Raw genomic sequence first — 71,826 nt, 5'->3', positions numbered from 1 at the left:
AATAAAGTCTCCCAGATTTTTCCTGTAACTCTATTTATATGATTTTATGGAATAAGAATAACCAACGGATTGATTAACATCCGATATGGTATCACGAGGCCAAAAACGGTCCTCCTTCTTCTTCCTCTAAAAACACCAACAACACCAATAATCATCAATGGCAAACAATCGATTGAGTGACCTCGAGTTTCCAATGGATGAAAAACGACTAGTTATCCAGCTTGTCAATGGACTTCCGGAGGAATATAATACTGTTGCCTCCTTCATTCAACAATCGATGCCATCGTTTGACACTGCTCGATCTCAACTACGCACTGAAGAGATTCGCCGTGAACATCAATCTACATCAAATACTCATGCTGCCCTTGATGCCGGAACACCGCACACCTCCCATCACCTTCCTGTTGTTGCACAGCGTCATCAACAAAGTCTGGATCGCACAGCGCCGTTGCTTCCAAATCCAACAGGCCCAGTGCTTTCTCACCCGCAGCTCCCTACTGAATCGAACAGAAGCCCACTACTGCCCAACCCAGCAAGCCCATTTCCTCCTTACCCACACTGGGCTTATCCGGCTACTCCCTGGAACGTTGCTGCACCTGGCCCATATCCGGCTACTCCATACTGGGCTTCTCCCTGGAATGCTGCTTCACCTGCCAGCCGCGGACGAGGTCGCCAGAACCGTGGTAGAGGACGGGGTCGTGGTCGCCATCCTACAGCCGGTCGATCACCGCAAGCCTACATTGCTCCGACCACAGACTACCTACAACCGTCAGATATCGCCGAAGCCTACAGCTCTATGAGCATTCGGACACCTGATGATGATTTCTATATGGACACCGGAGCAACCTCTCACATCACCTCGGATCCAGGTACATTACAAAAAGTTTTTAATTCTAGTAATGTTCGTTCTATCTTGGTGGGAAATGGCAATAGCATTCCGGTAACTGCTAGTGGCTCTAAGTACATAAATCTTCCAACTCACACCCTTCACCTCAACGACACCCTTGTCGTCCCTTCCATCATCAAAAACTTAATCTCTGTTCGAAAATTTACCACTGATAATCATGTGTCTGTTGAATTTGATCCTTATGGTTTTTCTGTAAAGGACTTGAGTTCGAGGAAGACTATTCTCCGATGTGATAGTTCTGGGGAGCTCTATCCCATCACCACCTCCGTCGTGCAATCCTCTTTTTCGCCACCACCTCACCAATATTCTCTTGCCGTATGCTCACCTACCGTTTGGCATAGTCGCCTCGGCCACCCTGGCAAAGCTGTCCTCGACACTTTACGCACAAAATCTTTTATTCAATGCAATAAGGATAATTCTCCAAATCTTTGTCACTCTTGTCAAATTAGCAAACATGTTCGTCTTCCCTTTTATGACTCTCAGTCTACTAGTATTGCTCCTTTTGATATTATTCATAGTGATTTATGGACGTCTCCGTTGAATATAGATACGGGATTTCGTTATTATCTTCTATTTCTGGATGATTTCACCAATTATTTATGGGTTTTTCCACTAAAATTAAAATCCCAAGTCTTCACCAAATTTTTGGAATTCCAATCTTTTGTTCAAACTCAATTCGAACGCCAAATTAAATCATTCCAATGCGACATGGGTCGCGAATTTGATAATTCCACTTTTCACAACTTTTCTAGTAAAAATGGCATGGTTTTTCGCTTCTCGTGTCCTCACACATCATCTCAAAATGGTAAGGCTGAACGCATGATTCGCCGAATCAATGATATCACTCGTACTCTAATGTCTCATGCCTCCGTTCCTCCCAAATATTGGGTTTATTCTCTTCTTATGGCTGTCTACCTCCACAACATTCTTCCTACTAGACTCCTCAATTTCCAATCCCCAATGTCCATCTTATATAGACGCCAACCCACATATACTCATCTTCGCATTTTTGGTTGTCTTTGCTACCCTAATCTCTCCTCCACCACACCACACAAACTTGCTCCTCGCTCCACTAGGTGTGTTTTTCTTGGTTTTCCACCCAATCATCGTGGTTATCGTTGTCTTGACATTTCCACAAACAAAATCATTATTTCGAGACATGTCACGTTTGATGAGAACGTATTTCCCTTCTCTATTTCCTCTTGTCCAAGCTCTTCCCATACTCACGACCCACAAACCCATCCTCTCTATTCATTCCTAGATTCCTCCACCTATCCATCACCTGTGCCTTCAAATTCTGTTGAGCATGTACCCACGCCCATTTCCGCTCCACCTCCTGAACAAGGCCCATCTCCTTCGACCTTGTACACTCCTCCACACCGCAGGCTAGCTTATCCCTCTCAGCCCATTTCCACTCAGCCCACTTCCACTTCTACTCATCCCATTTCCACTCAACCCACTTCTCCTCTGCCCACTTCTATACATCCCATCTCCCTCGACATCCCAACAACCTCACAAACTCAGCCCATCTCTGTGCCTGCATCTTCCAGCCCACTTCACCAAGCCACACCTTCCTGCCCACAGCTTCGAGCGGCATCCCGTCCAACCACCAGGGCCTCCCGGGGCATCTTCCGTCCCATCCAAAAACTCAATCTTCATGTCCAATCCACAATTCCCATTTCCCCTCTTCCCCGTTCTCATCTTTATGCACTTAGGGACCCAAACTGGAATGCTGCCATGAAGAACGAATATAATGCTATGATTATGACCAACACTTGGGAGCTGGTTCCTCGCCCTAGTAACGCTCATATCATTCGGTCAATGTGGCTTTTCCGTCACAAGTTTCACGCTGACGGAACTTTGCAACGTTACAAGGCTCGACTAGTGGCCAATGGCAAATCTCAACAGGTTGGAGTTGATTGTTTTGAGACGTTTAGTCCGGTTGTTAAACCAGCGACTATACGCACTGTACTCAGTATCGCAACATCTCGTTCTTGGGGCATTCGTCAACTAGACGTCAAAAATGCCTTTCTTCACGGTGATCTGGCTGAAACAGTATATATGCATCAACCACCAGGTTTTGTTGATTCCGCTCATCCTGATTATGTTTGTCGCCTCCGTAGGTCTCTTTATGGCCTTAAACAAGCCCCTCGAGCATGGTTTCAAAGGTTTGCACAATTTATTACTGGTTGCGGTTTTCGTGGAAGTGTTTGTGATCCGTCACTTTTTGTCTATCACTCTGGTTCGGACACTGCATACTTATTATTATATGTGGATGATATTGTCTTAACCGCTTCTAATGATGCACTTTTAGAGCGTTTCATTGGGTTGATGAAATGTGAATTTGCTATGACTGACCTTGGCGCGTTACATCAATTTCTGGATATTACTGTGACTCGCTCAGATTCAGGATTATTTCTATCACAGTCCTCATATGCACAAGATATTATTGCTCGTGCATCAATGACGAACTGCAACCCAGTCACTACTCCTGTTGATACACAACCGAAGCTCAGTACTACATCTGGCCCTCCACTCGAGGATCCGACTTTATACAGAAGCTTGTCCGGGGCTCTTCAATACCTGACGTTCACCCGCCCTGATATTTCATATGCCGTGCAGCATGTTTGTTTATTTATGCATGATCCCAGGGAGATACACATGCAAGCTATTAAGCTATTAAGCGATAGTCATGTCCGGGTTTGCATCAGCGGACTTTGGATATTGTAACAAGACTTTAGCTCTTCATTTCCCAAGACCGTCGTCATCAGATCATGGATCTTCGTTGGTTTTGCATCGTCATTGACTTTCAAAAGCCATCGACTTTTGATTGGCCTGAAGATCACTGCAAATTCTCTTGGTCCTCTCTTGCTTGGTTTTCTAGCTGGCCACTTCGAGGATTAGCATCCTAGCAAGACTTTGGATTGTCATGGGAAAACTTGGGTTCTTTGTTGCACTTTGGCCATCGGAATTTGATTCATTGTCATCATGGTTTGGTTGTGGTGTGCTTGTTAATCCATAAAAACTGGATAAAAATGCATGAGGAATTCCGAAGTATTCATCGGTAAGAATGCGTGAAGTATGAGAACGAAGAAGTATTAGAATACTTCTTGTTCCCGGTCTCATGACCATTAGTGGTTGGAGCTGCATCATCAGAGTGGACTTTGAACTTCATCGTCCACTTAGGTGAACTCTGTTATCACTCAATCGTCGTCGATATCAGTCTTGGCATCTTCATGCCTTTGTAGATATCAAACTTGGCGTCGACATTAGAGGTGGGTTAACTCATCGTCGTCGATGTCGGACTTGGCACCTTCATGCCAACGTCGATATCAGACTTGAGTTAACCGTGACTCTGGCTCATTGTCTGCCGTTGCATTGGAAGCCTACATTGTCATCATTTTGATAACGAAGCATGCTTCGTAATTATACCATCGTATGGCCGGTAGGCTAACTCATCGTCGCCAACATCAGACCTGGCATTCATGCCATTGTCGACATCAGACATGAGTTATACCATGACCCTGGTTCATCGTATTCTGTTGCATTGGACCACATACAGTCCTTGTGACGATGCATCTTATCATGTCGAGGGAGCCACAACGGTGGTATACAACCCTCCTCCAAGTAAGTCCTTTAACTAAATAAATAAAAGGAAAGACCAGTAGAAATTAAGGTAAACCTAGAAATGATTTCAGAGTGTTTCAGTTGTTGGTTATTAGTGGAGTTCCAAACACAGAACTCATTAGAACATTTTGACAAATAGTAAAAAAGCTAGCTTAAAAGCAGGATGGTTCGAATCTTGTTTTAAAATGAAAACTAATCAAGAGGAGGTTACGATCCTCATAAACTGGTTAAGTTAATAGCCATGTAAAAACCCATTTGATGAAAATAAGGAAATTCAAAGATCACAAAGGGAAGGAATCAAGCTAATCTATTTGAACCAACATTAGCTTGGATTGCAACTACAGGCCAGTTTTTATAAAATCATCCCCAGGCAAAAAATGCGGGGAATATAAAGCTACCGATGGCAGGGTTAAAAATCAAAGCGAGGCTATGCTCGTTTCAAAACGAAAGCAACAAGAGTTTGTATAAAATGATAAGGCCAAACAATACTGGGTTAGAAATCAACATCGCTATAAAAAACAAATCCAAAGATTGGGTAGCGATCAAATCTAAACATGACGGTTCCATGAAAGGTCGGAGGTATACTAAAAAGTTGAATACAAGGCAGGTTTATCATTAGGAAACAAATCTAAAAGTTTGTGTAACATCTTAGCACCTCAAAAATCATTCAATACGCAGGAACAAAGCCATGCATCAAGAGCAAATATTAGGCCAAAATTGTGTTTGGGCAAAAATGTACTGAAAAGATGAGGACCCCTTATAAAGACCCAAGAAAAAATACTCATCAAGATACTCGAAGAGTTAATAAAGGTCTGCACATATGATAAGCTAAGTAAAATAGATTTTTGAAAAGAACCAAGTCCAGAAAAGAGATTTTTGAACCATTTCCATGAACAGTAAATTGAAAATTTGTAAAATTGAATACCGATTTTAGAGATAAAAACTTAAACAGTAACAGATCTGGAACAACAGGTAGGATAAATCCTTTACCCATTGCCTGATTCTAGCACCAAATTGTGAACACCATTAATTTGGTGGCACAACCAATTGAAACACATGATAAAGTACTGACTATAACAAGATATAGACTCAAATCATGAACAAAATTAAGTGCAGTGAAATGAAATAGAAATCAACACAAGCATATACGTGGTTCGACAACGGAGTGTCTACATCCACGGGTGAAAAAGAGTTAAGGTGTTTATTAAGATTGTTGGGTTACATTGAAGGAGCTTCGTCGATTTCTCTGTGAGTCATCGATAGCAAGAATAGAAAAGAGAAATGAAATAGAAACAGAAGCCTCCTCTCTCTTCTCCGACCAAGCCCCCCCTCTAGACCTAATCGTTTTGGTTTATAAAGGGAAAATATCTTCTGGAGAATTACTCTTCTATCCTTAGCTTAGGATTGAAGCTGTGTTGGGGTTGATATGTTGTGTGTTGTTGTAGTCTTGTGTCCAGCTGCAGCTTCTAATCATCCTCCATGTGTCCATACAGATTATGGTATCTACAGACTTCGAAAAAGAAAAAGAAAATACAGTGAGAACCCAACTTAATTACCCAAGTGTGTCACTCAGAAGTTGTCATTATATATGCCAGAAAAAAAAAAGTATCCGATCAGTAAGCCCAGAAATCCAGGTGCAAGCCTACCAGAGACACCCCGAACAAACTAGAACTAACGGAAGTGTCACTTTTATGCCAACACCGACCCCCAAGTCCGAAATCCTATAACTTGTTATATCGGAACCAGAAAGTGTCATCAAACAATCTAGGAATAGAGCTACTAACACAACTAGTGTTAGCCACGAGCTTATGGTGCTATTAAAACATGGCAAAATTATAATTTCACTTCATCTGCTATCAATAAGATATGTCTTTTATTTTTTGAAGGTATCAATAAGATATGTCAAGCTCCAAATTTTAAAATCTCTTAAACTCCATGCATGTCCAAAAAGAAATCCGCAGACATTAATAATAGGAACTGGATTCTAACGACGCTGCTGGTGAAAGAGTTGCACATTCCAGAACGCATAAACCTTTTTGCGTTTGCCAAAAAAATGACTGAGACGATCTAAATTATTTTGAAGTAGTTCTTCTTTTTATGAATCTTCAACTTGCTGCATTAAAGACGATTCTCATGCTCTTGAAGTGGTACCTTTCTTTTTATGTTTTATGAACTTATGGACAAATTTAGTCGGACTAACTGGCATGTCATCAAGTTTTATGAGTGAAAGTAGTATGTGGTCGTAATTTTTTTCCACTTTAAATAATACAGAAAATTGGTTAAAAAGACCAAAATCAACAATTTCTAGGTGAAATAGAATCTAGATTTTGATATTGTTTAACTGGACAAAAATGTAAAAAAGTCAGGATGTAAACAGTTTCATCCTGTCTATTTTCAAATACTTTTTCTTATTTTTTAATTTACACATGATGCATCCAGTTTCATCCTCGCTATTTTTTAAGTTTAAGCCAGGATGAATCCAGTTTTTATTTGTCTATTAGAACCGTGTTTTAAAAATACTTGGACAAATGACCCATTTTCCGTCTATAAATTATACGAAAATGTTTGGTGCACCGTGCAGTGCACACACCGTGTGAGAGGAGAGTGGGCCCGCTCCTGCCCCACTCCCTATCCCGCTGTTGAGAGGAGATCTTAGAGCATCCACAGTGGGCGAGTATAACCAAAAATTTGGGATGAGATCGTAACGCAGTGGGACGGAGTAAAGATTAAATCCCAGCCAAAGATCAAATCCCAGATCATATTTGGTCGCGACCAAATACCAAATCCTAATATAGTCGGGCGTAAATTTAAAGTACGCTTGTTGCTGGGCGGACACCCAACCATCCGCCCGTTCACTTACTCATCAGGCGGGCACCAAACCATCCGCCCCATTCAAAATGAAATTCATCAGGCGGACACCCAATCATCCGTCCGTTCACATTTCGTCAGGCGGACACCAAACCATCCGCCCCATTCAAAATGAAATTCATCAGGCGGACACCCAACCATCCGCCCGTTCACTTACTCATCAGGCGGACACCAAACCATCCGCCCCATTCAAATTTCGGGCGTAAACCAATTTTACGCCCCATTCAAGCGTACACCAAATTTACGCCCGTTTTCGTGCGGTGATTAATTTTACGCGCGACCAAATTTGGTCTTCTCCCCATAACGTCACAGTACAGATTAAACTCATATTTGGTCTTTTTTTTTGGTCTTTGATCTTTGAGTTTAGTCGTACCATTGCAGTCGCTCTTAGACTATCCGATCCTTTTTCGGTGCATATCACGGTGCAGGTTCTTGGTAGGTCTATCACAGCCGTAAATTATAATGGTACAGTTGTAATAGTGACTGATCATCCACCAAATCTTGTTGTCCGTCACCAAATCTTAACTATTAAATTCAAATTAGTACGGCCACGAACAACTCTTTACGTACAATCGTCTGCTTGCTGCTTCCTATGACCTACATTTAGTCCCAACGTTGGATAAAACCAACGTGCATTAAATTTAGGACGTCGTCCCTGATTAAAAAGGACGGTTATCTATGGGTAGGAGGGGGCGTTTTATCATTTTTCCTCAATTATTTTCCCTCTTTGGCTTTCATTGGTTTGTTAGTACCAACTTAAAGTTTCCTCAATTATGGGAAAACTTTAAACGAGATCAATGCCAAAGAAACAACAAACCAACCACGTTACAGACCCTTTTTCTTTTGTTACTTGATAGATTCATCACGGTCAGTCTAGCAGGTCTGAATTGTCGATAGCTTCATCATAAATTGTTGGATTGAACCCACGATCAGTCTAGCATTTTATTTTCTTATCTAAATCCATTAAAATGAGTGATCAAAAAATATTTATTTTTTGACGCGGGCCCCACTGCCCTATCCCCTTTTAACCCCTCCTGCTACTGCAGTTAGTAGGCTAGTGCGTACACTGGGACGAGAGACGATGAGACATCCACTGTGCTACTCACAGGGTTCTCTGAACAAATTGGACAATAACTTACATTAGGTGTTTTACTCCGAAGAATTTTAGGATATATTCTATTTCCCGGCCGTTCCTCAATTTAAATCATCGGATATATATTGTTAATTTTTCTCACAATTAATGGAGCGTCCCTTGCAACAGGTTTCCTTCTTTATTCACCGGTGTTTTTGTTTGCTTTCTTACCGTTTAACCGGATATTTCTTAATTTTTCATTATTCACCTGCAAGTGTCATGGTTTTTCACCACAATTTATATTTCATATTAATGTTTTACAAGTACATTCTCCCAAATCAGTTCAAGAACGGATGGATATTTTGTCAGGTAATCGGCTGTTCTTGAAATAATTTTGCAGGATATCTTATGGGATTTCAACTAATTTTGATGAAATGTGGCAACCACGCCATTCTTTTCACAAAATTGGTCAAAAATACCAAAATCAACAATTTTTGGGTGAAAAAAATATTTAGATTTTGATACTGTTTAAATGGACAAAAATATAAAAATAGTCAGGATGTAAACAGTTTATCCTACCCATTTTTAAATACTTTTTCTTATTTTTAATTTACATCAGGATGCATCCAGTTTCATCCTTGCTATTTTTTAAGTTTAAGTCAGGATGAATCCAGTTTCATCCTTACTATGTTTTTGGTGTCCATTTCACCCATAATAATTTTTACTCGTCCATTTGAACCACGTTTTAAAAATATTTGGACAAATGATCCATTTTCCGCATTTTTTTCAGGGCTTTCCCCCTTTTGGACGTGGATAATGTTTGTAAGGCTATAATTATTTGTTGATTAAGGTTGAAAATGTGGTCCCTTAGGCTTAGCTAGTAAAAATACTTATGTTGTAAATTTTTGAATCTTGGTTACGGAATATCCCTTTGACTTTTGTTATCTAAATTAAAACGTCCTCGATGGTAAAAATCTTAATGCAAGTGGGTGTCAGGGACATTGATTGTGTGTGACCCACTCTCTTCCAAGACGTCCGAAGCCTAATTAGCAATTCGGGATACGGGAAATGTTCGGAGCGGGATATGTACGGATATTATACGGATTTATAAAAATCGAATTCGGTCAAGAATCCGATCAACGGTTCGTGATACAACAATAATACGGAACGACATACGTACGTGTATAAATCGTTTTAAAAATATGAGTTCGGTACTCAAAATTCGGCATATACTAATAGGTGGAAAAGATCAAATAGGGTGGAAAAAATGTGATGTGTGAAAAAAAATTCCCATATATACAAAATATATGTTAAATTACCATGACAGAATCATTAGCTCAGTGGCCGACTACAGGAGTTGTATGTCACTGGTTCGAATCTCACTTCGCGAAGAATTTTTGGAAAACGAACGAAATGGTTAGTTGGGCCCTGTAGTATGGTATTAAGAAAGCCCAATAGCAACTGGGTCAGCCGATTTGGTGTCAACAACTCTCGTTCGGAACGTGAACTTCGCGTATAGTTCGTGAACCTGATGAAATCGCCCGTACAGGAGTCCGAGTTGCAATTAGACGGGCGAATTGTTCGGTGCCGACTGATACGGAATAATTCACGAATTATTTGCCGAATTGCTAACTAGGGTTCGGAGCCAGGATCCTAGTCATTTATCTTTTCGACATACCTGCAACGACCGAGGCAAGAGCAAAGTCTTTTTTTTTTTGCCGGTGATGCTGAAGAGTATTGAAAAACGGGGAGCTAGCTCAGCTGGTCATCTCCGTTCCTCAACGGATGATGTGCTTGAAGATGTTTCAGGTTTGGGTTCCTGATGGTTCAATATTGCAGAATTTGACATAGAAGATAGAGTTAGTTTGCCTCCTTGCGACATAATCATCCCCTCCATCTGCTTCGACTCCTTGACTAGTTCTTCATGAGGCTCGCTGGTATGCTAGCACGACAACCTATTGGAAGGGCACGCTGGTTTGCTAGCACGACAACCGCGCACAAGTTAGCGGGTACAAATGACTTCTTTTGTCATCGTTTTCATGACTTTTCTATATACCTCGGTAGAATAACTATAACATTAAAAAAGAAGCCCAATTCCACATATACCCATCCAAATCTTCTTCTTCCTCTATGTTTCCTTCTTTGCTTTACCATTATATTTTTCTGTCTCTTCCTCCTTCATCTTTTCCCATCCAATTCTTCCCAAAGTTACCTAATAGCATAGAGGTTGTGAGTGTGTGCAATGACAGTGTGATAGCATAGAGGTTGTGAGTGTGTTACGTATGTGCCGAGTGAGCGTGTGAGAGAAACCAGTTTGTGAGAGTCGAATACATATACCAAGCAGTGTTCTGTAATCAGGTTTATATTTCTATTCAATCAAATTGATTAAACCGCAACAATGTATCAGGAATTACCTGTGTTACTATGGTATCAAACTCAGAGATCAATTTTTGAAGGTACCGATCCTAGCATGATTCTTCATCAAAACCACCATTACTTCCATCTTCAACAATCATCACCACCATTAATCCATCATCTTCTGCTGGTACTACTGTAAATCGAAATTCGAAGGCTGATTTGATTGAATCATCTCAGATTTGCGACTAATTTGGCGGATCTATGTGTTTCTATCTACATCAACATCATCAGTAGGTAATTTTCTTCTTCCACCTCCATTAATGGTGTTTCTGGTAGGAATTAGGGTTTTGATTTGGTTTGATGCCCCTGTTATGTCGACAAACAGGATTAAATATGATTTTTAGATTTGAAATTTGAAATTTGGTTGAATGACTTAAGCTCTTGATGATTTTGGTTACCGTTTTTCGTTTGGAGCTGGATTCATTTACCTCAACTGATTCAATTCAAGTGTCTGCTGGTAATCTCCCATTCTATGTCTAGATTACTTCAAATTTAAACTCATATGTTCAATTTCTACATCACTGGCTTAACTACATCCAGTTTCATCTTCAACTGCCTTTTACATCATAATTAGCATGTGTTTTGCATCTAATTTCTTCATCAAGATCTGCTGTTCTTGTTCCCTTATGCCATGAGAGTCTGAGCGTGTTCTAGTCCGCTACACCAAGGTCTAGTTAGGGCGAAAACTTAAAGTCGTTCCACTGATTGGATTCGGTAGAAGGTTGAGAATTTGTTGGTCTCATATCTTACTTCAAGGCAGTCCTGACATATGTGTTGAAGTATCTTGCGTTTTTAATGATGTTTCTGCGATTGGACTTCAGATTGGAGTGGGTGAGTTACATTAAGTACAGATTGAAGTTCTCTTTGTTGATTTTGTGTACATCTAGTATGCAACCTGGTTTTCAGCTTGCATATGTGTTCAATGTGCAACCTGTCGTTCTTCTACTTTTCATGCTCTTTGAATAAAACAGTTGAAGTTCATCTTGAATGGTGTTTTTTTTATTTCTGTTTCTTATATGAGTGAATAATCCAACCTTCCATGTAGTTATGGAGAATAATATAAGGTTAATAATACAGTTGAAGATAAGTCATAATGGAATACATCCTACATTGTTCAATAAATTGCTTTAGCTATTGTGTGAATCGAATGAGACAAGGTCCAGCTGGTGGGAATCTTTCTTGTGTTGCAGCTATGACTGCATCTGGGTCTATGATGGATACAAGTGCTGGTATAGTAATTGAATCAAGATGGATTAATACTCCAGTATGAAGATTGTCTATTTCTGATGGGTATACAACTGACTGTGCTGAGTTACATGTGATACAAATGCTCTGCATAATCTATGTTTCATTATAGTTTTTAACAAGTTCAAGTTATTTCCTCCTGGTTTTGGTCTTCTATTGGTTCTAGGAATAAGCTTAATGTTGTTATTGTTACCACTCCGCACCAAGGATCTTCATTCTGATCTTTAAGAATTTTCAGTTCTGACATCCAGGTTGCTCCAGAATTTGTGTACGACTATGGCCTGCAACAAAAAATGCTGATTACAACCGATCCACAATGTGGTTATGTTTTGTTACGATTGGACTAGCTTCAGAACCTCGGTGTCAGCTGCAAGCTTGTTTGTTTTCTTCTCATTATGTGTAAGTGCAGGTTGATTATATTGTTGTGGTATGTGCTTCTTCCTACAACCAAATACTACATTTCTTACGTCAACTGAAACTGCACCTATTACTCATATCTTCCTACAACCAACCACTGTTGCACTACATTTTTTTTGTCTACTGCTCCACCAACTGCAACTGTTGTGATTAGCTCTTGTTTCCTGTTGTGAGTGTGTGCAGTGTTAGTGTCCAATCTCAAGTTGTGTTTGTAGCCCACTTGAGATTGAGGGAGGGTAATAGCATAGAGGTTGTGAGTGTGTGCAATGACAGTGTGATAGCATAAAGGTTGTGAGTGTGTTACGTATGTGCGGAGTGAGCGTGTAAGAGAAACCAGTTTGTGAGAGTCGAATACATATACCAAGCAGTGTTCTGTAATCAAATTTATCTTTCTATTCAATCAAATTGATTAAACCGCATCAATGTAGATATCAAGAATTACCTGTGTTACTAACATAAAGAAACAAAATTAAAGACATAAACAAAATTGGTAAGTGAAACAAATTTTCTTAAACAAATAAGATCTTATAAAGTAGGCAGAACGATGATTCTAATCAAAACCTTAAAAGTGTGGATAATTAAACCCAAATTTTTGATTTAAATATGGTAATCAAGATCTTCCTGTATAATTAAACCCAAAAGTCTGCTAGCAATGAGAATTATACCATAAATCAAGTGAATGTTGAAAATCATTTGATAATTCAATAGAATTTTCTGGCAGGATGAATAACGGAAATGAAGAAACAACATACGATGATTTTTGAGATAGGAAGATGAAGAGATTAAAATAGTCACTGTGAAAAGCAATTCGATTAAATATTGATATTGATATTTATTAGAAGGTTAAAACCGGAAAGAGTAATTATTCTGATTATTAAATTTACTCCCTCCGTCTTATATTTTAGATGAAGGGGAAGGGTTTTTTTCAAGTACCAAATTACATGAAGGTTTTCATATTTTATCTCCAAACATTTCCCAAACCTTCCTGATTTGTCCATGCTTTGGAATCATATATAAACATAAAATATAATTTAAGCTCAATTTCCCAAATAAAATTTCTAAATAATCCACTAGATTCCAAATCCACACTAAAATTTAGGAATTAATAAGGGTAGATTTGGAAAAATATATAGTCTCTTTATTTTTTCTTAATACGTGTGAAAACACATTCCCCTTCTTCTAAAATAGGACGGAGGGAGTATAAATTTTTTTTAACCAAGAATCTATGTGATTTCCAAAAAAATTCACAAATACAATGCAAAAATAATAAAATTTAAAAGCTACCACTCCTAAATTTAAACAAAATTTGTTAAATAAAACCTTGGAGATCGAAGATAAATTTTATGTGAAATCTTTTTTTTTTTATTTTTTAATCTTTTAGCAATTACCTACTAAAAGAAGGCGTTAGTAAGACCTCCATATAGGATGACCTTATTCCATAACATTGGAGATGCTCTTAGGAGAAAATTTTTGGATGTTGAATGGTTGGACTCGGTACCAACCTTTCTTTAAGACAATATGTATTCATCTTCAATTTTAATAAATTCTCTTTCTTATTGGCAAAAAAAGGGAAAAAGGAAACTACATAGGGAAAATTATAAGAAGACCAATTATATTTACACAAAAAGTGGAAAACCCATGGGCCTCAATGCACTTACTTTTCTCTATCTACCTCCATTTGTGTTAAAATTTAGTGTAGTAATAATGAACACAAAATTGGTTAAAAAGATCAAAATCAACAATTCCCTGGTGAAAAGACATGTAAAATTTGATACTGTTTAAATGGACGAAAATGTAAAAAAAATAGCCAGGATGTAAACAGTTTCATCATAGCCATTTTCAAATACTTTTTCTTATTTTTAATTTACATCAGGATGCATCCAGTTTCATCCTCGCTCTTTTTTAAGTTTAAGCCAGAGTGAACCCAGTTTCATTCTTGCTATTTTTTGGTGTCCATTTCACCCATACTAATTTTTACTCGTCCATTAGATTAAAAATATTTGGACAAATGGCCCATTTTCCGAATAATTAACTACCACACCTTATTCGTTTGGATTTGACTTGATGTTCGATTTTTATTTTCGCTATAGGCTATGAAGTTTAGCCCCTCTCCTACATCTAACTTGGAAGTATTTGAGTCGGGTACTATTTCTAACTCGTTTTATTTTTGTTTTTTTGAAGTATTTATTCTGACTCGTTAGAGCATCTCCAATACTAGGGGCATGATACATAGGATTTAACACCTTTTTTTACTAAAAGTTTATCTCTAATGTTAGGGTGGAGGTTAATTAAAAATGATGACATGACTGTCATCTCATAGCAAAGGGTAAACAAGAAAGTCATATCTTCACCTTTTCTATGACCTAAGTCTAAAAACACATCATCATAATTAAGAAAAACATTAATATTCCAAATTCTAGGACAATAAGATTTTAAAATTGGAGATGAAAGTTTAGGTAAAAAATCTAACTTTAACTTTTATTTGTTTTAGCCACATAAAAATGACCCAATAAAAAGATATTATTAAAAATTCCACGTAGGATGATCTTCACGCCTAGGATTGGGAATGCTCTTAGTCACTTCATGTCTTATCGGATTTGAAAATTTTATATGATACTACTATTTTAATTGTGTTACTATAAATAAGACAAATTCAGCTTCACTTGAATTAGAAACAAACAAACAAACAACTCATACATTAAGGGATAGAACAACAATGAAATTACATCTCATTCCTATGATTTATCTATTCCAAAGCGGAGTACGTACCACTTCTTGATTTTTTTTCTCGATTAGATGGTTAAGTACTGTCCATCTTGATTTTCCTCTAACATTCTCCATAGATCATCAATCAGATACAAGTCATCATTGTTCAAGTAATCTCCAACTTCTTTTACCCTCTGATCATCATCAAAGTTACAGTAGTAATCATCACTACTGCTAACATTTTTTGATGAGAACCGATCAAGATCATTAAGTGACAAAGAATTCTTTGTCAACTGATCTTCATGATCATTGCTATCCTCAAGTAATCTAGCTGTTGTGGTGTTAAGATTGTTATTCATATTTTCATTCGGCATCCCTGCTACTGGTGTTGATTCTTTGTTTTTTATCCAGTGAGATGTCTTGGAGAAGGTTCGAGGCTGAGGTCTCAAAACTTTTGTCACCGTCATATGACTATCATCAGTAATCGGACGAAGAGGACGTCTACGTTTCTTTTGTTTGTTCTTCTGCAGCTGACTCTGTTTAGAGAAACATTTTTTCTTCAAGTGAGTGTTGTAGAAATTCTTGATATCATTTGCTGTTCTTCCTTGAACTCTACCAGCAATTAAGGACCATCTGCAGAAATCATTGTTTGATGAAACAATAATAATAACAAGTTGTTATACCGTTAAATTGCAGGTTTATAGTGGGTGCATTAACTAGTGTACATATATTTTTTTTGTACTAACTAGTGTATTAACTACAGGATCTTAAGTTGCTCCAAACGCGGGACACTGGGACTATTCTCATTATTTTTCGATGGCAAATCAGAAACTCAAATGTTAAGTTAATGTAGTTTTGGCTTTATAATATACTTTGAGTTCCTGTCAGTGTGATGCTCTTGATAGAGTACTACTTGCCTGTTTCCAAGAAGCTTATGCATGCGGGCAATGAGATCCACTTCATCCGCTTCAAACTCTCCTCTTTTGATGTTTGGGTCCAGATAGTTCAACCACCTCAGCCTGCAGCTTTTCCGACATCGGCTTAGGCCTGAAACACATCAACAAAATTATCAAAACATGTGTACTATACATGTACAATAATTTGATTAAATGTACGTTAACTACCTGCTTTAAGAGGAACCTGACCCCATCTGCTTGCACCATGCTTTTCGATACATTTCCTAAGAAGTAGATCTTCGTCTTCAGCCCAAGGTCCTTTCTTCAAACCTTTCGATGATGATAAAACTAAAGAACTATTCTTCTCCATGCTTGGGTGATGATGCATCAATTAGCTGCTTATTATTTTTAGTTGTTTGGATGTAAAAATGCATGCCTATTTGTCGTGCAATTTTAGAACTGTTTCATGGCTAATTTGGATACTACGTGCAACTCTTATAGCCACATCCACATTCACCGGTGCTACTTTTTCAATTTTTTTGTTCTATACGACAGAGAGAATTCAGTGGAAAAGTGAAGTTTTAATGCATATGTACGTAAATGAAGAAAATGTCGAGGATGAAAGTCTATTTTTTGTTTTTACCACATTCACATTTTTTTGTTTTACATATCAGAACGAACGAAAATGATATATTTACCGTGAGTGCAATCAGTGAAGCTCTCACTCTAAAGTGACCCACGACACCCAAAAACCAACTCCGGCTAGTCCCCGGAATGTCTAGAATCCACGGTTAATAAACAAAAATGACACCCTTGGTGTTTTTTTTTGATACTAAGAAAGAAATTTTATTAATGAGTGGACTGAGTTACAGAGATTCTATCCTTTTCCAAAGATGAAGCAATGAAATTGGGAGGATTTGAAATCCATGAGTTTGCAATTTTAAAGACTCTTGCATGCTAGCCATTTTGTCGGATGGATTATTACATTCTCTACTAATAAACTTCCATATCCATAGAGGATTTTTGCTTAACATAAACTTAATATCTAGGATGAGTGCTTGGTTATCCCATGCCACCTTGTGATAATCCCCATTGACTGCTTCAACAACTAATTGCGCATCAAGTTCAAAATACGCCCGCTGTATTCCTTCCTTGTATGCCCAGTCCATTGCATGTAGCAGTCCAGCGCACTCAGCCTGCTCTGAATTTACGTATTCATCTGCATAGGTGCAGCTCCCATATTCGAATGTACCTGCAAAATTGCGCACAATCAGTCCAATACCTGAAATATTATTATTGTTTATGTTTTTATACGAAGCATCGCAGCAAATTGAAAGATATGGAGCATTAGGAAAAATCCAGCGAGTATCAGGCAGTTTGTGTGGATTTATGTTTGTTGTATTCTTGTGCTTTTCTCTCATGGCTTTTCCTGTTCCCATGTTCAAAAGCTGTATCTTTTTGATAATGCCAACTGGATTGGGTATTATCTCTTGAAAAGTATGATCACATCTCGCCTTCCATATCTCCCAGGACGTATTGGCCATTCGTACTAACCAATCATCCACTAGATTATTTATCCCATCCTGAAACCAGCTTCTAATCCAACTTCCTACTGAATCTCCATTAGTTTGTATGCTGTGAAGAGCTTCCGGCACTGTAAACCACACTGCTCTTGAGTAACTGCATTCCATTAGGATGTGTCGTGTTGTTTCTGTTCCTTGATTGCATATACTGCAGTCTTCTCCTGTGTAATTCAAAACTCTATCCATTCGTTCATTTGAAGGAACTATATCGATGAGACACTTCCATAAAAAGTGATTAACTTTAGGAAGTGTGTCAATGTTCCATAACTGTCTCCAGAAACGAGCTTCCCCTGTGTCCCAAGTGATTGCACCATTTTGTTTGATTTCCAGTAACTTACGGTATGCTGACTTCACCGAGAATCGACCATCCCTTGTTAATATCCAAACCAGCCTATCCTGACAACGCAATGGGATTCTCATCTTGAGTATTAGTTCTGCATCTTCCCTGCTGAAAATTTGTTGCACCAACTGCGTCCTCCAAGACTTTGTATCTTGATCAATCAAGTCTGATACTTGTTTGTAAGAAGCAACCTCTTCAAGTGGTACAGCAGGGATTGGTGGTGTGCACTTCCCTGGTAGCCAAACGTCTTCCCATATGCATATTTTCTTTCTATCTCCAATACTCCAGAAACTGAATTGTTTGATGAAGGGGAGCATATTGAAAACACTTTGCCAGGCCCACGAAATTTTTTTCTTCTTTTTTGCATGCATTGCATTGGTGTTAGGGAAGTAACACCGCTTCATTGTTGTTGACCAGAGTTGGTTCTGTTCATTGCATAAAGATAGAACTCCTAGGTTAAAGGGTCAACTACTAGGTTTTAACTAAAGAGAAGAGAGACAAGATGACGAGGTTAAACAAGATAGTTTCAATTGATTTGAATACACATAATATACAGAGACTCAATGCATATATATGCATAACTAACTTGAGGGTTAAGATACTATCTTTCCCAAATAAACACAATTCCCTAATATACAGAGACTTCCAAATATACAGGTTGAGTTAACTTGAGGGTTAAGTCACGTTGTGTTAACACCCTCCCGCAAGCGTAACGGATTATCTTGAACCGTAAGCTTGAACCTTAACAGAGAAAACCTATCACTAGAAAGTGGTTTGGTGAATATGTCCGCAATCTGATCTTTAGAGGATATAAAACGGACATCAAGAAGCTTGGAAGCTACTTGATCACGAACAAAGTGATAATCAATTTCTATATGTTTCGTCCGAGCATGAAATATAGGATTAACTGTGAGATAAGTTGCACCAAGATTATCACACTATAATATGGGAGGAGAGCGTGTGGATATACGAAGCTCAGAAATAAGCGACTGAATCCACATAATTTCGGCAGTAGCAATAGCAAGTCCTCGATATTCAGCTTCAGTACTAGAACGAGAAACAGTCTTTTGTTTACGCGCACTCCAAGAAATAATGTTACCACCCAAATAAACACAATATCCACTTGTAGAACGACGATCATCAAGAGAACCAACCCAATCAGAATCAGTATATGCACTGAAAGATGATTGTAGAGAAGGGGATGGCTTAAGGAGTATACCAAACGTACTTGTATGCTTGAGGTAACGAAGAATACGTTTAACTAATCCCCAGTGAAACTCTGTAGGAGCATGCATAAATTGACAAACCTTATTGACAGCAAACGCAAGATCCGGACGAGTAAAAGTTAAATATTGCAAAGCTCCAAAAATGCTACGATATTCAGTAGCATCTGTTAATAAAGTGCTACGATCAGAGGAAACATCACCAGAAGTGCTTAGCGGAGTAGTAATTGGTTTAACGCCATCCATTTTTACTCGAATAAGAAGATCTTGAGCATAACGATGTTGCGAGAGAAACAGCCCGGAAGAAGTACGAATTGCCTCAATCCCAAGAAAATAGGATAATTGACCAAGATCTTTAATTGCAAATTCTTGCTGCAAACGAGAGAGAATAGAGGAAATACCTGTAGTACTAGAGCCAGTGACAATGATATCATCCACATACACCAACAAATAGATCACACCATGAATCCCAGTATGAATAAACAAGGACTAATCACACTTGGAAGTGACAAAACCAATTTGCAACAAAAAATTGCTAAGTCTGTGATACCACGCACGAGGAGCCTGTTTAAGTCCATAAAGAGAACGATGTAATTTGCAAACATGTGTAGGAAAACGAGAATCAACATAACCTGGAGGTTGTTTCATATAGACTTCCTCTTGAAGTTCTCCATGAAGAAAAGCATTCTGCACATCAAGTTGATGAATGGGCCAATTGGAGGATAAATCCAATGTAAGAATAATACGTATAGTGCATGGTTTAACAACCGGACTAAACGTTTCAGAGTAATCAATATTGTATCCTTTGGCAACAAGGCGAGACTTACGACGTGCAATGGTACCATCTGGATTACGTTTGATTCGAAAAACCCACTTACAACCAATAACATTCATAGAAGGATGACACGGGACTAAGGACCAAGTACCATTTCGAAGTAATGCATTGACCTCATCGTCGGAGGATGTACGCCAGTCAGGGTCCTTATGAGCTTGAGAAATACAAGACGGTTCAAGAACGGAATCACAGATGAGAGCATATCGTGAATTTGGTTTGAAAATACCATCTCTAGCTCTTGTTGTCATCGGGTGTGTAACAGGGGAAGCATCTGTTGAAGTTACAGATTGAGCAGCAGAAGAAGACGACAACAATAACTGAGAGCCGGACGAATCAGAAACAGGAGACAATGAATCGACAGCATCAGGTGTTGGCGACAGCGGAAGAGTAACAGCAGGTGACGGCTGAGAATGAGAGACAGAAACCGGCAGCGGATGATTAGTGAAGGATGTTGTCGTCTGAGAAGTAACAGCAGGTGACGGCTGATGATTGGAGCCAGAGACAGACGACTGATGATTGGAGACAGAGTTTGGCGGCTAATGATTGGAGACAGAATTTGGCGGCTGATGATTGGAGACAGAGGTTGGCGGCTGATGATTGGAGACAGAGTTTGGCGGCTGATGATTGGAGACAGAATTTGGCGGCTGATGATTGGAGACAGGGTTTGGCGGCCGATGATTGGAAACAGAATTTGGCGGCTGATGATTGGAGACTGGCGGATGATGATTGGATACTGGAGGCTGATGATTAATAGGCACTGATGACGACACAAAACTATGAAGAGCAGACAAGGGAAGAATTACCTGTGAAGGAGTCGATGACGGTGAAGGTGACGACGCGGATGCAAAGGGAAAGGTAGTCTCATCAAAAACAACATGTCGACTGATGTATATTCGACCCGTAGGAATATGAAGACACTTATAACCCTTGTGAGAGGGGCTATTGCAAATAAAAACACATGGAGAAGACAAAGCATCCATCTTATGAGACCTATACGGACGCAAGTGAGGATAACATAGACAGCCAATTACACGAAGAGAAGTGTAATCAGGTGAAATACCAAAAAGAGCTTCATATGGAGAAGAATTGTTAACAGAAGTCGAAGGGACACGATTCATCAAATAACAGGCAGTGTAAAAGGAGTCATACCAATAGGAAGACGGCACAGAGGCCATGTTAAGAATAGTAAGACCAGTTTCACGAATATGACGATGACGACGTTCAACCAAACCATTTTGTTCAGAAGTATGTGGACATGAAAAACGATAAAAAATTCCAAGTTCTTGAAGATGTGGAGTGAGTTTGCGATATTCAGCAGCATTATCAGATTGAAATATTTTTATCTTTCGACCAAAAAGATTTTCAACATGCTTTTGAAATAAGAAAAATATAGAGAAAACATCAGATTTTTGAGACATAGGAAACATCCAAGTAAAACGACTATACGCATCAATGAATATAATATAATATTTATATCTTTCATTAGATAAAACATGAGAGGGTCCCCATACATCGGAGAGAATTAAATCTAATGGATTCAAATAAACTGTTGTACTGGATTGAAAAGGTAATTTAGAAACTTCTATGCTCATGACAAAAAGAACAAAAACTGATAGTTTGATTTGAAACTGGAAGAGAAAAATGAGAAATAACTTTGCGAACTGTGTGCATCATTGGATGACCCATTCTAGCATGCCAGGCTTGTAAACTAGCACGTTCTCCTATGTAAGCCTGAGGAACTGGAGACGAAACATCAAGTTGATAGAGACCACCCTTCCTAATGCCGCGAAGAAGAACCTTCCCGGTACATCGATCCTTCACAAGACAAAAATTTGGATGAAATTCAAATAAGACATTGTTATCAGTAGTGAAACGAGAAACAAATAAGAGATTATGAGAGATTTTGGGTGTAAAGAGGACATTACGAAGATGCAACTTATGGTTGGGAGTTCCTAAAATTGAGGAACCAACATTAGAGATTGGTATAGAAGAACCATTACCCATCTGAATTTGATCAGGGCCAGTATACTCAGTAGGAAATTGAAGACGAGAGAAATCATTGGTAATGTGATCTGTAGCACCACTATCAGGCGTCCAAGAAGGTGATGATGAAAACCCAGGTCCATAAGCAGCATAAGCCCGAGGTGCAGAGGATGGTGGTTAACGCCTAGGTGGTCGAAAACTCTTGTCATAACGATTCCAGCAGTCTTGGGCTTCATGATTTTTACGCCCACAAAGTTGACAACGAGGAGAAGAAGAATCAGAGGTCATAGGCCCATGTTGATTGTCAGATGAAGCAGGCCCACGTTGATTCTGAAAACGAGCAGGCTGAGATGAACCAGGCCCAAGGTGATTTTGATTTCTGTTGTTACCAGTAGAGCGAAAGGAAGAGAACTGAGAGTTGGGTGCTGAAGATGATCCAGATGATGAAGAAGAATGATACGAAGATTGTCGATTCTGGGCAGCGAGATTAGCAACTGGTTGAGAGTTGGAAAGCTTTGTCTGTTGATCAATACGTAGTTCAAATGTCAGGAGAAAAGTGAGAAAATCTTCAACAGATAACGAACTCATCGCGGTAGTTAATGATGTGCCAATAGCATCATAGGTACTGTCCAAGCCAGCTAAGAGACAATGACGAAACTCTTTGTCTGTGACAATGGTATCTACTGCTGCCAAGCTATCCACAAGATCACGAGCACGGTCTATGTACTGACGCATATTTTGAGAACCTTTACGTAATGCTCGCAGTTCACAGTGAAGATGATGAACTTGAGCATCAGATTTAGAGCCATAAAGAGATTCCAGAGATGACCAGATTTCTTTAGACGTTGTTAATCGATGGACATGACGAAAAGTAGCCGGGGTAAGAGAAGAAAACAGCCAACTAACTAAGAGTTTATCTTGTTTTCTCCAGGAAAGATATGCAGGATTTGGGAGATCAGCAGTAAGAGTTTCTGTAGGGCATGGGGTTGCACCAGTGACATAACCATCCAAGTCATGTCCCTGAAGGTAAGGAAGAAATTGAGCACGCCACAGGGAGTAATTGGTGTCGTCTAGCTTTACGGTGATCATGTGATGTGGCTGAGAGAACTGAAAGGAAGACATCGTAGAGGACTGCAGGGAAGACAAGGTAGAGTTGATTATAGCAGAAACTGTAGAAGAGGCTGTAGAAGATGTGGTTGATGATTCTGTCATGACTAAAATAGGATAGACTAACCTACTGATACCAAGATAGAACTCCTAGGTTAAAGGGTTAACTACTAGGTTTTAACTAAAGAGAAGAGAGACAAGATGACGAGGTTAAACAAGATAGTTTCAATTGATTTGAATACACAGAATATACAGAGACTCAATGCATATATATGCATAACTAACTTGAGGGTTAAGATACTATCTTTCCCAAATAAACACAATTCCCTAATATACAGAGACTTCCAAATATACAGGTTGAGTTAACTTGAGGGTTAAGTCACGTTGTGTTAACACATAATCTCCACGCTGTTTTAGCCAAGAGTGTTTTTTTGAAAGTAGATAAGTCACGAAACCCCATACCTCTTTGCAGTTTTTGTTTGCCAACAGATGGCCAGGATATGAAGTACAACCCTCTGGCATCCTTTTTCCCCCACCAAAACATTCTTTGAGCTTGATCAAGATCTTTGATTGTAGATTCTGGTATCTCATGTTCAAAACATTCCCCCATCCCCATCTGCAGAATCGAAGCCGGTAAGGAAAAGGGTTAAAAAAGTTTCTCATGTGTAGTACAATCATGTCATGGAACGTTTGGGGCCTGCGCTCCCCTTCCAAAAGAGCGGCAGTCCAACAAGTACTTCGTTTACACAAGCCATCAATTGTAATTTTACAAGAGTCAAAGATGCCTACATGTACAAATGCTGACATTGCTGAGATTTGTGGCTCAAGATCGATGGGATGGACATTTCTTCCATCCATTGGTGCTTCAGGCGGTATCATCATAATATGGAATCCCGACATAGTTGAAGTCATATCATCCCTAGAAGGTGCATACTCTTTATCAGTAGAATATAGGTTCATTGCCACTAATTTTCATTGGTTTCTCACAGGTGTATATGGTCCTAATAAAATATCTGAAAGAAAATTCTTTTGGAGAGAACTTTACTATATCAGAGGCCTTTGGGACATCCCATGGGTAGTTGGTGGTGATTTCAATGTCATTAGAAGAATGGAAGACAAGAATACCAACAACAGAATAACCCGAAGCATGAGAAAGTTTGCTCAATTCATCTCCACACATTCGCTGATCGATCTTCCTCTCAAAGGATCAAAATACACTTGGACAAATGGTCGAGCTTCCCCAACTCTCACTAGAATAGACAGATTTTTATTCTCGGCTGACTTTGAGGCTAAATTTCCTCACGTATCTCAGCTGGCCAAAACAAGACCCACATCTGACCATATTCCAATTGTGCTCGACTTGTCTGATCCTTCATGGGGACCGTATCCATTCAGAGTGGAATTGAAGTGGTTTGAGCACCCTTCTTTTTTGACAAATCTCAAGGAGTGGTGGTCTTCATTCAATTTCACTTGCTCTCCAAGCACAATTTTTTGGCATAAGCTTCAAGCTCTCAAGCTCAAGATCAAAGAATGGAATAAGAATGTGTTTGGTCATGTGGACTCAAAATTACAAGATTGTTTGCAGATCATTGAATCCCTTGACGGCATTGAGGCAGATTTGGGTTCTCTCCTTCCGGATCAGTTCATAAAACGAGCTCAAGCCAAAGTGGATTTTGAAAACGTCTCAACCCAAAAAGAAATTTCCATGAAACAGAAATCAAGAAATGATTGGTTGATTGCGGGCGACCGTAACACTCATTTTTTTCACAAGACAGCTTCAGATAGGCGAAGGACAAATAGAATCAAGCAACTATTCATTGATGGTACTCTTACAACTGAAAAAGTTACCATTGTCGAGCACATAACTGGTTTCTATGCTTCGCTGTTTTCAGAAGAATTTCCACAAAGTCCGCCCATTGGAGAAATTCATTTCCCACACATCTCTGAAGATGAGGCTGATGCAATGGAATCATGCATTACTGAGGATGAAGTCTTGACAGCCATGCAAGGCCTAGCTAAGGATAAAGCTCCCGGTCCTGATGGATACCCAATTTTCTTCTTCCAAAAGTGTTGGTCATTTCTCAAACAGGATTTCATGGCAATGGTTCAAGAATTCTCAAGCACAAATTACATGGACACACGGCACAATTCAACTTTCATTACTTTAATCCCAAAGAAGTATCATGTGGAAACGGTTAAGGATTATCGTCCAATTAGCCTCCTCACAAGCGCATACAAGATCATATCGAAAGTTTTATCTTCTCGTCTCCAACCTCTAATGACTAAACTGGTTGATCCAAGCCAATCTGGGTTTATTTCTGAACGACAAATCATTGATGGAATACTAATTGCCAATGAAATTGTTGACTCAAGGCTCAAGGAAAAAACTCCAGGACTGATATGCAAAGTGGACCTGGAAAAAGCATTCGATCGCGTAAGTTGGTCATTTCTTGAGTCTGTATTAAGGAAAATGGGTTTCAAAGCTAAATGGATGAGTTGGCTGCGATATTGCTATGGTTCCCCAACTTTCTCAATTCTTTTAAATGGATCACACTTTGATAATTTCTCTAACTCTAGGGGCCTCCGGCAAGGAGATCCTATTTCTCCACTACTTTTTGTTCTCGCCATGGAGGGTATATCTCGCATTATTGACAGGGCTGTGGAAAATGGTTTACTCACGGGATTCTCTGTAAAACAAGGAACTTCCCCAGTTACACACTTGCACTACGCTGACGACTCCGTGTTCTTCATCAGTCCCACGTGGGATGAAATACACAACCTTATGAGCATTCTCAAATCCATCGAAGCGGTTTCCGGTCTAAGGGTAAATCCATCAAAGACAAAGCTGATCCAAGTGGGAACGATTCAAGATTTAAATGATTGGGCTGTGAGGCTAGGATGTCAAACAGAAGCACTTCCCTTCTCTTATCTTGGTATGCCTCTCGGGGCCAAATCCAAAGCCAAATATCTCTGGGACCCTGTAGTAGAAAAGTTTGAGAATAAGCTCCCGTCCTGGAAGAAAATTTATCTCACAAGAGCTGGCAGAGTTTCTCTTGTAAAGTCAGTATTATCCAACCTGGTCGTATACTATTTCTCAGTCTACCTAGCTCCGGTTTCGGTAATTAAATCTTTAGAAAAGATTATGCGGAACTTTATATGGGATAGCGGTGGATCTAAAAGAATGCATCTTGTCAAGTTCGATGTGCTTATTAAACCTATCAAGCTTGGGGGTCTGGGTATTAAGAACCTTAGACTGATGAATAAGGCACTTCTCGCAAAATGGGGGTGGAGGTTTGGTGAAGAATCTAATTCTCTTTGGCACAAAATCATCTTAAATAAGTACGATGGTCCACAGTCCATTTGGGCTCCTCAAATCCCATCCTGTGCTTATGGATGCTCGGTCTGGAAGCATATTTCAATTGAAGCTCAGTTGGTTATTTCGCTCTCGCATCTCTCACTCGGAAACGGCACAACAATATCGTTTTGGCTCGACAAGTGGAAAGGCAGTTCGTGCCTAAAAGTCATGTTCCCTTCACTTTTCAAGATTGCTGGAGTTAAGCATGGCTCAGTTCGAGATCACATTTCTGAAGACAATAATTGTTGGTCCTTTCATTTCAAAAGAATCCTTAGAGATGTTGAAGTAACCCAACTCATGTCCATGTTGTTGCTAATCGGGGATTCTCCCCCATCTATGTCTAACTTTCCTGATTCAAGGTCATGGACTCCATCATCTTCTGGCACTTTTAGTGTCAAATCTACTTACTTATCGCTCTCGGAGTTCCCTCAGGATCCTTCATCCCCTCCTTTCCCGTACAAGTCCATCTGGAACAACCATGTCCCCCCAAAGGTATGTTTCTTTTATTGGACTGCAGCACTATGTAAAATTTCCACTCAAGATTCCCTCCAGCATAGATCTTACAGTCTCGCGAGCCGTTGTCCCTTGTGCAAATCTGAGTGTGAATCTACCCAACACCTTTTACTGTCCTGCCAATTCACTCGAACAGTATGGTCTCTAATCCTCCCCAACCATATCCCTTGGAATCCACCACCATCAATTATCCACCTCGCTCAATCTTGGTCATTTAAAGACATTAATGGTCCGGCAAAGGAAATTTGGGACATGGTTCCGGCGGCTATTATATGGGTTATCTGGAATGAGCGAAACAACCGAATCTTTGAAGAAAAGTATCTTTCGGATTTTCAAATCAATGTGGAGGTCAAAGCATTGATCTTGGCTTGGAGCTCTGCCTTCAAAAGGAATTTCAACTTCAGGCTTGATGAGTGCATATTTTCTTGGGAAAGCATGTTCCACTGACATCAATTTCTATTTGTTTTATCTTTCTACTTCCTGTATTAGGATTGTATCTCTTTTTGATTCTGTTTAACACAAACTAGTTGTACTATCATTTTTTCTCCTCTCCTTAATAAAATTCTCCTTTCACGATCAAAAAAAAAGTATCTTAAAAACGCTCATGTGATGAGATGGCATTGTACCAAGGACGCTTTTCACCATTATCGATCTTCCAACTTGGTTCATAAGTTTGCCATTCAATCTAGAGAGTCTTGACTTCGTCTTCTCTACAAATCCTGAAAAAGAGCTGATTTTCTTCTTGTTTAAGAATAGAGGAAGTCCCAAGTATTTCTCATCTAACGACATTTTCTTCATCCTTAATCTTCTCAGAAAAATTCTACAATGCCTGGGATGAATATGCTTGGAGAAATAGACAGCAGATTTCTGAAAGTTCACTTGTTGCCCTGAAACTTCTCTGAATTTGTTTATTACTTCCAACAAAGTATTAATATTCTGTAAGTCAGCTTTTGCAAATAATAAACAATCGTCAGCCAAAAGGAGATGTGTTACTTGTGGGGCATTCCTTGAAATTTTAATTCCTTGTAGTTTTTTTGAGTTTTCTGCCTTTGCCAGCGACCTCGTGAGAACTTCCATTGTGAGAAGAAACAAATAAGGAGAAAGCGGATCACCTTGGCGAATGTCTCTGGATGGTTTGAATGATCTGCATGGTGTGCCATTAAGGAAAATCTGAATTTCTGTTGTGCTTATGCACTCATGAACCAGATGGCACCATTTGCTATCAAAGCCCAATTCTGCATGACTTTATTGAGAAAATTCCATTCAACACGATCGAATGCTTTACCCATATCCAATTTTAGTGCCATAAATCCTTTCTTGGTTCTCTTTCTTTTCATACAATGAATGAGCTCTTGAGCTAGAAGAATGTTATCGCCTATCTGTCGACCAGTGACATATGCTGCCTGCATGGGAGAAATAATCTTCTCAAGATGCTGCTTCAATCTGTTCGCCGTAATCTTAGTGATGAGTTTATATGTTGAGTTGCACATGGCAATTGGTCGATAATCACCAGGCGTGTGTGGGAGCTGAGTCTTTGGTATTAGACAAATATTAGTTTTATTCATCTTCTTTAAGAGCTTCCCTGAGACAAAGAAACTTTTAACCATGTCAACAACATCTTTTTTGACAACTTCCCATTGAGACTGAAAAAACCTGGTGGAAATTCGTCCGTTCCGGAGCTTTCCATGGTTGCATGCTTTTGAGTGCTGCTTCAATTTCTGTGATGTCTGGGATTTTAGTAAGCGCTATATTATCCTTGGTCATTCGAGTGAAAGGTGGATATATGGAATGTTGAGTTGTTACGGTCTCTTTTCTGTTTATTTATTTGATGATGTTAAGTTGCATTACACGAAAAATGGAAAACATATGAAATATACGCGACAAGAGTGGGAGTATGACGCTCAACAAGTGAAGATAGGACGGTATGTAGTACCCGATATCTTATTGGTAAAGATTTGGGCTCGAAATAAAATCAAACTATAACAAATGGGCTATAGAGTTGATCTTGGGTGAGACCTACACCACTCATTCAACTTTTCCAACAATGGCTTCATGAATATTTCACTTGGCGAAGACGAGTCACTTGCAATTACAAAGCGAATCAGATGTACAAATTCTGAATACAAACCGAATAAACATACAACAGAGTGGAAGGATTTCGAATATAAATAGAAAACCGACAAGTCTGATAATGCCAACTATTGCATATTGAAGTCTATGGACCTAACTCATAAAATATGAATGGTAAGAGGGAAATGGAAAGAACACAGAGATTAAGTGGTTCGGTCACTCGACCTACATCCGCTGACAAATCCCATAGAGATGAAATATATTATGATCACCAGATGAATTATCTGAGATAATGATATACTCATAGAGTTCCTATTTATAAGATATTAGGATAATCATTTAACCTAAACCTAGATAACAAACTTGACTAGGTAAAGATAAATCTGCAACTGACTTGGTCTTTGATCATCTGAATATCCCACCTCGATCTCCTCGGTGGTAGATATGTCATAGGTGACATATATTCCAACACTAACTAACTCTGGAACCAGCTTACAAGGAGGTTTGGATTACCCAAGGTTTATCAGCTACGAGATCTCGTTGCCGATACATACTGAGAAATTCTCAACATATAGCATCAACTCTATTGGAAATAAGCTAATCCCGTTCCCACAATCATAACGTAAAAAATCTCCGAGCCGCGGATAAATAATTTTATAATATACTGTATCACAAAGAAATTTCATCAGCCATCCAAATCCTTTCAAGGAAGATCCTATCCCACTGCTGCCACTTTGTTGAACCCAACCAGAAAGATATGAAGCTGTGATCAAACCAGCAGTTCTCCATCTCCTCTCTTTAACATACATTCGTATCTCAACCTCTAAGTCCTCTTGTGATATCATTCCACCATTTCTAATGTACGAGTTTCCTATATGACGACCTAATACCACAGCATCTTCTAGTGCTGCACAACCACCCTGACCTAAGTCTGGTGTCATCGGATGCATTGCATCACCTGCTATAGTTATTGTACCATCTGATACACGTCCGAAGATAAGATCCCATGGGTATCTAAATGATAGTGGTACCCAAGATAAACTCTGCATATCAGATTGTTGTATTACATCGCTTACTACTTGTGGTGAACCATAAACACTCTCTAACATTGTCTTTTGTATGACTTTTGGATCTCCTTTAGCCATTTCTGCATCTATCAAATAAAATAAAAAACGGTGTCGATATAATGTTTTGAGTTACAGACACTGATAGATATTGTTTCTAGAGATATGAAGTGAAATCAGTTAATAATTTTCACTTGAACAAAAAAAGACTGATAAAAAATTTCCGAGCACAAAAATTAAAGACGGAAAATCTAATTCATACCTTTACTGGGGATAGATTGATAAGACATGAACCAATAGACTTCTTCATTATTAACTGGAAGAATGCCAAACCTGCGACCTATATCAACAAATTGTTGCATTTCGTGATTCAATCCGTGACCTTCAGGAAACACCCCTACTCCACGCATTGCACATCGTCCTGAATTAACCACGTCTTTAAGCCCTAACCATTTTGAAACCAATGAGTGCACCCCATCACACCCTATTAAAACCTGCTTCAACACAAATCCAAATCCAGTTCAAACATAAGTTTAGCATACCTATTAGTAGTTACCAAAATTATGCTTCATTTTGGGTGTTAAGTTATCCTACTAACCTTGGTATGAATTGTTGTCCCATCTTCTAAATGTATGATCACCAATGAATCGTTACCTTGACGTGCTTTTGTTTTCTCAATTGAGATAAGCTTAGAAGAAAAACGAACCGTATCAGTCGGTAATTCCTCAAGTAGAGCTTGAAGTAAGGCTCTTCTGTGTACAGTCATAAGTCCAGTTGCCATCCATTCCTCTCTACATTTACCAATCATAATACTAATTAATCTAGATTCAAAACTTCCAACACTCAGACTCAGACATATTCGGCGTGTTTAGATAGCAAAAAATAATATACGAGGCTAGCAAGCATACCCTTCTTTCGCTGATAAGATAGCCTCTTGGGTAGCTTCTTGTTGAAAATTAAGAGAAACTCCATTTGCAACATCAGTCACTTTTACTCTAAAGCAAATCCAGAGTAAAAATCAAATCACTATTTAGAAAAATTCAAATTGATCACTGAAATAATAAAACAAATTCATAGGGAAATGAAGAGAATTTGAATGAATTACGTACCTTTTGTAAGGTTTGTACACAGAAGTAAGTTTGTGAGCAACACCAAGTGATTCAAGAACAATCCAAGCATTTGAGAAAAGAGTCAAGCCAGGACCACTGACTCTCAGCTCACTTGATCTTTCTTGCACTAAATTTCTAACTCCAACTCTATTTAGTGCCAAGGCTGTTGACAAACCTGCAACTCCACCTCCAACTATCACTACCTCCTCTTCCATCACAACATTTTCCATGATATCATTCACTAATGATCTAATGGAGGCCTCACTACTTTTTTATAGCCCTTAATGATTCAGGATAGTTATTATCTTGATGAATTATTGACGAAGTAATCATTTACTATACAGAAGGATAATATTATTATAATAGTTAATGGGAACTTTTGGAAGTTTCCATCTGCTAGCCTAGCTTGAATTTATTTATTATAGATCATGAGCGGTTATGCTCATAACAGATCATGGGAACAAAATGGAAAACTAAATTCCTAATATCCTGGCATGAATCTTTGACTCCAGTACTCCTTCTGCCATCACATCAGCCATCTTACAAAATCCTCACAATATCCGAGTGTGACTGCAGAATAGAAATCCAAGCTTGCAGCTGAACTATGAAATCCAAGTACTCACACAAAGGTCAGTGCAGCATCATTACAAATATGCACATGTATCTCAACAAATACTTCTCCATCACTATTCTATGACACACACACAGCAGCACTGTGATGAGTCTGATCACAATTGTACCAACACAAAGTAACTTGAAGAATCAAAATATCAATACCGAGTTTTCACCAATGTGATGAAAAATCACAGATGTTCTCTAAATTGAAATACAATGTAAAACTGATCTGCAAATCAGAACTGAAAGGTGAGAGAACTTATCTTGGATGAACAACGAGTTTGCATCTGAGTGATGAAAAATCACTGGTTGAACACGAGTCTTCACCGAGTTGAACAAGAATTACTCAATCACAAATATCCAACAAATATCTTCAAGAACTATCAAAGCAGAAGTAAATCGGTATGGAGATAAGTAATATGAGACTCGTTAGTGTAGCAAGAGATCTTGAATATATCCTCTCATCCAAACACTAAACAGATACCAACATCTCAAGGATCGGGATCATGAATTGACATTATCAGCATCACCCAAATCAGATCCAGCAAATGAAGTCGAATGAAAATTTCAATTAGAAATAGGAATCAAAACTCACAGACGATCTCAAATCTGAAATAACATCGAGTCTTCACCCAATGTGATGAAAAAATCTGAAACAAGAACAGATCCGGAACTGAATCATCTATTGAAGCAATTGATCTTTGAAAAGCTTCAAATCTGAACCATTTTCCATTCGAAATGTAGTTGCATAAAATCTGATTACTACGTCCAACAAGATCTAATGAACATAAATCATTAAAAATCATACATAAAAGAGAAAATGCATAAAAGTAAAGATTAACACAAAGATTTTATAGTGGTTCGGACATTAAAAGACCCACATCCACTTTGCTTTCACTATTATTGGTGGTGATACACAGAGATCCATGAATGGAGATTCTCATGGGACTTGAAACTCCATCCATGAAAGAAGAGGCGGAGCTAGAGACTAGCTCGCAGAGAGAATGAAGAAAAAGGAGGAACCCCCTTTAACCTATCTATGTCCTTCCAGGGGGTTTTACACATCGAATTACATTCCTGACCTTAGGGCTGACTAGATAATGACTAGATAGGATAAGGATTACAAAAGGTAGTATTATTGTGTAGTTGCTTGTAGTATTATATGGTGCTCCAGTCTAGATCTTGCGCCATGTGTCGAGTTGATATTTACTCCTTTTCTTCATGAAAATCTTCTTTAAGTGTTGTTTTTGAGACGAGATGAGTGCTCCAAGTTTTCACTGAAACATAAAATACAAAAGCAAACTTTACTTTATTCTCCTTTTTAAGGTGATGACCCTTTCCGTTTTTTGTACTATTTACACCATTAGGGCTATGAATAGCAATCGCGAAGTTGCTTCTTCGCCGTGCTCCATTATGGCATTCTCTAGATGTGCCTTAGATGCTTATGAGCAAGTAGGCTAGCACTTCATTGTAGTGCTTCGATTGTTTGTTGAAGGGACTGAGCAATAAGAATTCTATTTATTTTAAAAGTATTAATACTTGCCCCTATTCTTATGTGAAGTTCCAAGACTTCCGTCGCGCATCTTGATGACATAGTTCTTCTTGACATCTCGTCATTAGTATCTCCTAATATTGTTGTTAGGATTTGGTATAATACTAATGGGAAACCTGTAGTGACAGTATTGTGACTTCGAGTACGTCCTTAAGTACGTCATTGGTTTTCATGATTGTTATTTGGTTAGCGGCTGTAAATGTAATCTTCTGGATGGACGTCGCCTCCGTATCTGAGACCGGTTCGTCGATACTCGTCTAATAATTACGCCATGTGTATGCTATGTTCAGCTTTTGTTCGCCTCTAGGCTGTGTTATTCAGTTAATTTATGCTTTCACAATAAGCATCGTGACCAATTTTTTGGCTATTATGGGCTCTCCATGTGGGCTCCGAGATACATCCTTTATGGGCGTTTTTGCTAAGGTAACTTGGTCCTTTAAAATTTCATTTTCTTCTTTTTATTTGTCATCTTGCTCCTTGGTGGAATGTTGTTTTCTCCTTTGCTCATAGTGTGTGGAGGGGAATTGCCCCTGCGCCTAGCTTCTTATCGTAGTTGTCATTGTCTATCTAAGAGCTGCTCCATCGGTTACAGGCCCTCTTAAGGATTCTCTTTGCACAACGAAAATAGAAAAGTTTATCGTCAATCGTCATCGTAAGGTGACGACCCTCTTCTTTTGCTGCGCCTTTACTGCTAGCTGTTGTCGGGCCTACAGATTATGGGTTTTTGTTTTCTCCATTCTTTGGCACTACGACTGTTGTGAAGGAATTGAGTATGGGAATACCATTTGCTCCTTTGTGGTATGCATACTTTCCCCTATTCTTATACTCAGTTATGATTCACAGTTTGTGCCCCTGCATGATTCAATTCATCATGTTATTTCTCCTTTGAGTTTGTTTTTTAGACTTATTGAATTAATAGTTGGTGAGTAATTCCAACTAACTGATGTAATTAATGAGATTGATTTTCTCCAAGATCCCTTCGGGTCACCATGTTGCTTCCCGACGCTATTGTGAAGAGTTGGTTGGGACGGACATCGTGCTCCTCCATTTGTTTAATGGTTGAGATGGAAATCGTGCTCCTCCATTTGTTTAATAGTTGGGATGGATATCGTGCTCCTCCATTTGTTTAATGGTTGGGATGGACATCATGCTCCTTCAGTGGGATTGGTGTGCCTAGCTTGGCTTTTGTTCGTCTCATCCTTTGGAGTGAGTTTCAGTTTCTCCTGTTAACTTCTTCCTCTTGGGAAAATTGTACTTTACGCCGTCGACTCCGTTTGGCTTCGTTTGCTCGAATCACCCTTGATTTTGCTGGCCTTCAGCTGGTCTTTGGCACAAACTGGGAAATGTATTTTTAACATCGGTCCATCCGCCTTATCGTCTTTAATGGCTAAATGTGTCTTGGGTTCATTTGCCCCTTGGACCTGTTCCTTGCCTTCTTATGAGCGTTGCATAATGGTAGCATCTTTGGAACGTCTTTCTCGCATTTTGCGGTTTGGAAATGAAATTCTTCTTTTTTATTTGGGATTTTAGGATGAATTTTCATCTCCTGGCCATGGTGGTGTTGGCTAGGTGGCATTTTGTTAAATGCATGTGCCCCTTCCCATGTCTTGGGTCCAAGTATTCTCCTACGATTAAGAATATTGTGAGGTGATTGATAATACTAGGTTGCTCTTTGGGAATATAAGTCCGGTTGACCAATTGGTTCTTGTGCACCTTGATTTATCAAAAGACGGAACAAAACTCATAGGTATTTCTATGAGAGACAGATTTATCTATTCCAATAGACTTTTTTGTGTGAGAAAAATTTGCTTATCAAGTCTTCTACTTTGGGTCGTAGCAACTCTTGGTTGTGGGTGAGATCATCTAAGGGAATCAAGTGCATAGAATCTTGCTGGGGTTCAGAGACGTAAGGAGCACAACTGTACCTTGATCTGTGTGAGATTAATTAGGGCTCAACTAAATTCCAGTCCGAAGTTCATTGGTAGTAGGCTAGTGTCTATAGCGGATTAACACAGTGTGGTGTACAAAGTTGGACTAGGTCCCGGGGTTTTTCTGCATTTGCGGTTTTCGTCGTTAACAAAATTGTGGTGTCTGTGTTATTTCTTTTCCGCATTATATTTTGTTATATAATAGAAATATCACAGGTTGTGCGTTAAGTTCAACCAGTTCTTGAATCCGACCTTTGGGTTGTTGATCGAATTGATTGACACTTGGATATTGGTTTGTAATACCGTCCAAGTTATTTCTCTTATTCAACCGGGCTCGCAAATTCCTATTTGCTGATTGCAGATTGAATCGAGGAATTGAGATATAAACTCTTTGATATACTTTTCTCTAGATTGAGTCTGACTGTCTAGTTGATTCTCTTGAAAGTATAATAGAGTTTGTCTATTCAGATTACTGAACGAAATATTGGGTGTGGTTATAGACCCCCGCTTTTTCATAAGCATAACCTGCAAATAAAGTTATACATTTATTATTCCTAATCTAGAAAAGATAAAGAACCAAATAGAAAACAAAACAAGAGCAAGGATTAGTACATCGATACCTTGATCAACGCGAAATATGTTGCTCCCACTCTAGAAGATTCTTCAATTGCAACCTGAAATACAAAGGAAAAATTTGCAGTAAACTAGTTCATATGCATTTCAAAGCTTATCCAATTCTTACCTTAAAATTCAGGCCAGAAAGTATACCATATGCGTGCAACGGACGATACCAACAACTCAGGAAAAAGATACCAATCTTCATGCATAATCCACCCGAAGCTCTCATAACTTAGGATAACGTATAAGCGCTCGATCACTATTTTTATAAAATTAGAAACTCTTTTAAAAAGCTAAATTGTAGAGTTTTAATGATACATCGCAGCCGCAGCAAAAATAATAAACAAACATCATTATGATTATCATCAAAAAGTCAATGATTACTTGCCCAAATCGGAGATGTTTGTTCTTGGACATTCAATTTTCACTAGATCTCTTTTCATCCGCCTCAAACTCACTTTTCTTTTATTACTCAAGAAATCTATTTATATATATATATATCACTATATTTCACCATACCTTGTTGTATACCATTCAATCGATTCCAAATCAAAACCGAAAAATTCCCGAATATAAAACCTCTCAATTCAAAATCAACCTGAAAGTTAAAATAATCATTTAAGTTAAAATTATTTTCCACAGTTAGAAATCACGATATACAACACCCAATTTGAACAATTTATAAAAGAAACCCTAGAAAGTTAAAATTATAAGGAATAATTTAAGAACAAAATCTAAACTAAAATCATTAACAAAACAAATCAACCTACCAAATACAAAGAATTGAGTTTGAATTCACGTTAAATCATCTCTTCCAGGAACTCTCGACATTGGATTGAAGAACCAGAAAGATTACGAAGAAAACTCACTCACTCACTCTCACTCTCTATGTCTCTCTCTGTCTCACTCTCTGTGTCTCTAGTAGGTTAGAGATGATACGGTAGTTTTAGTATTTAGTAAAATGTGTCGTAGAGTCTCAAACATTTTTGGTCTAAAGAATAATTTTTTCGGTCCAAAAACATATTTGTGAAAGAGCGAGTAAAACTAGTTGGATGGTGGATCACCCATTAAACGAGTTCTCTAGATTGGATTAATCAGTAATTCCTAGATAAAGATAACAATTCTGCACTAACTCCCTGAAAGCCAAAACCGACATCCAAAGGGCAATGGTGGGTTCTCGCTGAACGGCCATGGTACCCACCATTTTTATGTGAAATCGGCTTAGCTTATTTTTCCTTTTTGGTTTGTTAGAAAATTTAAAATCCCAATTATAGAAAAATGATTAGAAAGTGACCCTAGGCTTATCGTTGGGTGAGAAAATCCCATCGTTGTCGGGCAGTGATTCTATTACTTAGATGGGAAATGAACTTGATTTGAAAATTGAATCCCACCATTTTTCTTTTTAGCAAATTGGTGATTCATCAAAAGACTAATAGCATGTTTGCTTTTTCTCTACATAGAAGTTTACCTCTATTTTTATATAAAAATCACTACATAATGTCTCTTAAATTTATGTTTGATTTACCACTATCTAATACCTCTATATTTACATTTAATATTTAATATTTCTAAAATCTCAGTGGTGCAAACTGAGTAGAGCCGTTTAACGTGGAAAGCAAAGAGTTTTTCTTAATGTTAGATTTATTTACTTCTAAAATCTCAGTGATACATAAGGGGGCATAACAACCCAATTTAGAACATAATTAAAAACTTTTGCCTCTTATGAAAGAGTGTTTGCTGGATGATTTGTCGTCCTTGGCATATAAAAGAAACCTAGAAAATTTGAGCAAGAACCGACCACCTGTCTTGCTTCTTCCAAAATAGCCTGACTTTTCCAAGCAATGATATTTTGTATTCCATTAAAAAATTCAAAATGAAGAATACATTACCCTCATGTGCTGAAGTTGTTAAAATTTTTCCTCTTTTGTCCAATGAGCTGCTCGTAAAATTCCTACTGCCTCTTCTTCTCATGATGTATTCCCTCCGTTACTTTTTAATGGGCTAGTTTTGTTTCTAGAGAAATTTAAGAAAATTAAGAGAACTAATCATTGAAAGTGGTTCTCATGACACTTGTCAATAAAAGAAGTGAAGTGAAATGGTCCCCATAACACTTATTAGCAAAATAAGTAAAGTGAAATGGTCCACATGATACTTGTCATCAAAAAAAGTTAAGAGAAAAGTGGTCCCAGAAAATTAAAGTAACATTTGATTTTCCTAATTAGGAAACCATCCTATTTTCTGAAACATTTATTTATAAAAATCAACCTATTAAAAAGAAACAGAGGGAATAGTTGTTAAGGATGGTCATGCTTCACCCGCATCATTCCTAAAAATTAAATGCAATATTAGATGGTTCATCCACATATGTCCAAGATACATCCACGTTATATTGGGGATTCTCTCTAGGTAAATTAAGGATTTTTTATGATCAAATTGGAAAATCGATAGCCCGGCAGCATGAGTAGCTAATTAGTCTTGTACCGCTGGAAGACGAAATCTGACTAACGGCCATAATTAGCCACCAAATATAACCCTAGCACTACTCCAAAATCATATACTCCGTCCGTCCCACTCCTAAGTGACCTATTTGAAATTTGCACAATTTTTAAGGCAAGCAAGGAAAATATTACTTTTAAGCATTTTTTACAATTATACCCTTATGAATAATAAATATCGAAATTTAGAAATGGTTTACCTCTCAAAATACTCCACGGATGTTCGCAAACTTCATACCATTGAAAAGCATTTTAAAACACCTACGTAACGAATATAAACATGCATATCAAATTATGCATATTTCGTATATTCTTTATCATTAACTAAAAGGATAATTCCGGAATATCTCATTGTTTAATGATATAGGTCACTTATCATTGGGACAAAATCTAAAATCAAATAGATCATTTAGGAGTGGGACGGAGGGAGTATAATCCAGCCAGACCTATTTCCAACTCACATCTTATTTCGCTAATGTAGGATCGTTATAGTTAGGATTTCACACATTATGTCGCTAATGTAGGACCATCATGGTTACGATTTCACACATTAATTCTTTTGTCTGCTACTATAAACTTTCTTTTTTATTTTTTTCTTTTTCTTTTTTTTTATAAACAAGGTACCTTTTCATTAATGGGATTTCAAGATTACAATGAGTTTAAGATAGAAAATAAGAGAATACAATGTAACAAGAACATACTGTAAGAGTACAATATCGGGAAATCCGACAAGAAAAAGAGAAGGATTATCGGAGTAAGACAAATACAAGTATGAAAAAGATCCGATTAAATCGGAAGAGGGATGGTTTATCTCGGAATTCAATTCCAACCATTTAATTTGTTTTTCTTCTATAGAAAGAAATGCTCCAAAAGTAGGAGTAATTTGCTCAAATCTCTTGTAACTAGTGATGAAGCTTCCGTCGTCAAAAATACCATATATGGAGATTCCGTCGCCGGATGAGTTGATGATGAAGATTCCGTCGCCGGAGACAATCAAGATGAAGATTTCGTCGTTGGAGAGCATTGAGAGCATCACTATTGATCTTATAATCCAACCCAATAATCAAGAATCGCAATTAAAACAAAGATAAACCTCAAAAGAGTAGATAAAACCACCAAAATGGTGTAGACAAGTAAAAAAACATAACAAAAACTAAACTAAACTACTAACCAACCTAGAAAGCAAGGAATAATGAAGAAATCTGCTCAAATCTAGTCCAAAAATGGACTAGATCTGAACAAAGAGGGATTGTTTTTGATGGTTTTGTTGGATAAAAAGTGCGAGAAAGAGGAGAGAGAAAAAAGGTCCAACTACTACTCTGCTACTATAAACTTTCGATTGTCATAATTTTCTACTTATGTCGTATTATCTTTTTTTCTTTTGGTCAGTTTATAAGGATCTTGTATAATGGATACTGATCTGGAAATTTATGCGGATGACACAAATGCTTTAGGATATGTTTGATACTAGGTAAAGAGAACACTTCCACGGAAAATGTATTTATAGGAAATAATTTTCAGGGTAGAAAAAGAAAGATTTCTTATGCGATTTCAAGTTAAAACATATTGTAGACCACCCTATACCAAGATGGCCCCCAATTTATGGAATTAGATTGCTTATCAAACCACAAAACACGATATTTCCATGAAACGATAACTCGAGTAACTCGGATGAGATGTTATCAAGTACAAACTTAGGCAATGTTTGATATGAGTTAATTCCAATTAACCATCTTTACATGAAAATAACGTGTTTCCCGTCGTTTAATTACAAATTTATTTTCATAAAATGTGGGTCCACTTATTTAAAAAGAAGGGTCTGATTCTAACTTAATTCCATGAAAATTCTTTCCTTGCTTTCCAGGATACTGATTTCACGGGATATACTTTGAAGAAGAGAATTTTAATATGTTGCAAATACTCACATGCAAAGATCCAGAATCAAGTCATGCATCAATTTAGGCCGAGACAAGTGTTTTAGTCTCGGTGAACGGTCCCGATATGCGGCCGAGATCTCGACGAGCCAAGCTTAACTAAAAAAAATCAAATTCAATCCTAAGAAACTCGATTTTTTTTTATTTTGCTTAAGAGTTGGTATCTTTTTTGTTGTGGAAAGTGAACATATACAAGCTTAACATATGTAAAGTATGCAAAATGCTTGATACGTATATCACAGGTACAATTTTTTTAAAGAAAATCAGATATTTCCCTGATATTAAGTTGTCTCCGTGTCCCGGATGAAACAAGACTAAGGCCAGAGACTCTCTACACTGAGTAATGCATAGTACATATTCAAACGACGATCTGCGAATCGAAAAAGATATGAACACTACAAAAAAGAGATGGACGATTATCTGGCCTCCTTAACTTGCATCGAGATTATCACTGTCTATTCAATATATGCCTCAAATTGATGATTTAGGATTATTGAAGATGAGATAAAGCATAGTCGGGATTGACAGAAAAACCAAAAATAATCTAAAACCACTTGTCTCTATCAAGATAAAAGACAATCGAAATAGGTCGGAACGGGATTCCCGAATTTGAATAAATTTGATTCTCCTAACCTAACTTAATTACCTTGGTCGAAATGGAATTACCGAATTTGAATAAATCAAGATTGTCTGTAACCTAACTTATACACCTTTTTTTGATCGGTAAATAATTTGGTACTGACGAGTTTCGAACTCAGGTCATTGTTATCATCACCAAGTAACTTTACCACTATACTTCTGACAACCTAACACAATTAACGATTTAGATAAATAAGGATTGTAATCTAGGTACCTATTTCCTAACCAAATTATATTTCCTAAATTAATTTGCTCTCCCTCTAATAAAAATCATACTTTTCCTCGCTATTATTTTCGTAACCTAGCTAACTTAATTACCTTGGCGGGAGTGGAATTAACGAACTTGAATAAATTAAGATTGTTTGTTACCTGACTTGATTACCCTTTTCTGATCGGTAAATAGTTTGTGCTGACGAGTTTCGAATTCGAGCTTAATTTCCTTCAAACTCTTCCCACTCTTATCTCCGTAACCTGGCTAACTTAATTACCTCAGCGGGAATGAAATTACCGAACCTGAATAAATTAAGATTGTTTGTAACCTGACTGGATTGCCCTTTTTTGATCGGTAAATAATTTTTGCTGATGGGTTTCAAATTTGAACTTAATTTCCTTTTTCGATCGGTAAATAATCTGGTGCTGGCGAGTTTCGTATTCTGAACAATGTTATCATCACCCAGTAACTTTACGACCATACCTTTGACAACTTAACACAATTATGACTAACCACATTATATTTCCTAAACTAATTTGCTCTCCCTCTAATAAAAATCAAACTTTTTCTCGTTATTATTTTCGTAACCTAGCTAACTTAATTACCTTGGTGGGAGTGGAACTAACGAACTTGGATAAATTAAGATTATCTGTAACCTGACTCGATTACCCTTTTTTGACCGGTAAATAATTTTGTGCCGACGAGTTTCGAATTCGAGCTTAATTTCCTTCAAACTTTTTCCCGCTCTTATTTCCGTAACCTGGCTAACTTAATTATCTTGGGGGATGAATTACCGAACTTGAATAAATTAAGATTGTCCGTAACCGACTTGATTGTTCTTTTTTGATTGTTCTTTTTTGATCGCTAAATAATTTTTGCTGGCGAGTTTCAAACTCGAACTTAATTTACTTTTTCGATCGATAAATAATCTGGTGCATGCGAGTTTCGAGTTTCGAATTCCGAACAATATTATAATCACCGAGTAACTTTATTATCGTACCTCTGACAACTTAATGCAATTACCGATGATTAGATAAATAAGGATTGCAAATTGAGTACCAAATTCCCCTACATCTGAATTAACCGACACGTGACTGCAAAACGAGAACATTGTCTATTCCCATTCATCTCCGAACCCAAAACCCAGAACAGGCTGAACTCGTCTCCATCAAAAACTCCCTCTTTTCTCCAAACCCTAGAAATCTTCATCTTCTTCCCAAATTCGACGACCATGTTCAGATAAACCCTAGAATCAAAATCTTAATTCTCATCTTAATTCTTTCAAGATGACAACAAACGATCAAACAATAGCATTCCTAGCACAAGTTGTTTCATTCGGAGATGGAGCTGTATTTGGTACAGCAATCGCTTTTGCTGCTGTGAAAGCATGGCAGAGTTATTTTTTCAATTCATCTGCTCTTAATAAGGTTCTCCAAGCTCCGAATGTTAGAGTCTCTGATCTTCGACAGCTTCTTGTAAAAGAAGGAGAAGCTGCTAGTGGTGGTGGTGATGATGGTGGTGGTGGCGGCGGTGGCGGTGATGGTGGTGGTGGTGGTTGGGATGGTAAACTTGTGGTGGTTAGAGGAATTGTTGAAGCTAAAAGAAGCGTTGATGGTTGGAAAAGTTCAAGCCCTAATGTTTTGATTTCTAAAGAAGCTGGTGAAAGAGCTGTGATTTTACAGAATATACAAACGGTAATTGAATTGAATTTCTTGCATTTTCTTGGTTGAAATTTTGTTCTAATTTGGAAATTAGGGTTGAGAATTCATGGGGAATGTTTTAATTTTGATGAATTTCTTGTTTGTTTTCTTGCATTGAATTTCTTTATCGATTTTTTTGTGTTTTCTTGATTGAATTTTTGTTCTAGTTTTGAAATTAGGGTTGAGAAATCATGGGGAATTTTTTGATTTTGATGAATTTCTTGTTTACTGTGAAGTGTGTGTATAACGAATGGAGGGGATTATTAGGATGGACTTCGGATTTACGGACGGTTTTCCTGAGATCATGGAAGGATCAGAAGTCGACATCAGTAAGGATGGTAATTTTTCTTTCTTTGAGCCTGTCATGTATTCTGGTTTTGTAAGTTCTTTTTTATGATTCTTGTGGATTTAGGGGTGTGTTGTTTTGGATGGGGTACTAGGGTGGTGGTGTCGTATTGCCAAACAAGATTATCCTATTGTAATGTGTGTAGATTTTAAGGCATGAAATTTGGTGTTTAAACGTATTGCATTAGATTGGTTAGATAGATAGGAAATAATATGCTTAGTCTGGATTTTCACTTGCAAAAGTGTTTATAAGGCGCTATTTATCCTGAGAGGAGTGGCCATGGAATAAACTCTCCCCATTTGTTACTTAGGCAGAGGCTTGAACAACATATTTTTTGGGGATAAACTACGGATTTGCAAACAAATGCGTAATTCGTGTGAATCTTGGGATATGGTGTTTGAGGGATAAACTGCATTTGTCGACCAGAGAGGGATTTGCAAACGAATGCGTAATTCGTGTAAATTTTGGGATCGAATGTAGGGTGGCGGTGTCGTAGTGCCAAACAGTATAGTGCCAAACAGTATCATTCTTCTGTATCTTGTATACATTTTAAAGCCTATAAAATTGTAGTTCAAATGTATTTCGTCACATTAGTTATTGGAAATAGGCCAAAGCATGATCAGTCTATTAATAGATTAGGCTGGGTGGATCCTCAACCGCAAGACTGTTTTAAGCCGCTATTGATCAGTCTGAGTTTAGTGGAAGTAACCAAATGCCTTCCATTAGTGATCTATCGTTTGACTTGTTGTTCTTTTGTTACAGGTTCCTTTTGTGCTTCTTGATACTGTTACTGGTCGATCGTCAACTTCGGATAACCTGTTTGTTAATATGGATGACTCAAAACATCCTCTACCTCTTTCAACAGTTTATCATAAACTAACACCAGTTCAGACTTCCTCTTACACATTCCTCCAAGCAGTTTTTGGCCATGCATACCCTGTAAGTGTTGGGGTTCATTCCTTTGCTTAGGCCGTTACACTTGAAAGAATCCGGAGTTTTTGTATGAATTTTATATTGTTACTTACTTGCGTATTTTTCTTTATTTTGGAAGGTTGCTCTGTTGGATGAGGAGAAAGTTCTTTCTGTAGGAAAGCAGATTAGTGCAGTAGGTATTTGTAGCTTCAAAGATGGGGTTCCACAAATCAAATCATCACATGACCTCCCCTGTTTCTTGTAAGAAATTCTTAAAAGCGTCACATCCTGTTTGGTTGAGGGATTAAACTGGTTCTGCTGGAATAATTTTGTGCATGTTTTCTCTATGTTTAGGACTGAGAAGACTAAAGATCAGCTGGTGGTGGATCTGGCGTTTAATACAAAATGTTTAGTTTGGGGTGGACTTATTCTAGGGTCGCTTTCAGTCGGAATACTAGGCTATGCTACAATAAGGTAAATATATGCTTCACTAAGTATTCAAATGTTTGCGAATTTAAGTGCTTTCGATTACAAGAAGAATGCTTTATTAGGAACTGTAAACAGAAATTCAATGAAAGACTCAAGTTCCCCTCAAATTCTGTATAGATAATCATCTGCCAGTTGAATTAGATTAAGTTTCTTCCTGAAAATAATAAACCAATCAATCTTATTTTTTTATGAAGATAAATAACTTTTTTTCTCCTTGCAATTATAACTATGGAACCTTACCCTCACTGTGCGTTTACGTTGTCGGAGAATTAATAAAGTGTTAGTTGCTTGCATTCAGGGAGCTTCATAAATTGGTTTACTTTTCCGTTTATGATAAACCGATAATCAATCAGTTGTTTTATAAGAGATTGTCTGTCCTATATTAGCATAACTGCCATTAACATGGAGCTCATTATTACTATTCAACCTAAAACCGTTCTTGTACAAATTGTTAGTAGACTATTTTGTCCCTAAATCCTTCAAACTGTGGGTGCTTCTAGGAACTGGAAAAGGTGGAAAGAATGGAGGCAGCGAAGGGAAAATGAGCGAGCGAGTCAAGCAGAAGCTGCTTCTGCAATGGATACAGAAGCTCAGGCCGATGAAATAGCAGGAGAAGTTCCGGATGGGGAACTTTGCGCGGTTTGTCTAATTAGGAGAAGAAGTGCTGCTTTTGTTCCTTGCGGGCATATGGTTTGTTGCTATTCATGTTCCCTTACAGTCAGACGAGAATCTTCACCAAAGTGTCCTGTGTGTAGGCAGCCTGTCACGTCCTCTGTCAGGATCTATGCTTCTTAGGGAGGTACATAAACCCGTGATTACTTCATCAATGCCGATATACTGTCACTTTATAAATCTTTTTCGGCCCCCAAATTCGGGAGAATAATTTCTTGGTTTTGAAGTGATGTCTGTAACTGATTGTTCATAAGGTTTTGCATTTTTTTGGGGTAGGTGGTAGGAGGTTGGGGAATATAGGGCGCTCACCATTTGTTGAAATGCATTGAGTTGAGTTTCTGTTGATATATACTGGAGTGATTGATCCCACCTTCGTATAACAACGTATATACATCTTTTTGTTGTGTTCAGTTGTGTTCATTTACATTTTTTCTTCTGAAATTTGCACCCCTGTTGGGTGCTACAGCTGCTATGTGCCTTATGTTAGCCTATTGCTGCCAGAATTGACAGGCTGACTATGCTTTTAGCAGAATTGGGCGGCGTACTAGTTTTTTGTGTTCACACTTGACAGGCTGACTATGCTTTTAGCAGAATCGGGCGGCGTACTAGTTTTTTCTGTGAACACTTATTTTATTTATTTGTGCACCAAAAGGTCCCAAACTCCACTCACAGAATAAATAAACAAGACCTTGACCTTGACCTCCAAAAAGCTGAACTCATGTACTTCTCATGAAATTTTCTTCATCATCTTCCATATTGCTTCTTCTTCTTCACCCCTTTCAATTGCCCTCAAAGGCTCAAACCCCTAGATTTTTTATTGTATTTGTCAAGAAATGTCACCAATCGATGTGGCTGCAGCTGGTGTTATATCAGCTTATTGTGCTGTTAAAACATGGCGAAACTATTATTTCACTTCAAATGCTCTTCATAAGATTCGTGAAGCTCCAAATGTTAATGGATGTGATCTTCGACAACTTGTTGAAAAAGAAGTTGAAAATAGTAACGGTACTGGTGGTAAACTTTTTGTGGTTAAAGGGATTGTTGAAGCTGGTTGGAGAAATATAAGACCCACTGCACTGGTTTCTAGTGAGGCTGCTGGTGGAACAGCTGTTATGATAGAGAACACTCAGAAGGTATTCACTTTACCTTTTCCCTGCAATTTTATATTTATTTTTCGAATTTTGTCAAATTTTGATTGTATTTGGGTGGTTCAATCTGATTTTCCCATTTGAAATGAACAGTCCCATTGGAAACCAACCAATTGACTTGTGTTGTTCTTTTGTTACAGGCTCCTTTTGTGCTTCTTGATATTGGTCGATCATTAAATCCAGATTACCTATTTGTTAATATGGATGGTTCGAAACATCCTCTACATGTTTCAACAGTTTTTCATGAGCTACAACCAGTTCAGGCTTCCCCTTCCACTAAAGTTGCCATGTGACATAAACTTTGTTCTCAATTGTAGGGCTAATGCATTGATTCTTTTGTCTTAAGATGGAAACCATCATTATTCAACCTAGCTAGAACCGTTCTCGTAAGTTAACAAACTATTTTGTCTTAAGATCCTTCTTATTGTGTGTCTAGGGGCTGGAGAAGATGGAAAGAATTGAAGCAACAATGGAGAGCTAAAGCTGCTAATGTAGCAGAAGCAATAGCTGCAGTAGCAGTAACAGCAGCTGCTGGACTAGCAATAGCAGTAATAGCTACAGAATTCGAGGCTGATGAAATAGAGGGATTGGTTCCGGACAGTGAATTATGCGCAATATGTCTGAGTCGGAGAAGGGGTGAGAGAACCCTTTTTGGTCCTTGTGGGCATATTCTTTCTTGCCAAATATGTGCCCCTTCAGCTGTCGAACAACAATCTTCACCAAGGTATCCTTTCTGTTGCCGAACCTGTTATTATTTCGTTCATGCCTCTACAGATGTTTTTCTGTTATGGGCATTTTTTGCGCCTAATGGTTCAAACAACTTACTTGTATATGTAAATTGGTTGGTCTTGAGGAGTTTCCTTTGACCCATTGACTAAAAACATTTAGTTTTTACTTTCAAATGGCCAACCAGATGTTTTTATTGCAGACCTAACGGTTTTGAAAGTAATGAAAGAACTTACAAGATCGTTTAATTGTGCAGCCACACTCTCTCTCTTCATGAACTAGATGGGATGACTGTTGGTGATGTTGAAGAGTAAGCAGTGGACTATGGCTATGAGTAAGCAGATACTGAAACCAAATCATTCTAGTAGACTGGGAGACTGGACTGCTGCGTTGTTGCTTTTTAACTTAAGTAACGCAGACTGCTTGCTTTAAGTTCTTGAATGTTGACGTACAAGTCTACAATGACAAAACTTAAGTATTCGTGATTTTTATCTCAGTTCATGTTCATGTGATTTCTTCTGTCTTCTGAAATTTGTGCCACTGTTGGGTGCTATAGGCATTAGCTGACCACACAGTCTGTTTGCGAGTAAGGCAAATTTTGTTTTTCTTCAGGGCCAGAATCTTGGCAGTTGGTCCAAGTATGGAACACTGAGTACTGGTTCAGTGGTTCTTGGTCATTTGGTACACCAATGAATCAGTACTGTTTCTTGGTCCATTTATGGAACTAAGCACAACATTTGATTTGATATGTTTTTATCACTCTCAACCACCTTTCTTATTTATAAGTTTTTTAGTAAAATATGTTTAACACTTATTTTATTGTATCTAGAATCTAGCTGTGAAATCACATGTGCACCTTTATTATAAAATATAGACCTCCTGGACACACAAAATGTAGAACTCGAAACTAGATCAGAAAAACTTGCCCCTTTCACAAACTAAAACCCAAGATTTTTCTTCACTTTCTTCTCATTTAGTCGAAAAATGTCATCAAACAACCAAGTAATAGCAGCATTAGCTACAGATGGAGCTATAAGAGTTGGTGTTGCATTAGCTTATGTTGCTGTTAAAACATGGAAAAGCTATTATTTTACTTCAAATGCTCTCCATAAGATTCGTCAAGCTCCAGAAGTTGAAATTGATAATGGTGGTACTGGTAATCTTGTTGTGGTTAGAGGGATTGTTGAAATTCAAAGGAGTGTTGATGGTTGGAGAAGTTTAAAACCCAATGTGCTGGTCAAGGATCTGTTTCGTTGCAGAGTACTCAAACGGTAATAACTTTACCTTTTCCTTTCAATTTCGGGTTTTAATTACCTCTGATGTCTTTTGGTTTCAATTTCATGTAAACTTTGGGGAATGTAGTTTTTGATTTTTTCCATAAGTTTCATACGGGTTTCATTTGACTTGTTGTTCTTTTCTTACAGGTTCCTGTTCTGCTTCGCGATATTGGTCGTTCATCAAAATCAGATTACCTGTTTGTTAATATGGACGGCTCAGAACATCCTCTACCTCTTGTAACAGTTTATCATAAGCTACAACCAGTTCAGCCTTTCCCTTGCACATTCCTCCAAGCAGTTTCTGGCCAAGTATATCCTGTAAGTTTTGAAAAACGATTCCTTCGGTTAGGCAGTTGCATTTGGAAAAACTCTGATCTTCTGTAGGAATTTTGTATAGACATTTACTTGGAGTAATTTCTTCTGTTTTGGAAGGTTGGTCTGTTGAATGAAGAAAAAGTTCTTTCTATAGGAACACAGATTAGTGCGGTTGGTGTTTGTCGCTTTATAGACGGGATTCCACAAATGAAATCATCACAGGCCCTTCCCTATTTCTTGTAAGAAATTCTTAGAATCATAACATCTTCTTTGGTGAATAGACTATTTACTTCTGGTGGAATAGTTATGTGCATGTGTTTTCTTTGCTTAGAACTGAGATGACCAAGGATCAGCTGGTGGAGGATATGGCGTTTAAGACAACTTGTTTATTTTGGGGTGGACTTCTTCTAGGATCACTTTCAGTACTAAGCTATGCGACCATGAGGTAAATACATGTGTTCAAGTGTTTTGAATTTAGTTGATCTTTCAATCTAGCTAGAAAACGTTCTTGTACAAATGGTTAGCGGACTATTTTGTCTTAACTCCGATTTTGCTTAGGAATTGGAGAAGATGGAAAGTTGAGCGATCTAGCGAAGCTGATTCCGCAGCAGCAGCTACAGAGTTTCAGGCTGATGAAGTAGCGGGAGACATTCCGGACAAGGAATTATGCGTGATTTGTCTGAGTAGGAGAAGGGGAACCCTGTTTGGTTCTTGTGGTCATATAGTTTGTTGCCATATATGTGCCTCTTTTGTCAAACAACAATCTTCACCAAGGTGCCCTTTCTGTTGGCAGAAAATCAAATCCTCTGTTGTTATGTATGCTTCTTAAGGAGGTACATAACCCTGGTATTACTTCCATAATAATGACGCTGCTATGCAATCACTTTCTGGTTCTCTCTGGCTCCCAACTTCGGAGAATAATGTTTCATTTCAGAGAGGTCATGTCTCTATTTGGTTGTGTCTGGGGGATGCAGGGAGCTAGGGATGTAAATAGTACCCCAAATTATCCAACTTGCATGTACCTGCCAGAACCCGACTGTATCCGGAAAAGCCCAACAGACCGCTATGGGCAACCTGGCCTGGTTAGATTGAATGGGTGGGTTCGGCTTTCCCTAAAATTATTAACGTGGCCTAATATTTGCCCAAATAACCGGCCCAAATACCCGCTTGAATTATCATAAGAATTTTAGTGTTAACTTGAGCATCTTAATTATATGTTGGTTTAAAATTCCCATCTTTAAATTAGGGGGAGACCCAAAAAAAAAATATTTTCATTCTCAGGCCCACAATTAATTTTGGGTATTGTGATCCTAGTTAGCAATTCGGGATTCGGCAAACGTACGGAACGGCAAACGTACGAGTATTATACGGTTTTGTAAAATCCAGATTCGGTCCAAAATTCGGTCAACGGGACGTGATTCGTCAGTAATTCGGAACGGCATACGTATGTGTATAATTCGATTTATAAATGTGAGTTCGGCTCTGAAAATTCGGTATCTATATATAACAAATAGTTTGTATTTATAAGGTCATAGACCAATTTTTATGCATATGTGTGAGTTATTTAAAGAAAAAATAAACTTAATATGATGATATTAATAATATATACAACATTAGTTATCCAAGAGGACGTCGTATGGTGGTTTAGATGCTTGGTTAGTGAGTTTGAGATCTCTCTCACCTTCACCTTCAAATCTCTTCAGTCGTTTTTGTTTCATAAAAATTACAACACTTTTAATATTCGGTCGTGTATGTTCGGGAGGCAGTAAAGCCCAAAAAGTGGAGTCTTTGAAAAGTAAAAGCTAAAGAATTTATGGCGAATTAAGCGGACGTATCATTCGGGATACGTAAAATTCGTGAACGGTTCGCGAATAATCCGGGAATGCCACATAATACGCGACTTGGGTTCGGAGTTGCAAACGTACGCGAATAAGACGGTAAAATTCGTGATACGGAAAAATTCGCGAATGATTCGCGAATCATTCGCGAACTTACTAACTAGGATTGTGATACCCATAATTATTTCCGTGACACCCATAATTATATGAAATTATTAAAAACTTCTGCATGACGGATTATGCATCTTCATGACTGAGTTATGCATCAGGGGTATAATTGGCAACTCAACTTGGACATAACATATCTAAAAATCCGCACCTTAGAAATTTATAAATTTTATATGGTTGGAAATCTTTTAAAGAGAGCTACGCAACGAGTACAAACAACAATATCAAATTTTTGATTTTCATGAAAAAATCGGAGGTGATCATCGTTTTAGGCAAAATTTTCGAAAACTTGATACATAACCATTATGCAACCACCAAAAAGGATGCATAACGCATTATGCAGACGCGTAACGAATTATGCAACCATTTTCTCGACTGCATAACAAATTATGCATCTGCATAACTTAACAAGTCATGTACCCATTGTTTTCGCACCCTTCTTGAGTATAAAAAATTGATGCATAATGCAGTATATATCCATATTTACGGATGCATATTATGTTATGCATCTATTTTCTCGATGCATAAAAGATTGTGCGGCAATTTTCCCGATGCATAATGCATTATGCAGTCATATTTTCGGATGCATAACAGGTTATGCATCCATTTTCACGACTGCATAACATGTTATGTAGATATTATTGTAGGTGCATGACAAGTTATGCAACCTTATTTTTTGTTGGTTTCAATACTAACAAAAATTTTGTTGTATAACGTGTTATGCAATCATTTTTCGGACTGCATAACACGTTACAACAAATTTTGTAGATGTATAATAGGTTATGCAACCATTTTTTCAGCTGCATGATAGATTATGTAGTCACTTTTGTATCTGCAAAAAAAATCATGTAATCATTTCTTTAGACACACAACAGAATTTTGGACATATTAACTGACCCAAACGTCACTGAACCAAGGTTAATTAAGAATATGACTCATCCAAATTCATCGCACTAACACAATCAGGTAAGCCCATGCCTTCTAACCCCACTGGAATTGTTGTAACCTTATATCTTCCATCAATTACTCGAACACCAGCAGCAATAACTCAATCCCAGTCCCTGGTTAGCAGCTGAAACATCATCTAAAACAAGCTGTTAACCCTTAGAAGGAAGCTAGTAGCAGCATACATCTTTCACTGCCGTAGCTCAACCAAATCACCACAGTTTCAGACCTCAGCTCCTATCTCTTCCATGAACATCATATCACCAACACAGACCCATAACAACACACGTTCTATAACCTAAGAATCAATACACGTTCTCCATTTACGTCTGCAAAACCCCCTGACAGCCACCATTATAACCTAACTTTGTATTTATAGTTGTAGAATGAGTTCACATATGTACCAAGCCTTCTCAAATTTTATGACGTTGCTGACCATTTCTTTGTTGTGCGATCGAACTCGAATGTTCACATGAATCCATGGCAGGGGAACCTTTCTTCTTCACTTACTCAAACCATAAATGTTGTAACGATTCAGCCAATTTCATCTCATGCTGCCATTAATCTCTTCCAGCAACTTGACCACTATCTCAGGAAATTCCATCGTGAGTACCAACATATTCAATCCAACAAATCTGTGGCCATCAGACTGTCTTCATTCTCATCTCAAGAACTGTATGCAGCTACCATTCACCAACACCAATTTCGTAGTTTAAATCCCCATAGATCCAGCGATGATGATTTCCCTTGTCATTAATTTCGTCCGTGAAGAGAAAAGCCCTGAATTAGGCTAAGATTATCAGTGTTTTGTGAAAAAATCTTCAATGGGTTTGAAGAGGAAAGTCTACTGATCGTAAATTTGTAACCCAAAATCATCTTTTATCAAGATTTTGAAACAGATCGGACTTGTATTGAAGAACAAGCCTTTGTTTTGAAATAGATTTTTCTGAAATTATTGTTCTAAATCTAGTAGATCTGAAAATGAAGAACAAGATAAGAGAGATAGGAAGAAGAAATTCGTTTCCAAGTTGATGTTGATGGCAGCTGATTTCAGTGCTTGAAAAAATAACAAAACAAGATTTTATAAATTACGGGTGTGAGAATAATTTTTCCCTAAAAAATGGGTGCGCGCCTTCAGTTTTCTGTCCGTGGGTTTCTCAGTGGAAAAATCTGGGAGAATGGGTCTCCCTGTAGTTTTCACATTGTTTATTCGGCCTCAAAACTTCAAGCAGGAATTACATCAGTTATGACAAAACTTTAAAAATACAAATAGCATGTTTGGTCCACTTGGCTTGACCTGGTTAATAAATGGGCCTTGGGTGGTATTTGAGCCTCAACATAAGTATTTTTACCTGGCCTGTCCGGCCTAACGGGCTCTTTGGGTAGCTGAATATGTAACCCGTCCGGCCTGGACTGGATCAAATAGGGCCAAGCGTCCCTGCCTGGCCCAATTTACACCACTATAGGGCGATATGCAAAATTATGTATTTCTTCACCCCCTTACGCCAGCTTTTAAACTGTATTAACTTTAGATCTTTATTACTTATCGGTTCTGGGATCGTCGGTTCTGCATCGCACACCCTTAGATCTTTATTACTTATTCCTGTCATTGTGCTGAGCTGCACTTTCCTCTGCTTCTTTATGCATTTGATACCGAGTAAACAAAACTGAGTACTAAAGGGTATTTGGTGAGCAGGTTATATAAAGTCACACAAATATAAAATATTTGGTGATTTGAATCTGTACAGGTAGAATGGGAGTAAAGGCACAAAAATTAAATAGATACCTTAAAAATGATATCTGATCTTAATCTGCCTTTTGGTTTTTCTTTTCAGAACTATCACCTTAAAAATTGAATAAGACAAAAGGAAATAAAATCTGTCTGAGCCATTCACGTGCTGGTCTGTACAACTTTCATTCAAAAAAAATTGCACTTAGATTCCCAATTACTATAACTAGATGGGATTCATTGTCCCTAGAGCCATAACATTTTCTAGCTTTCATACAAATTCATGCAAAATCTATCTACTCTCATCTGTGTAGATAAACTCTCTCTTGTTTCTATTATTTGTTCTGCTTCTCTTATGATCATCATTTACAACTAAAGTTTGAATGTTGGAGAAGATGGAGAAAATGGGAAATCTAGCCTCCTCAAGCTCTAACCACATTTTTTTCAACCCATCCATCCTGATTGTTCATCAGCAGATCATCTTGTGAGTATCCTTATCTATCTAGATTTACTTGTTTATCTTTCATTTTCGTAATTTTTTGTGTTTTGATGTTATATAATTTTTTTTTTTGTTTTACTTTTTTCTTTTGGGTTGTAGGCAATACCAATAGCATTTCAAAATGACTACTTAGTTGATAGAGAAGATAGTGAAGGGGTAGCAACTTTGAAGAGTCCACTGAAAACATGGAAAGTGAAGCTGAACGACTTCATGTTTACAGATGGTTGGCCAGAATTTTACAAGGCTCATGAATTAAGTATTTGATATTTTCTTGCGTTTCAATATGAAGGTCATGATTTGATTTTTCGAGTTTGGGTTTTCGATTTGAGTTACTGTGAAGTTGAGTATTCAATAACACCATTGATGTCCGAGGGTGAAGATGAAAATGAAATGCATTGTGGTGAAACTGGTATTCAGGGAATGGATAGAACTGAAAGTATAGGTACTAGTGAAGGGAAAGGCGAAAGCGAAATCCAAGGCAGTAAGTTGATGTCTTGTAAAATTGAAGAAGATAGTGAAGAAACTGATGATGATTATGAACCCGAAGAAATTGAAGATGATAGTGAAGAAACTGATGATGATGATGAACCTGAGGAAGTTAGTTATAGTGCAACCAGCGTTTCCAAGTATCCGCATTTCGTAACTACATTGAAGAGTTACAACATTGGCAGATCTTTCTTGGTGAGTTACTAGATATTATTAAATATACGTATGTATATTAGTTCATGTTACTTGTATTCTAATAATTTCTTTGATTTTTGTCTTTCAGACAATTCCGACGAAGTTTGCGCAATCAAACATTCCTGGTGATGTAGGAGATATAATTCTTATAGATGAAGAAGGGAAAGAATGGCCAATTAAACTAACTCGTCGCAGTGATGGCTATGGAGTCCATTTTGGGTTTGGATGGTATGACTTCCAGGCAGAAAAGAGGTTAAGAAAAGGAGACATTTGTCTGTTTGAACAAGAGAATGAAGATAAGTTGGAGTTCACAGTTAGCATTATTAGAATTAGAAAGTGATTAGTTTAGTAGTTAAAGAGCTGAAACTAGCTATTGAGTTGTGTGTTTTTACTTACCATGTTTGGGTATGTCTACATGTTGTTTGCCAACTGCATTACAGCTGCAGTTGCAATGTCAAGTGGTTTGATAATAGCAGGAAATATTTAAAAACTTGCGGAAATTACCCATAATTTTCTTTAGATGCTAGACAGGCTTTAATATGCACCAAATCTTAAGAGACCTACTCCACCAAACCTGTCCTGGAGCAGAGGAAGCTAGTCCATAACAACAACTCTAGCTACCAACATGCCTCAGTAGCCAACTGATGAGAAGTTGAAAAGAGACATTTATTAGTACTAATGCATGAAATTATGTTGGAATGTCTTGTCATTTCATTTCTCTCTAGTGAATGCAAAAAACGGATGGGTCTCATTAATGGGGGGTTAGCTCAACCTAACCCTTTGCAGTTTCCCTGCCTTAATAAAGCTCATCAACCTAAACCATTGTCCCACTTTCCAACTTCAATTCTTGGTCTTTGCTAAAATTTTCTGAACATTTATTCTATCTATGGTTCTTGAATGGGTAATATGCATTTTTTTTTGGGTGCAACCAATACCCATTTATTAAGTACTTGTCTAAAGAGAAGTGGACAGGACCATATGGAGCAACACTAAGAAGTAATGTGAAAACTTGGGTGGTGTTCATCATTTGAAGATGGATCGACAAATTTCTTTATACAAAAAATTAATCGAAGTGATGGAGATTTTTTTGTGTTTAGACACCAAGGTAACATGGTTTTTGATGTTATAGTATTTGACAGTAGCAATTGCGAGAAAGATGACGCACCACCACCATCACCCTTGGATCATGTTGAAATGGTGGCAAAATATCCTAAGAAAAGAAGCCTACCAGTAATCAATCAGTCCCATGACAACAAAAAAAAGTAAGTTTTTCACTTGTTTATGATCGTTTCATGGTGTCCGTGTTTTGTTAGAGATTGGTATTAAATACGCGCTTGCCTATTCATGACTAACAATTCACGAAATTGGTAAAATGATACTCCCTCCGTTTCTGAAAAAGTTTTACTTTCATTTTTTCAATTTGGCCTATTTTTAGGTTAAAATGAAAAACTGAAAGTAACATTTTTCGAAGTGCATAAAAAGAGTAAAAAAAGATATTGTTTATATGGACAAGGATTGAAAATATACTTTTCAAATACCCGAACATGGATATTTTGTCCAACTTTTTATTTCTTATCATATGCAGCTGACCAATATATCCTCCTATCTTTACATGATTAAAAAGATACGTGCCTTATCATTTTTCCACAACAACCGAGTTGGTTTTTCTGATGGAAAGTAAATGAGTATTACTAATACTGAGTCTAATATAATAATAAGCTCCCATTTTCGCAGCTACACAGAGTGTCTATGTACCCATAATTACAACCACTTTAGTTGACTTTCGAGTCCAAATTATATCATCACCAGTCCACCTACTTCCACGATAACCATTACTTCATGTCTAACAGAAACACCAACTTCTACTCGAACTCGAGCTATGTACGCTAGCATTTCATAACTATACAGCACCATCCATTTGGACACTCCACGCCACCTGTAATTGCTATTACTTTCTCCATTCCATTAAAACCATCACACCACCACCGTTATCTTGAGAAATAAATTCCAATTGCTCATTTACACAGTACCTATGGCAAAACTAATACATGATTAACTTATACATGTTCAAAGGTAATCATTTTTTAAGCTCAATTTTGTATTAAAGATGAAATACCGTCATCGTTGGTTCTCAATTATGTGTCAATGTGTAATTCATGATGAAAATGGATTAGTTTTAGTTTAGACATGGGTGAATCCAAATTCAACCCAATGTAAAAGAGGATAAAACTAGTTTCATCTTCATTTAGACATGGGCGAAACAAAATTCAGTACAATCTAAAACATGATGAAAATAGGTTTCATCCTAGCCTAAACATTGGTGGAACCACATTCAACCAAATTTAAAACATGATGTAACTGGTTTTATCCTAGTTTAAACATGAACGGAAACAAATTCAACCCAATTTAAAACAAGATGAAACTGCTTTCCACTACACCATTTTTTCTGACTCACAATTAAAATTCATGACGTCTCAGCAGCCGTTACAAATTTCCGGTTACAAATTGCAGTTAAAAGATCAGTTGTGATAAGCCACGGCCATTACGAAGTTTTTTATTATTCATAACATAGATCAGCCGTTACGAATTGTAACAGGCTAAGTTTTCGCGTGTTCCATTCACACGCTTGGTCACACTAGGGAAGTAACAGCATGGTGTTTTCCACCCAAAGTTGGTTGAACTAGAGGATATTTCCTCCCATTCTCTCGACTCGACTCATTTTTCATTTTTTTCAAATTCTCTCTTCTGTCCTATTTTTTCCTTCCACCTCGCTTCCTCTTTTTTCTTAGCTGAAGTCTGAAGATTCACATCTTCGAAGAACTAATCTTCAATCATCTGTTAATCGAGTTTAGGGTTTTGATTTCCCAGATCTTTGTAAGCGTTTCAGTGTTTTCGATTTTATGGTTTCAGTTTATTGATCAGATTTAAGGGTTTCATCTAGTTCGAGTTGTTTCTTCATTTTATTAATATGATTTGTACAAAGAGAGACATAAAAATTAATAAATTAGGGTTCCAATAATAAATTGATGGATTTCGGAGAAATTAGGGTTTGCTTTTGATTCATGGCAAGAAACAGATGAACAACTGGAGAACATATGAGGATTTCTGCTGTTGATTGAGTTACAAATATCTGTTCAATTGATTTTAGGGGGTTTGAACTGATTTGATGATGATTTAAGGTTTGTAGAATATGGAGGCGACTGAAGAAGAATACTCATAATTCTACCACTCCCTCGCCCAAAGTAAATTTCAAACCTCTTCAAGTTACTTGATAGAGACAAACTAATCTTTCACTATAAATTGCTGATTCTAATTTGAATTATGGTTTTTTAAACATTTTAGTGAGGACAAGGATGTTCTTTTTGTTGAATTCAAGTCTGTTCTTTTTGTTCCTTCAAAGGAAAACCATGATCTGTACGAGAGTTACTACAATTCTAACAAGTCCAACTTGAAGTTATACGCCAGATTGTCTTCATCTCATATGCATTCGATGATATTCTGCCCAAGCATCTTAATTTTTTAATGGTAACCAATTTTTTTTCCGAGATTACTCATATAGGTTCATTATTATAAACGAGGCATAGCCTCATTCAATTGAATTGCAAAATCTGTTACATGTCTAAAAGCTGAACATCACTTTTCTTGGCATTTTATACAGGGTCTTGTGGACTCAGACACTTTACCACTTAATGATTCCTGTAAAATACTTCAACAACACAACATCCTGAAGATAATTATGAAGTAACTTACCCGTAAAACTCTTGATGTGATCCGTCAGTTCATTCTCTGATTTAAGATGGAGAAGATTAATGAAGTCGAGGGTTGAGTTGATTTGCAGGTGAATTTATGAGCTAGTTTGGTGTTGGCTTTACAAAGAAATAGTATGAGAAACGACAGTTCTGATGGTTATGTTATCGATTTAGGTGAAGAGATGGTAATGTTGTTGTTGATTTGGGATGGAAAATATGATGAGGACTTCGACAAGATGTGGTTGTTGTGATGGTGTTTGTGCTCGATTGATTCAGATGGATTATGATTGATAGAAGAATAGGTGGAATGGGTATTAAGTAGGAATGATGATGGTACTGTTATGCTATGAAGTTGGTGGAAGAATAAGAAGGGAATCTGGTGCTGGTTAAGGTTCCGAGGATATGGTGCCGTAGAATTGGTTGAGAAAATTCAGAAGTGTGGATGATTGGGTTGCTGCTGAACTGAAGTGCAGGGAAATTGTGGAGTTGCTGCTATGAGATAGATGGAGGATATGAAGAACAAGGAAATGGTGATTATGGTAGAGCTTTAATGGGATTAGATGTTGGATGGTTCTGGAGAAAATAATGTTTGAGTTAAGAAGATAAAATGGGGTTGCAGTTGGGAGCAGGAATTGCAGGCATGTTGCTATTTATAGGTAGTGAGCATTTTTAGGTGTTGAGATTTAGGGTCTTGAAGTTTAAACTTGGGTAGGAAAGAACAAGGTAACATTGTTGTAACTTATTTTATGATTTACTGACATGTTCTTTCTTGTTTTATTATGATTGTCTTATTAAATTTTAGTATTATAGACTTTGTGCATTTCAAGCACTTGTGGTTCAAGGCTTCATCATTGTTGCTTTCTGCAAGAATTACAAATGCTCTCTTTTGGTCTAATACATCATAGTCTAATAGACGTGTGAGTGGTGAACGATAAAGTGTGAACATAATTTTATATGAAGTTCAGATTAGGAGTTCTTCGCGGATCGGTAATTTGGGATTATGTAGCAGGATAAGGTACTGAGGCAGCAGCTTCGAGAGAGTGAACATAAACTGGAGTTATAAGTATGACCAATAGATGATGCCAAAGATAGAGGTACTCAACTTCAATCAGAGGTCACTTAGGAACTTATTGAGCTGCCACTTTTGAACCCTGAACTTCGTTAGGGGTCGTATCAAGACACCCAAGGTAATGTGCTCTATATTGCATTTTTTGTATGTTTTGTTTCGCTTTTTACCCCAATTATGAAGGATTGCAATCTAAATGTTTTGAATCTTGATATGCAGGGTGTTCTTCTCTATGGGCCACCTGGAATAGATGCCAAATTTAAGGTTTGCATTTTTTTCATTTCATCTTATAACGCATCCGAAATTTTATGTTTTCCTTCGATTAAATAGAGTCGACGTCCTAGATGATTGACATCCAGTATTTTGCTGCAGCTTGTAAGGAAGGAATACCTGAGGGGTAGACAACTTTGTAAGTTTATAGATGATGATGCTCTGCTGCAAGTTTGGAGCAGCAAGGTTGGAGAACAATGCACTCATTAGGTCCCTTAGAAGCTGCAAGTTTTTTAAGTTTCTATGTAGTAGTGATTTAAGTTAGAAGAATTTGTGAGCGTAGTAAGTTTTTATGTATTCACTTAGTTTTTGATACTTAACAAAAAAAAAAATTGGTACTTAGAAAAATGTATATTCTTCTTTGATATGAATGTGATATGATTGATTGAATGTGATATAAATTGTTGAATGTGGATGATGGATGGATGAATGATGTAGTGGTTATTTGGAATTCCGACATAATTTCCGGCTGAAAATGAGCTGCCAGTCAATGTTGTCCTGGTCAAAATTGGTCATTATTGACTAGTCCTGACAAGGTGAATGTTGACTGGCAGTAATTTTTTTGTTGTTGCAAAAATATTCGTAACGGCTGTGGCCTGCTACGAAGTTTTGTTACAAATACATTCATAACGGCTGGCACCTATTACGAATCGCCATGTAGTAACGGCTGAGCGCCGTTATAAACGTCGTTGGAAATCCAAATTCGTAAAGGCTAGTGGGCCGTTACAAAACATTTGTATTACTTTTTGCAACAACGAAGAACCGTTACAATGCCTTTTCGTAAGATGCAAAACCGTTACTACTAGCAAAAACTGGTGTAGTGTTCATCCACATCAATCAGTATGATGTAAGATGCTATTAGTCTCATAAAAATTCAAATTAGGACCACCGACAATACAAATACTATTAAGTTCATTACAATAGATGCAAACAACTTTCATCCGATATAGATAACCATAAAGTCAGTATAACAACACACCAATTTCGGTAGTGTTAGGTACTTCAAGTATATAAGTACTCAAATTAGTTTGTACAAAAATAAAAGAAAAACAACCCGGTTACATCCGATTAAAATCAACCAATTCAACAAATTAATCATATACAATTTTGAAAATACAGATAGGGTTTCGAAATTTATAAGTTCTAGAAGACATTTTCTGGAATTAATCGATTGAAACCTTAAAAATATTGCATGTTGTAGTTGGTATTGATGTTTGTAGTCGGTGGACAAACCAATTTCAATTTCAATACTGATGATGATTTTATTATTGATCGTGCAGACGGAAAGATGAGGATACTGAATTTGTGATGTTACTGATGGGGAAAGATGATAATACTGACAGTGGACAAAGACGATGATGTCGTTGATGGTGGAGAAACCAATTTCAACGATGAAGGAAGATGATAGTGGTGGAGAAAGAGAACGGCGGTGGAGAAAGGTAAGATTTCTTTTGGAATGATGAAGAGAAAAGAATATCGATGTCTTCTAGGTATTGAGAAAATATATTAAAGGGTTGTTATGTTAGTTTCAGATTAAAATATCTCCCGTTCATTTGACCCATTTGAAAAGTTTACTCGCCCATCAGAACCGGTAATTGTATTTTTCTGGTAAATGATCCATTTTCATGGAAACCATGTTTTGTTAGAGATTTAGTATGAGAATGACGGTAGTAACACAACTGTTATTAATCATTCTGCGGTAATTGTAAGTAACCAACTGCCTCCCATTTGTGATATATCACTCGACTTGTTGTTCTTTTCCTACAGGTTCCTTTTATGCTTCTTGATATTGGTCGATCATTAAGTTCAGGTTAACAGTTTGTTAATATGGAGGATCTGAAACATCCTCCACATATCTTAATAGTTTTTCATAAGATACGACCAGTTTAGGCTTCCCCTTCCACTTTCCTCCAAACAGTTTTATGCCACCCATACCATGTAAACAGAAATGGTTCCTTCGCTTACACAGTTGATTGATTGCAATTGGAAAGAATTTGGAGTCGTAGGAATTGTACATACACATCCACTTGGTATACGTTTCTTTGTTTTGGATGGTCGGTGTGTTGGAGAAGAAAAGTTTCTGTCAATATATAGGAAAGCAGATTAGTGCAGTAGGTGTTTGTTGCTTTGGAGTTCCACGAATCAAATCATCACAATACCTACCATATTTCTTGTAAGAAATTCTAAAAAGTAAACGTTTTGTTTGGTGAATATATTACGGAAAATGGGTCATTTGTCCAAATATTTTTAAATTACGGTTCAAATGGATGACTAAAAAATAGTTTGGGTGAAATGGCCAAAAAAAAAAATAGCAAGGATGAAACTGGATACATTCTCTATAAATTAAAAATAAGAAAAAATATTTGAAAATGGGCACGATGAAACTGGTTACATCCTGCCTATTTTTACATTTTTGTCCATTTAAACAGTATCAAAATCTAACTGTCCATTTCACCCAGGAATTGTTGATTTTGATCTTTTTAACCAATTTTGTGAATAGATTAAAATTTTGTTGGAATTACTTATATGCATGTTTTCTCTATGTTCAAAACTGAGTTGACTAAGTATCAACTGTGGAGGATCCGACCTATATGAAAACTTGCTTATTTTGGTGTGGACTTGCTATAGGATCACTTTCGATTGGCCTACGAGGTTAGTCACATGCTTTAGCAAATATGTTGATTGTTTGATTGATTATAGTAACAAATTGGTACATATTTGATAAGCTTTACTTGAATGGAGGTGAGGGCATAAGCTTCTATCTACCTCTTCTATTCAATTCTGTGTGATTATTCTCTTTCGTTATATATAATAGGCATACATAAAATCTAATACAAAAGCATGTGGAACACTCATGTCCACTTAGTAACTTACTACTTAGTCTTACACCCCTATTACACTTTAAACATTACATTAACTAACAATCTCCTCCAGACTTGGTATCCTAAAAGTTTATCTCACATCCCAAAAATAAATAAAAATGAACTATTGACTAATGGAAATCATGTCTCAAATGAAATTTCCAATATTTTTTTTAATTAAATATAAGGTATTCTTATGCGTGAATTAGAACCTTTAAACATAAAGGGAATAATCGTTTCAATGCTTCCAAATAGATGGATTTTCCCACAGAGATGGATCCTCTATAACAGAGAAACGTCCTGCCAAATAGAAGGTTGTACTTCAACTAGGGGTCCATTTTGATTTTCATTCGGAACATGGGAAGTTGTAGGAACCTAAGGAGGCGGATTGTCTGGGGACACTTGCTGAATGATATCGTCAAATTCCTTGACAAACACTTTGTTCACTGTACGTTTATGATTTGTCTCAGTGCGGTAGACCTGTTTTTGTATAGAGATGTGTAGTCGATATCCGTGGGGGATATAATACTTTTAGTTAATGGGATCTAAAGGATATTTCCTTCCTGTTAAAAGAATGGAGACACTAGAGATTTGATGCAGTTCAGGCAGCAAACAACTTCTTTAAATATGAGTGATAGAGCACAAGTGTCTATATTGAGCAGACCCGAAACAATTTTTGGGGATCCAACTTCTTCAAGCTACATCCAGAAAGCAATTGCCTTCATGTAGAGAAATATATCTTGGTGCAATTTATCTTGGTGTAATTCAATGAGTAGTCGTTTGAATAAACAACAATCTATGTCATGAAATGATTTGAGTAATTTGTGGATTGATAGTGCAGAATCTGGAGGTGGTATGGCAGACGTATTCATTTTTTTTTCTTGTATAATTCTTTAGAAAAACCAATTCTATGTTGTTGTAGTGAAGGTGGTGACACATTTTTGTATTTGAATTGTCCTCAATGTATTATTAGAACCCGATTTTTGTACTAATATTATGTTCTTATGTATTTTTAGGTATTTTCGGAAATAAACATTTCTGGAGAAATTGGCTCGAAAAAAGTGTTAAAGACACCCCAGAGAATTACTAAAGGCACCCTCAGTTTGGATAAGGGCACCCCAGGACATCCCATTCGTTAACGGCACACCACTTCTGGATAAGGGCACTTAATTATTTATTTTTTTGAATATCCAGTTTTGGCGGGAAATTTGGTTCTTCTTTATCAGAAATTAGGGTTCGTATTTTGGAGGAGATTTAAGGAGACTCATTGGCTGAAATTGCATGGGAACGTCTGTTTAAGCTTAACAGGCATGGTATGATCGATGATTTGGGTTATAATTGGATGGAGATTTAGATTAACGAGTGACGTTTTTTTCTTTTGGAAAACCCGATCATTCCGATTTGGAGGATTTTTAGGAAGAATCAAATGATACTATCGATCGGATTGGGCCTGTTGCAGCTAAACAGGACTGGTAAGTCCATCATAATCGAGGAAATTGAGATGCAACATGAACTTAAAGTCAAACAGGGGAGTACGTGTGCAGATGAGATAATCACGGGATTTCAGCGTGTTTAGACGTGTGTTGCTCGTGTTTGGAAAGAGCTTAGTCGCTGCAGAAACGTGAAGGAGTTAAAATAAGGAAGATTCAACACTAATTGACAGCGTTAAAAGGCGGGCAAGCAAAGAAATATTCCTAGAATATCTTTCTTTACTGCCCGAGTTATGAAGATTTTTTTGGAGTAATGTAGAGATATTTGATGGCCTGTGTAGTATAAATATAGTACGGGAGTGTTAGAGAGAGATACGGAGAGTTTGGGGAGAAGTTAGAACATCACAGAACCAGAAAACTTGAGTTGTAGAGGAGAATAGTTTGTTGCTGGTGAAGAAGATACGAAGAACATAAGACGCTACCTAACTGTTGTTTATCTACAGTGACAACGACAAATACAGAAGGGTCGTAGTGACACTACGCTTTTGTCGTTCTTTGTAACACTGATTTGCAACAATTATAATAGTTACAAATATCCTATTTTAATCATTCCCACACTTTCATCATTTGTAAACCATTTTTGAGGATAAATGAAATCAACTTTCGAGCGTGTTTCCATCATGATGAGAGGCTAAATACCCTGTGACTGAGGCAACGGGGGAAACTATTCATTCACGCTTGATTGGTATTTTCTTTTACAATTTCTTTAATTAATTATTTTGTTTAATTCACTAGGATAAACATAAAGATAAAATTGGTTTTTTTAATTAATTGTGAATCAATTCGATGTGTTATGCTTAGAATCAATTCTTTGATAATTCATGTTTAGGGATTACAATTTAATGTGTGGACACCTTATAGATTAATAGTGAATTAATAAGAAAAAGCGCTTAATAATAATTTCCGAAATATCATGGTAAACCAATCAACTAGAAGGAATAGTGGACTCCAGAGCCTTGGTCTATTTTAAATCTTGAAATCACTTTTTATTTTGAGTTTGCTATATTTTAAGTTTCAAAATTAAGTGTAAAATCTACTTTCACAAGTATTGAACGAATCATCTTACTACAACATTATTGAAAAACGATTAATTTTTGGCGCCGCCGACGCAGAATTGTCTTAAGGCTAGAATTTTTAGATTTCTTTTTTTTGAGGTAAAAACTTTATTAGTCATCATCAACATAAAGGAGTTTACAAGCATTGGATGGAAGCCTGACAACAAGCTGGACTCCAATCCCTTTTTGGATAACAACACCTAACCTATGAAAAAGGAAATCTCCAACAGTAACATTCGCATCATGGCTAGAAATATAATTCCGAAACCTTTTCAGGAGCTCCAAAGTGTCACTTCCTAACCCTCCCAAGTTAGAAAGGGCAAGAAAACCAAACCCCAGCCTCTGACTCGTACATTTCTCAAGGTACTTGGCCTTTTTTTGTAACGACCGCATTATCAATTGCCCGACCAAGAACAAAATTACGCTCCCAATCACCCGTGAAGGGGGACATACCCGTAACATCCAAGCACATATCGTGGCCATTGTCCAAACCATACACAAAAATATCTGCAGGTCGCAAGGCCGCCCCATTGTCTGCAACGAGCCCCAAATCCACTTCCTTTCGGGCTGAAACGCCAGCTCGATAAAAAATGTCCGCAAAGGTGTCACGCACAAGATCATGCCTGTATTTGAGACCAACCCCTTTATTGCAGTGTAAGGCGTGATCCCCAAAGATATCCATACCTTTACCTGATCGCTGTCGTATGCGTCAAAAATAAATTACTTTATCACTACTAAAAATATATAATATAGCAAGGGCATGAAAGGATCGTTCCCACAGAGAGGACTAGGTTGTCGTTTGTTTCGATTTCTTATATAAACAAGGGGGGATTTTTTATGTATTTAAAATAAAATAAAGCAAAGCAAACAAGCAAATCAAGATGTAAAGATATTGGTTAAGGATTTCGTTTTCATTCACAAACATGTTCTTGTCGTAATATTTAGAATTGATATTTAATCTCTCATTACCAAAATCCCTAGGATACCTAATCGAAAGAATATACTGAAATTTCCTGATTTCATCACACATACATGTAAAATGATGCAAATATGAATTCTACCAAAAGAATAACCTAATGCCTTGCACCAATCAAGTTAAATTCCCATGAAGCATTAAGATTCATGAAATTAGGCTAATCAATGCAATTGAAATACATTGCGCAAACAATTCGAACAAAGGTCATGGTTCACATATGATTACAAGGATGTATCACTACAAGCTATAACCATATTTATGCTACTTGTGTTCAAGGATTATCGCTCGATGAAAAATCCTAAACTAGATATAGATGTGATTACAAGTTCCACCAATTTGCAACTTGACAAAACAAACGATCAATCATGTTGTAATATGTCAATCATAAAACTATATTTTCAGAAAATAATGAACGATAAATATGAAACAAAACTAATATATTCGATCAAAAAACCATGTTATGTGAAATCCAACGAATCCATAACCAAAAGAAAATTAAGTACTTATGCTCATGGAGTTCATAACAAGAAGGAATAGAAAAGCCATCGTGTTTCTAAACCCTAGGCAGAAGTAAAATCAAAGATATGATCGTAATCCGGGTGTTTTCTTTTTATCCACCTCTTCATCACACCCAAACTGGTCGTGAGAAATAGTTGCTGAAGTATCAAGTGGGTCAAAATAAAACTGAACAGGCCCAGCCCATTCATTATCAATGGCTTGTCAGTCGGCTGGAACTGACAGCATGTCTCTTTCAACTGACAACAATCACGGCCATCTCTGTACTTATTCAATTGTTTATCTACATCTGAATCTCAGACCACTTCTCCACCTGAACTGCATCCACACTGCTGTATCACTGCATTCCTGCGACTTCAGCTGCAATTTTAGTTCCTTTCTAACTTGTAACAGACCATATCCGCAGCACCTGCATTTTCGCACAACACACACACACAGTCCATAGAACATGAACTCAATTCAAACACCAATTGTAGCTTCTCTTGTAATATTATTCACCAGCTTCACAAGCTTATTCTGCAATTTCCAACCATTGTGTATCACCGAATCAACTTCATTCTCCGTAATTACAAATGCCACTTCAAACTAAGCCATCTCCTTCACTGCTTTAGCAACAACTACACTGTCATACTGATCCAAGACTCATTCTTCCTAGCATCTCAGCATCATCAGCTTCTGCTTGCAATTAGCAGAGTCAACTTCCATAACCAGCAAACCTGGCGCATCATCCAACCTTGCAGTAACCACCTGCAGTTCCAGATTAAGCTCTAGCTGCACTTCAGTCTACCATTTCAGTTCATGCCTGCACTATTAACACAGACCCAATAGAAACACAAGCTTCTTAACCTGCACTTCCATAACCTCCACCTCTCCTGGCAAGCATCTCCTTCTCAGGCTAGGCCAACAACCAATTTCTCAACAAAAATCGAACCAGCATCATATTACAGCTTCACCTGCAATCACCAAGACCATCCCCGTCCTAAACATACATCTAATTCATCACTTGAGCAACATCAATTTCAACCTCTCAGCCAACTGCTATTGTATCTCTAAGTCTTCCCAATCTTTTTGAACAGATGTTGGGGTCATAACTCAAATCGAGTAAAACCCGTCTTCAATTCCATAAACCCATCTTTTAAATATTCTTCTTCTCGGCTTCAATTGCTTCCTTGAAATCAAATCTAGTATAAACCCTAACCTGCAACTCAGTTCATCATCTCAAACCCTTGTAACATCCATGGCACGTCTCTAAATAGAGTAAAATGCAGATTCGACCAAAACCCAACTCAATTCCACCATCAATTGCTTGTATTTCATCACCAGTTCCATCTTCTGATTCCTTTTCCGCTTAACAGATCCCCTTTCTTCATCCATGTTCTTCCTCGTTTTCTCGAATTAACTGCATCAACATCATTTCTCCTTAAAACAAAATCGAATCCACAACCAATCTTCCTGGATTTTTCTCTTTGATGGCAGAAACCCTAAATTCCCCGTCTGAATAGAACTCGAACTCCATTTCCTGCTCATCAATGGAAATACCAACAGAACCAAAACCCCTCTCAATCTCTTCAATTTCTTCATTTAATGGCTGCAGTTCTTCCTTAATTTCTTCTTAAGAGAACATCACCTTTTTCTGAACCGATTAAACTATCAACTTCATTAACTGCTTAACTCAAAACCCCTTAGATTTCTATGAGTTTCTCTGACGATCTCCGTGACCGCATTCTCTCCGTTTCAGGTAGAGAGGAATAAATGTAAATGATTAGAGAAATTCTTCTCTGATTTTTAGGTCTTCTGTAGGAGAATAAAAGTGGATATAGCCTCCCAGGGATAGTAAATAAGGGATGTCCAGATGACTCTAGGCACCCAAAGAATTGATACGAGCCGCCATAGGATGACGACTCCTTTTCCTCCCTTGATTCTTCCCTCCTTGATCCAAATGAACGCTCTTTTCTTCTCTTGAATTCTTTCACCAACAATAATCGTCTTTTACTTCTCAAATCCACTTCTTCTCTTCAATTTCTTTTCATCACTAAAGCTGTCATGCTTTTCAGATAATATTTGCATCACAAAAGCCGACATACTTTTCAGATAGAGATGAAGAAATAAAAGCAAATAATGAGAAATAATCCGCGTCCAACACTTTTACCCTTTTAAACGACGTTTCTTCTTCTTTTGTTCCAAATGACTCCAAAGTACCTAAACACTCAAAAGAAAACATAAGATACATATTTTACAAGAAAACGTAGCAAATAAAGCATAAACAATAGATAAATATTAAGGTGTTTTAGAGACCTATCAAATTCCCCCACACTTAGACTTTGTTAGTCCTCGAGAAAATCAAACAAAATAATTCTAAAACATACATACAACTCCGTGTCATCGAGGCTACGGTTACTCTTAGCATAAATAACAAGCCTTTGAACCCCTAGGTGTCCCTAGTGAACGAGTTTTAGTCTCGTGAAGGTTTACAAGAGGTCTACCTACAAAACCTATATTTCCAACTCCATCTACCTGTGACAAATCTATGAACAAATCCAAAATGGCTACATGAGGAAGTACCCTGATGCAAATTCAACTCATATATAAGTAAACAAAGTTGTACTCTGAAAGTCGAACAAACCACAATACTCGGAATCTAGCCAACCACAACCACATATGAATAGATTAAGAAGATGGATATAGAGATAAATGTTTGCGAATGTTGACTAAGTGAACGGTGTGTCCCATATCTGTCTGAAGGTCACCGCCAAGATGAACCTATGAATCCTATTGGATTGAGATACTTGTATGAATTCTAGCATCAACATTATTGGCATATACAAGGGAACCAACGGTCGACAAATCTTAATTCTATATCAACTCAACTGGCATATACAAGGGAACCAATGATCGATTTTATTGAACAATAATAACAATAATTTTTTCTTTTCTTTTCTTTTTATTTTTTCACTTTTTTGTTCTTTTTTCTTTTTTGATTTTTCGAATTGACAACATGATTAAATCTTTTGGATCCAAGCGCATGCTGCTTGTCAGTGGATTACATGGTAATTCCCGTGGATCCTGCATTCCACGCTTGCTTAGGAAACAGAGATAGGGAGAACACACATATTACTATCCAAGTGTCATATTTTTATTTTTATTTCTTTTGTAAATACACCGGTTGGTCTAATTGGTTTTTTTTTTTTTTTTAGTAACTCAAGCACTCTATTTCATCCTAGAAGTAATAACAATTCGATGTTAGTGACCCACCAAATCACTTAGATAAACAAAAAGTTTGCAAAAATAAAAACAGAAGGTGATATGGTGACATTCCAAGACATGGTAACAACTATCATTTATTTCTAACACCTGAGCTCCGTCCGTTCTTTTAGTTAATGGGTTCCTCAACTCCTGCAGCCAAGATGGTTCCATCCATTTAGATTGATAGTGTCATCCTAAAGGCACATCTTTCTAGGTTTCAGGGTGTATAAAGTAAATTTTTTTTCCTATTTTTATAGTTAGTTTTTTTTTGTTCTAACTAAAGGCATCAAACTCTAAAAACATATAAATGCTCCTCCACACTTAAACTTTACATTATCCTCAATATAAAATTTAGTCATTCAAAGTAAAGTTCAAGGTGGGAAATTCCGCAAATGATATGCAAAAACAAAGATAAAATGCTTAAAAATAAAAAGATAAAGATACAAAACCGGTGGGTTTGCCTCCCATTTAACGCTTGGTTTAAAGTCGTCAGCCCGACTTTCAAGACGAATTCCCCGTACAACAATAATCTGAAAAGTTGGGGATCCACCCATAGTACCTGTTTTGCAAACACTAGCTTCACACAAATATTAGTAATATAAAATAGAAACGAAGCTATTGACCGATAAAATTTTCCCCCACACTTATTCTTGGCCACACTTGGAAGTTTATAAAGAACATAGAATTCGGGAACCTCCACGGTTTCTTGTTCCAAAACTTGCAACGTATGAGAATCAAATGTTTCTAATGGAGGATATCGGAAAACAAAGTCATTCAACAATATTTCCGAAGAACATACATTCAATCCAATAAGAGTTAAAGGAGAAGAAATAATATGTAAAGGGTTAGACAAACCTTGCAACTTTTGTATTATGATATCCTCTTGCACATCGTGGTCCTCTATCAAAACTTGCAACAATTCTTCCTTCGTCTTTGCCTCAACCAAAGTCTCAACATCAACATTATCATTACAATCATGTGCAAGCTCAATTAGGTCTTCCACAACATTAGTCATAACGGTCACATTCTCAACACACTCATCTTCGTCTTCATTTTCATACTCACCGAAATTAGAATCATCGTCAGTTTCCCAACCTATATCACGACGTCGTTTAAGTTCCATATGAATGGTCCTACTAATTTCCGCGACAAGCTCTTCCGAGGCTCCACCATCTTCCAACTTGTAAAATTTTTGTGCAAGTTTCCTGACGTTCACACGCTTACCACCATTGGCTACAATAGGTTCTCTTTCCCGCGACTCTTCCCTTTGAATGGGTGAATGATCATAATTACGATCCGGAGTCGGATAATAAAAAGTGTTGCAGGAATTAACTTGTGTGGCGTTCTCTCTATCACAGTCAATTTGGTCTAGTCTTTGTTGCATGTCTTGCAATCCATTCATAATCTGCATATAACTCGAATGAAGCCAATTAGAAGTAGAATTATCCCACCTTGGTGCTTGACTTACATACCCACTACAAAGTTGTTGTTAGTATGTATGAAAATCACCGTAAGGTTGTCTAGGATATGCATCATAGCCAATAAATTGGTTTTTATTGTATCCCATAGATGGTGGACAATTGTCATAGTGTTGAGGTTGTTGTAAACCGTATCCATTGTTCCAATATGCTCCTTACATAATAAGTACCTGAAACAATAGTTCTCAAAACTATGTCAAAAACCAGAAAATAAGAAAAATAAAAACAAAACTAATAACAAAAAATAAGAAACCAAAAACAAGTGACAACCTTTACCTCCCCGGCAGCGGCGCCAAAATTTGATCGCTGTCGTATGCGTCAAAAATAAACTACTTTCTCACTACTCA

General features: G+C 37.5%; 6 protein-coding genes across 7 annotated transcripts; 4 read left to right on the top strand and 2 right to left on the bottom strand.

Moving 5' to 3' along the window:
• The first annotated feature begins 157 nt into the window (after positions 1 to 157).
• On the top strand, positions 158 to 1,140 carry LOC113326408. Its single transcript, XM_026574146.1, has 2 exons — positions 158 to 869; positions 1,106 to 1,140. Exons 1-2 carry the CDS (start codon positions 158 to 160, stop codon positions 1,138 to 1,140), a joined length of 747 nt encoding a protein of 248 aa, XP_026429931.1.
• A 14,057-nt stretch (positions 1,141 to 15,197) lies between these two features.
• On the bottom strand, positions 15,198 to 16,543 carry LOC113327031 (transcription factor MYB90-like). Its single transcript, XM_026574666.1, has 3 exons — positions 16,385 to 16,543; positions 16,178 to 16,307; positions 15,198 to 15,893 (listed from the first exon to the last, which is right to left on the bottom strand). Exons 1-3 carry the CDS (start codon positions 16,524 to 16,526, stop codon positions 15,347 to 15,349), a joined length of 819 nt encoding a protein of 272 aa, XP_026430451.1. The 5' UTR covers positions 16,527 to 16,543; the 3' UTR covers positions 15,198 to 15,346.
• Positions 16,544 to 29,140: 12,597 nt separating this feature from the next.
• Positions 29,141 to 32,958, bottom strand: LOC113326804 (monooxygenase 2-like). 2 transcript variants are annotated; one of them, XM_026574465.1, is made up of 5 exons: positions 31,339 to 32,958; positions 31,138 to 31,224; positions 30,828 to 31,020; positions 30,492 to 30,723; positions 29,141 to 30,312 (listed from the first exon to the last, which is right to left on the bottom strand). In XM_026574465.1, the coding sequence occupies exons 1-5, from the start codon at positions 31,566 to 31,568 to the stop codon at positions 29,693 to 29,695; spliced, it is 1,362 nt and encodes a 453-aa protein (XP_026430250.1). In that variant the 5' UTR covers positions 31,569 to 32,958; the 3' UTR covers positions 29,141 to 29,692. The 2 variants fall into 2 exon arrangements, with proteins under 2 accessions (XP_026430250.1, XP_026430249.1); XM_026574464.1 differs by having other exon boundaries at positions 29,141 to 30,318; positions 31,339 to 32,956.
• A 9,465-nt stretch (positions 32,959 to 42,423) lies between these two features.
• Positions 42,424 to 45,859, top strand: LOC113326013 (E3 ubiquitin-protein ligase SPL2-like). The gene is made up of 6 exons (XM_026573828.1): positions 42,424 to 43,024; positions 43,267 to 43,368; positions 44,139 to 44,315; positions 44,428 to 44,549; positions 44,643 to 44,762; positions 45,278 to 45,859. The coding sequence occupies exons 1-6, from the start codon at positions 42,617 to 42,619 to the stop codon at positions 45,570 to 45,572; spliced, it is 1,224 nt and encodes a 407-aa protein (XP_026429613.1). The 5' UTR covers positions 42,424 to 42,616; the 3' UTR covers positions 45,573 to 45,859.
• A 2,406-nt stretch (positions 45,860 to 48,265) lies between these two features.
• Positions 48,266 to 54,358, top strand: LOC113326407 (E3 ubiquitin-protein ligase SPL2-like). Its single transcript, XM_026574144.1, has 7 exons — positions 48,266 to 48,594; positions 48,748 to 48,918; positions 49,033 to 49,154; positions 49,247 to 49,360; positions 49,474 to 49,689; positions 49,850 to 49,997; positions 54,194 to 54,358. The coding sequence occupies exons 2-7, from the start codon at positions 48,808 to 48,810 to the stop codon at positions 54,356 to 54,358; spliced, it is 876 nt and encodes a 291-aa protein (XP_026429929.1). The 5' UTR covers positions 48,266 to 48,594; positions 48,748 to 48,807.
• LOC113326065 (B3 domain-containing protein Os03g0619600-like) lies at positions 53,866 to 55,266 on the top strand. Its single transcript, XM_026573872.1, has 3 exons — positions 53,866 to 54,079; positions 54,194 to 54,775; positions 54,864 to 55,266. Exons 2-3 carry the CDS (start codon positions 54,458 to 54,460, stop codon positions 55,113 to 55,115), a joined length of 570 nt encoding a protein of 189 aa, XP_026429657.1. The 5' UTR covers positions 53,866 to 54,079; positions 54,194 to 54,457; the 3' UTR covers positions 55,116 to 55,266.
• Positions 55,267 to 71,826: the final 16,560 nt, after the last annotated feature.

This window comes from Papaver somniferum, unplaced genomic scaffold (assembly GCF_003573695.1).
Source record: "Papaver somniferum cultivar HN1 unplaced genomic scaffold, ASM357369v1 unplaced-scaffold_10, whole genome shotgun sequence".
NCBI lineage: Eukaryota > Viridiplantae > Streptophyta > Magnoliopsida > Ranunculales > Papaveraceae > Papaver > Papaver somniferum.
The sequence above is the reverse complement of the archived record's forward strand: the minus strand, read 5'-3'. Positions and strand labels throughout refer to the sequence as shown.

Bases quoted from the DNA above. Each gene is read 5' to 3' on its own strand.
- LOC113326013 (XM_026573828.1), top strand. From the start codon at position 42,617: ATGACAACAAACGATCAAACAATAGCATTCCTAGCACAAGTTGTTTCA. The intron at 43,369-44,138 runs GTAATTTTTCTT...CTTTTGTTACAG, and splicing joins AGTCGACATCAGTAAGGATG to GTTCCTTTTGTGCTTCTTGA. The intron at 44,316-44,427 runs GTAAGTGTTGGG...TTATTTTGGAAG, and splicing joins TTTTTGGCCATGCATACCCT to GTTGCTCTGTTGGATGAGGA.
- LOC113326065 (XM_026573872.1), top strand. From the start codon at position 54,458: ATGTCCGAGGGTGAAGATGAAAATGAAATGCATTGTGGTGAAACTGGT. The intron at 54,776-54,863 runs GTGAGTTACTAG...TTTGTCTTTCAG, and splicing joins ACATTGGCAGATCTTTCTTG to ACAATTCCGACGAAGTTTGC.
- LOC113326408 (XM_026574146.1), top strand. From the start codon at position 158: ATGGCAAACAATCGATTGAGTGACCTCGAGTTTCCAATGGATGAAAAA. The intron at 870-1,105 runs GTACATTACAAA...TTTTCTGTAAAG, and splicing joins TCACATCACCTCGGATCCAG to GACTTGAGTTCGAGGAAGAC.
- LOC113326804 (XM_026574464.1), bottom strand. From the start codon at position 31,568: ATGGAAAATGTTGTGATGGAAGAGGAGGTAGTGATAGTTGGAGGTGGA. The intron at 31,021-31,137 runs GTATGCTTGCTA...TGGTAAATGTAG, and splicing joins ATCTTATCAGCGAAAGAAGG to AGAGGAATGGATGGCAACTG. The intron at 30,724-30,827 runs GTTAGTAGGATA...GTGTTGAAGCAG, and splicing joins GGACAACAATTCATACCAAG to GTTTTAATAGGGTGTGATGG.
- LOC113327031 (XM_026574666.1), bottom strand. From the start codon at position 16,526: ATGGAGAAGAATAGTTCTTTAGTTTTATCATCATCGAAAGGTTTGAAG. The intron at 16,308-16,384 runs GTAGTTAACGTA...GATGTGTTTCAG, and splicing joins TCAGGTTCCTCTTAAAGCAG to GCCTAAGCCGATGTCGGAAA. The intron at 15,894-16,177 runs GCAAGTAGTACT...TGATTTCTGCAG, and splicing joins CATAAGCTTCTTGGAAACAG to ATGGTCCTTAATTGCTGGTA.
- LOC113326407 (XM_026574144.1), top strand. From the start codon at position 48,808: ATGGACGGCTCAGAACATCCTCTACCTCTTGTAACAGTTTATCATAAG. The intron at 49,361-49,473 runs GTAAATACATGT...GATTTTGCTTAG, and splicing joins CTAAGCTATGCGACCATGAG to GAATTGGAGAAGATGGAAAG. The intron at 49,690-49,849 runs GTGCCCTTTCTG...GTTTCATTTCAG, and splicing joins AAACAACAATCTTCACCAAG to AGAGGTCATGTCTCTATTTG.